Genomic DNA, 72,089 nt, shown 5'->3' with positions numbered 1-72,089 from the left:
AAGGATAGCAAGGGACTTTAGATATAAGTATTTGGAGGAAGGAACCTACTGAGCTATAACCATCATCAGTTCATAAGACATAAATCATGTCTGAAAACCCAGTTGGCTTTCTTGATGTAATTACAGGGTGGATGGTGAAAAATGCAAAATGTGGATGTATCTTTAATTTGAGTAAAGCTTTTAATACATTACTGAATGAAAACTGGGCAGTATGGAAATACTATAGTGTGATTAACACTGGTTGGCAGATCCCATTTGCTAGTGGATAAACTTGATAGTGGAGAGTGAGGTCAGATGCAGTGAGCATTTCAAGCAACGGCACTGGGACAAAATGACCATCGGTGATAAGCTTTGGCTCAGATCAAGAGGTGAAACCAAGTGGGGTCCCAGGGATCAGTCTTAGAACCTGCATTGTTGAAAGTATTCCTCACTGTAAAATCCAAATTGATTACCTCCCCCCCCACACACATGCACCAAAAAAAAAATGTGGGAGGAATTGCAAATACCAAGAGGACAAATCAAAATAGCTGAATGATCTGGCAAGCTTAGAGAGATGGGCATAAACCGTTGACTGCCAGAAGCTGGGATTGGATGACAGGGGATGGATCTCTCGATAATTGCCCAGTTCCAAATTTGTAGGCCCAGGGACATACTGGCTACCGCTTCCAGCAGCTCCCATTGGCCTGAAGCAGCAAACCACGGCCGGTGGGACCCGTGATCGGCTGGACCTGCAGACGTGGCAGGTAAACAAACTGGCCCGGCCCGCCAGGGACTTTCCCTACACAAGTGGCATCCCAAGTTGGGAAACACTGTCACAGATCAATATCACCTCTCACCACAGGTTGTCTTCACACAGTTCTATTAGTTTCCTTGGTCTTGGTCTATTTAAACAGCCTAAAAATGTTCTGCCTATCTTTTCTTTTTTTTTTTTCTGTACTGAGAGTCTTTCTATTTGCATCTTTAATAGGGCCTCCAGTACTGCTAAAGCCACCGGAGGTAAGCACTGCCCAGCTGGAGCCTGCACCCCACCCCCACTCCCTGACCCCCTGCCCCAGCCCTGAACCCCCTCTCACACCCAAACTCCCTCCCAGAGCCCACATCCCACACTGGTTCCTGCATCCCAACCCCCTGCACCACCCCTGAGCCCCTCCTGCATCCAAACTCCCTCCCAGAGCCCACACCCCACATCTGCTCCCACACCTCAACCCCCTGCCCCAGCCTGGTGAAAGTGAGTGAAGGTGGGGGAGAGCAAGCGACAGGGGGAAGAGGATGGAGTGAGTGGAGCAGCAGCCTTGGAGAAGGGTCAGGACAGGGTGAGACCTCGGAGCAGGGGACAGAGGGCAGGGCATTGATGGGGCAAGGGTGTTTGGGTTTGTGCAGTTAGACAGTTGGCAACCCTACGAATCTCTCTCCCTTAGAGTGGACAAGACAGGCAGTAATAGCTGAAAAGGAGCTATTGCAAATTGAGAGAGTCCACAGCTAGACCTTACTGGCTCTGTCAGGGTGTTGGGGCCCAGCCTACCTCTGATAGACTTTTCAAGGGGAATTAGGCAGCTCAGGTTCACCTGAGCGTAGTTAACTCACTGAGTCACTGGGAGACAGTAAATTAGGCTGGGAAGCAGCTGGACATGATAAGAGGTTAAGGGCCTCAGAGAAAATCCTCCAGAGGCAAAAGGTGGTTGTGTCTGAGAGAGGGCTTGCAGAGAGTGGTTCCCTCCAGCAGACTGGTGAGAAGCTGCCAGACAAACATATACTCCCAAAAGGGAGAAACAGGATAGGAGGCAAGGGAAGACTACAGAGGTAGGAAGTAGCTTAAGGAAGAGCAAGGGCCTGAGAAGGGCCGGCTATGTCTGTTCCAGTGAGGGCCCTGAGCTGAAACCCAGTGGAGTGGATGGGCCTGGTTTCCCCTTCCTACCTCAGATGGGGACTTGTAGAGAAGAAATTCCTAAACCTAGGAGACCTAGAGCCCATCTTAACCCTTACTAGAGCCACACTCTGCCACAAGGAGGTGCTCAAGAGGTGGCTGCACCCCCACTACTGGCTCCTTCACAAATGTCAAAACCCTCTGAGCAAAAATTATGCTGCTTAACTATTACCAGAGTGTTGATTTGTCTGAGTAAAGGCTGTACCTTTTAATGCAAAAGGAAACAAATGGGGGAGGGGGAATGGAAAATAAGCTCTGGGGCCATATTCTGCTCTCTTTATTCCTGTTGAGTAGTGTTTTACTGCACTGAAATGAAGGGTACTGTATGTGCACTTTGTCTCCCCACTGGCTGGGTTGCAGGTGCGAGTGATTTGAGAGCGGCTGGGGAATGGAACATGATGGTGTTCTGTTAGGGGGTGGAGCCAGCTTTAGGAGGGGGAGGAGCAAAGAGGTGAAGGCAGCAGCATGGTGCCCTTACCAAAAAAACTTTAGTGCAGCATTTCAGAGCTTGATCTCCTCTCACTCATTCAGAAACACTTGATGCTCCAGTGCGAGCAATGGAGTAAGGCACTGGTCAGTGTGTGGAAGGGTAGCAGCATCTACCCCACAGTTGGCTACTGACTAACACAGGAGCCCCAGAATGAAATTTACCCTTGCTGCAAATGAGTGGGGCTGCATTAATTGTGGTGGAGTTCTAGGGTGATCTGATAGCAAGTGTAAAAAAATTGGGATGGGATTGGGGGTAACAGGTGCCTATATAAGAAAAAGCCCCCAAGCTCAAAACTGTCACTATAAAATCAGGACATCTGGTCACCGGGAATCAGTTTGGCTCATGAAATTTAAGCTAAGGTTCCACTCTTGATGGCCTCTATGTATGAGGATGAGCAGCGAATAGGTACCTATGAATGTACACATGTGTCTTGGCCTATGGGGATTGGGTGCAGTGCCGATTGGCATTAAGGGGACTGACATGCATGGATTGATGGTATGATATAGCTAGAAATGATCTAACTTTGAATTGCCTAGTGTTTATCAGAAAGTGTCACTGGATCTTTTTTACTCCAGTCTAATGCCATTGATTTTAGTGGAGTGACAACAGCAGCAAACTGGCATAATGGAGTAGTGAATCAGGATCACTGTCTCCTACTCCCTACATTTAGATGCTATTGCTGTGCAGCTGAAAGAATTAAACATAGAGGGTGTGATTCTTCTCTCCTCCAAGAATTTTTGTGCCAGAATAGCTTCATTGATGTCAGTGAAGTTCCTCCTGATTTATACCACCATTATAGGATGGTTAGATCCTTAGCACTCAGGGGAATCTACATCAAACAGTGCAATGATTTCCACTGATGACAGAGGAAAAATTAAAGTGAAGGAAATGGATCTGAGATGGAGCATTCTGGTGGTGAAGACAGGAAGGGAGATGGAGAGGGGAATAGAATCTTCACTGTAGTCATACAGCGTCTGTCTGACAGCTAAGAGCAAAAACAAATTAAAGCAGCTGAAACCTTACCAAGAGCAGAGAGAGGGGCTCTTAATTAAAATGTCACTGTATTTGGACCAAAAGAGAAACCCTAACTGTAACAAGCAGGGGAATTAGACTCTGCAGCCGGTCAGCGTGTTGAGAGAGAGAGAAGGATTAAATGAAAGCGATAATAACTTCTGCAGTGAAAGAAGGATATTTTAAACAATAATAAGGTAATCTTGATTCACAGAAATGTGTGGGAAAGCACAGCAAATGTTACGTTATTGCATCGAGACTGGGCAATATACATGAATTACACTGAGTGTGATCAGATAGGAAATCATGTGAGAACTTTTCCACACAGATGCTTTGTGTTGCCAGCTCTTGTGATTTTTATTGTGAATCTCTGATATTTGGAGTATTTCTTAAAGCCCCATCTCTTGAAATCAGGGGAGTACATGAGATTCTCAGCTTGCCATATGAAAATATGTTTCTAGCCCTCATGGTCATAGAGTAAACCTTGAAAAGTGACCTAAGTTCACCCTTTAGGTTAAAACCAGAAGGTAAATATAAAGCACACAATATATATGATGATGTGTTTTCAGGATTTTTAAGACAATCATGTTTTTTGTGGGGGAGGCTGGGAAAGGGGAATCATGACTTTTGAATATTTGGGTTGGTAATATTGGATAGTCTCGTGGTGTCTTCCAAGGTTTTCTGAAGTCAATGGAAGTCTTTCCTTGGCTTTTAAGGGGGTTTGGATCAAGGTTCAGAGTTGGCTGACTGTTTTATTATGAATAAAATTGCTATTGCTATTTAAATAGTATTGCAATAATACTGAGCAGCCTCATTCAGGATTAGAGCCACATGGTGCCAGGCTCTATGACTCAATGAGCTTATTATCTAAATGAAAAAGGGTGAATATGGTGCCGAAGAGCATCAGATGATTGTGAATTGAGGTTTTCTGGTGAGTGAATTGTCTGTAAGCTTGTCCTGATCTCCTAGTTCTTCATTATTAGAAAATTGGCATGAATAACTTTCAAACAATGGGAAGTCTGCAAACTTCTCACTTTGGTGAAATTCTCCCCTGTGCAGCTGGCCAGTTTAATCTCACACATATGTCCTCAAAATGAGGCTTCAGTAGTGCCTATCCTTTGCGCTAGTCCTCAGCACAGCGGTACTTAACTGTTATACATCCTGTGCCTAAATGTGGGCAGGGTTCTGGGGGCTAGTGAACAAGAGCAGTGGATGGGGGAGTTTGGCAAGGGAGTTTGCCAGGTGAAGGAGGAGGTCATTCCCAAGGAATTTAATAGGCATCAGGTTTAAAACAAACATAAGGAAGTACTTCTTTACTCAATGCACAGTCAACCTGTGGAACTCATGGCAGGGGATGTTGTGAAGGCCAAAACTATAACACGGTTCAAAAAAAGAATTCAATAATGTCATGGGGGATAGGTCCATCAATGGCTATTAGCCAAGAGGGTCAGGGATGCAGCCCCATGCTCCAGATGTCCCTAAACCTCTGACTGCCAAAACTGAGACTGGATAACACTGGATGGATTACTGCATAATTGCCCCGTTCAGTTAATTTCCTTTGAAGCACTTGGCACTGGCCATTGTCTGAAGACAGGATATTGGGCTAGACTGACTATTGTTCTGACCCAACATGGCCATTCTTTGTTTCATTGCAAGGAATAAGAATATGCTAGATAAATCTCAAATCATTATCACTGGGGGAAAAAAGAAGTGTCATGGGCTTTGCAAACAGATACAGACAGTTTAGATCAAATGCTGTCTTCCAATCTTGATGTCTTTAAACAAGGTTATTTGGTGTTGATTGCTTCCTTCATAGAGTCTTCCAGTATATGCTCAGTTGACAAAAATATCAACTCCCTCAAAGATCTACACAGGATGAACTTCTGGCTAAAAGAAGCAGATGAGACTTCCCTAGGTGCCCATCCAACCTCCCTCTAGCTCAGCTAGAGAGGTGTCTGCAGGGCAGTGCATGTAGCTGTGGTCACCCAAGGCTCGCATAGGGGAAGGCAGGAGAGAGGTCTAGGAGACCAGAATTTAGGTGGCTAGAAAAGAGATTAAAATCCAAGACTTCCATGGTAGCATTATCTGAAATGTTTCCATTTCCACTACTTAATATATTAGTAACAGAAAGAATCCTAACACTGGTATTTGTCCATTGCTAGATGGAAATGATAGAATTATCAATAATAATGCAGAAAAGGCAGAGGTGTTCAATAAATATTTCTTTTCTGTACTTTGGGAAAAAAGACAGTTTTAGACTTGAAAGTCAGAAGGGACCATTATGATTGTCTAGTCTGACCTCCTGCACAACGTGGGCCACAGAATCTCACCCACCCATCCACTCCTGTAACAAACCCCTAACCTATGTCTGAGCTATTGAAGTCCTCACAAAATGGTTTAAAGACTTCAAGGTGCAGAGAAGCCTTCAGCAAGTGACCCATGCCTCATGCTGCAGAGGAAGGCGAAAACTCCCCAGGGCCTCTGCCAATCTGCTCTGGAGGAAAATTCCTTCTTGACCCCAAATATGGTGATCAGTTAAATCCTGAGCATGTGGGCAAGACTCTCCAGCCAGCATCCAGGAAAGAATTCTCTGTAGTAACTCAGATCCCACCCTATCTAACATCCCATCACATGCCATTGGGTATATTTACCACTAATAGCCTAATGTTGGCAATTAATTGATCTTTGACTATCCATAGTCTTATCATATGGTAATGATAAAACTCTTTCCACCCCCAGCCCAGAGACCCCTTCCACACCCTGAACCCCTCATTCCTGACCCCACCCTGCAGCCCCTCCCATACACCAAACTTCTCATCTGCAGCCCCGTTGGGTCGTGGGCATCAACAATTTTCTTCAACTGGGTTGGCAGGAAAAAAGATTGAGAAACACTTTTCTAGACAACAAAGATTCAATTTGCTAGTGAAATACAAGTATACATCACACATTCCATTACAGCACAGTCCCATTTATCTGACAGGCCTGGGGGACATTCAAAACTTTCAGATAACTGGGAATTTGGACAAACAGAAGTGTTAGAGACTCTAGTGCTAGAAGCAAGAGGAGGCAGGAGGAGGGGGTAGGACTGAACTGCTTTGCCCCTGCATGCTGCAGTGTTGGTGGTCCCAGGGAAGGGGGAGAGTGAGGGAGAGAAGCAGCTGCAGGAAACAGGTGCCTCCTTGGTGCTGCTTGAGCATTTCCCATAACTGACAGCCCTGGGGGAGCAAGGCAGCCCTGCCCCTCGCTATTTGTACTAGTGCTTGTGGAGTCCTGGGCTGTCAGTGTCAGGATGCCCTCAAGAAGCACCAAGTTAGCTCCAGTCTCCTGTGGCTACTCCCCATCTCCCTCCCTCTCTTGTCACATAAAGCAATTAAGAAACTATAAAAAGAATAAAGATGGTTAGATCTTGTTTATATTTCCCAGCACTGACAGTGCTGAAGGAGGGAGCTGGCCCTGCCCCTCACTATTTGTACCAGTTCTTGCAGAGCACAGGGATGACAGTGCTTGGAAGTGCGCAAGCAGTGCTAAGGTGGCTTCTGTCTCACATGGCTACTCCCCCTCTTCCTGCATCTGTCCTTCTTTCCTTCCTCTGTTCTCTACTTCACCCTTCTCTCTGCCTCCCTTAGTTTCCTTCCCTACTCTTTTTCCCTGAACTCCCCCTCTTCTGAGAATCTCTTCCTAAACCCTTCTCCTTCCGACCTTCACCTTTTCCCCTTCTGTTTCTTTCTTGCGTTTATCTCTCTCTCCCCTCATCTTTTCTCTCCTCCCCACATTCTCTCTCATCCCCCCCTTCTGTTTTGCTGTCCTCATCCCTAACTCCTGATATCCTCCCAAATCACAGATCCCACAGCTTTAAGGTTAGTTAATCAGCAAGTGATTAACACGCAGTTCCAAGGTGGACTGAATGATTCCAAGGCCAGAAGGAGCCGTTGAACCTATGAATTTAGTAGATGCGCTTGATACTAGAAACTCCACTGGGCTCTGCCACACCAAGAATCGCCAGTGTATAGGATGCTCCTGTCCTCCCCAGCCAGGCACTGGGGAAGTATCATTGGGCACTCCTGTTGCCAGTGCAATATCTGGCTTTCCTCTGGAAAAGACAATGGCTTTAAAAGACTAGAATTTAAAGGTGTGATATTAGCTCCCCCTAGGCTTTATCTCAACCATTTTAGCCTTTGATCAAGGCAGTACGGCTTTTTTACATTAGATTTCAATTGTGTGAACTAATGTGCTAATATCAAGCCTTAAATCCTAGTCTAGAGAAGGCCATTAGGAGCATTGTAGTGAGCATCTCTCACTCCACTGTGGGGAAAATACTCTGGAAAGAGTGTGAACAGGCTGTGCTAGCTTTTTAGTTCAGGCTAGAGGTAGGCAGAAAAGTGAAATTGTTAATGTTGCATGGCTGTTACTTAAAAAAAGCCAAAAGAATATTCTTAGAGCATGAGTACAGCCAAATTAAAAGGGGAACTCAGAAGGCAAAGAGTAAACCAATATGGCTAAACGGCAAGGTTTGACAGGTTATCAAGCCAAACAGAAAACATTCAAAATTTTGGAATCTGACCACAGCAAATTACAGCAGACTGACTAAGAGGGGAAATGACCAAAATGGACTTTGAAGAGCAGATAACTTAAAGATGTAAAAGCAAACCGGAGATTCTTTATGTACAAAGAAATAGGAAGTTTGAAAAAGAATCAGTAGGTTTGTTGGATCATCAAGGTTTAAATCGGTAAGTAAGATAAGGACATTGTTAGGAAGATAAATGATTTATTTTCATCAGTCTTTACTGCTGAGAATATTGGGGAGAGTCCTGTCCCAGATCTGCTCTTTTCTGGTAATAAAGATGAGATTGACAGATAATCTAAAAGCAATAAGTCAATAGTTCCAGAGGGTAAGAGTTCTAAAAGCTTAAGTATGGAGTAGCTGAGCTGCTAACAAAAATATTCAATCTCTTGCTTAATCTCTCGTGCCCTATTTCAGAGGATTGAAGGGTAGTAAATGTTGCACTTATACTGAAAAATGGCTTTAAGGTGCCCCAGGGAATTGTAGTAGGCTAGTGAGCTTTCCAACTGTACCTGCCAAACTGGTTGAAAATGATCTAATAGAATAATATAACACCTGTAAGAGCATGATATATAGTTACTAACCAGCATGGTTTCTGCAAAGGAAAAACTCACCAAGCTCAATTCTCTGACCATGTTAATAAAGTAATGAAAATGGAGAACCAGCTAACATAAATCACTTAGACTACCAAAAGACTTGACAGGGTCCTGCATAACAATCTACTAAAAAGCTCAGTAGTCATGAGGTCAAAGGCAAAGTGGTGGCTTGGACTTAACAAAAAAAAAACTGGCTAGGAAGCAGAAAACAGGGTAGGAATAAAAGGTGAAGTTTCATCATGTTAAAAAGTTCATAACAGGATGCCTCAAAATTCCACACTAGCTCCTGTGTTTAATATATTCGGTAATGACCTGGAAAGGAGGTTGAGGTAACACAATTTGCAGATGACAAGATTGTTTAGGTTAGACATGGGCAGAGAGGACTGGGAGGAACTTCAATGAGAGTTAAACAAGGCATGTGAATGGGCAACCTGATGGCAAATAAAATTCAGTGTTGATAAATGCAAATTAATGTGCACTAGTGGGAAACACTGAAAGTACTCATACCTCAGAGCAGGCCTGCACAACATATGGCTCGCGGAGGCTCAATGTGTGGCCCGCGGCGGGGAATCAAAGGGTCTGGGCTGCCCGCAGCAGTGGGGAGCCCAGAGCCCTTTAAATCTCAGCTGTGGCCAGGATTCAAAAGACTCTCAGCTGCCCGCAGCAGCGGGGAGCCCAGAGCCCTTTAAATCCCAGCTGCGGCCGGGATTCAAAAGGTTCTTAGCTGCCTGCAGAGATTTCCGGCTGCGGCTGAGATTTAAAGGGCTCAGGGCTCCCTGCCGCCACGGGCAGCCCAGAGCCCTTTGAATCCCGGCCGTGGTTCCAGCGGATGGGCTGGGGCTGGGATTTAAAGGGCTCGGGCTCCCCTCAGCGGCAGGGGCTCTGGGCCCTTTAAATCCCTGCCCCAGCCCCGCAAAGCTTCAGGTTCCCCCAGCCGCCGGAGCCCTGGGCCCTTTAATTTGCCCCTGACAGCTCCCAGCCAGCTCTTCATCTGGGAGCCCCTGGTTGATTTAAAATCAAGTATCACCTCCCCATCCCCAACCTTCCTTTTTGGCCCACAGCTGTTTTGGTGGGGCGGCGCTGGGGAAGGAGGGTTTGTTTCTGCAGGGCTGGGCGGTGCTGGGGCAGGGTGTTTCCACGGGCCGGGAGGTCCTGGGGGGGGTATTTCCGCAGGGCCGGGGGGTTTCAGCCCTCAGCTCTTTTCTTTGGAGTAATGTGGCCCTTGCCGCTTTACGAGTTGTGCAGGCCTGCCTCAGAGGGTTCCAGATAAAGTCTATCAACTCAAGAACCTTTGGTGTCATTGTAGATGATTCTATGAAGAACTCTGTTTAATGTGCAGCTAAGAAGTTGCTAAACTGCATAAAGAATGAGCTGATACATAATTAAAGAATATGTCTTTATAGAAATCAGTGGGGTGGCCTCACCTGTAATATTGTGTGTAGTACTGGTCACCCCATCTCAAAAAGGATATTGCAGAATTAGAGGTGGCTCAGAGAAGAGTAACGCCAGTGATCAAGAGGATAGAAAAAAATCTCAGCTACATTGAATAAATTGAAATTATTTTAGAAAGGAAATGAATAGGCGGGGACATGACATTATATTAGAAAAGGAAGAGCAGGAACTTTTGATCTTCCTGTCTCCTAATACAAGAACAAGGGGGCAAAAAATACAATCCCCAAACTCCATCAAAACACTACATTGCGCACACACTTATCTCTCTAGGGGGAGAGAGATAAGTCATGTTTAATGGACATGGGAAGGTGCTTGGATGTTAGTGATGAGGATGATGTAAGAACCTATAAGGAACACATTTTATTAAATTCAATAAAAGTAAAAGAGTGGGGAGATTAAAAATTAATAACTACTTTCCCACATAATAGATCATTAAACTGAAACTCGGTGCCACATGAAATCATTGAGCCAGGAACTTAACAAGAGTAAAAAAGGATTGATATTTATACAGATATCAAGAATATTCAGAGTTGTTATAACTAATGATGACAGAAAACTTGGATATTAAACCTCATGTGTCAGGTCTTATAGTAACTATTACAGATCAGGATGAGACCTAATGTGAGATGTAGATTATCCTTCATGTGCCTACTGCAGGGCTGTTAACACTTTCTTTGGACATATCTGGTAGTGACCACTGTCCTAGCCGGATTACTGGATGGATTACTTGAGTCTGATCCAGTATGGCAATTCTTATGTTCCTGAGTCAGTCAAGGACAAAGGCATTTTCACATCTTCCTCCTATGTTGTCTAGCTATCAGGAAAAAATTCTGATCGGGGAGATGTATTTAACTGTAGACTAGTTTCCCAAGTGAAAGGGTGGAAGCCTGTCAAATGAGTGACTATAACAAGATCAGATAAAGCACTAGGAAATGTAAGGAACAATTGATGTCATGGGGATGGACTATCTAGTGTTTCTCAACCACCATCCATGGACTGGCGCCAGTCCCTGAGATCTCCTTGACCCATTTAGGAGGGCAGCAAGCTGGTGACTGATATCAAAAAAGTTGAGAAACATTTGTCTAAATGAAAAATAGATATTTTTCCCTCTCTTATTTCTATGAATATTCTTGTGGGTCTTGAACATTTCTCCATGTGTTTCTCTTGTCACCTCTTATGCAGCAGCTCTAGGTGCAGGAAGGATCTCTTCCTGTCACATGTAACTAACATGTATCCAGCTCAGAAAGACCGGACCCATCTAATAAATACCTTCTCCACATGGAACTGTATTGACTATTGTTGCATTTATTTCATCTTTGTTTCTAATTAGTCTTGTTCATTTTACTCCCTTTCATTCTGCTGTATGTTTAGAATCAAACCTAAAGTACTATAGTGATCTATGGTGCCAGATACTCAGATGGTATAAATAGGAGTAGCTCCATGGAAGTGGAGCTATGCCTATTTACACCAGTTAAGGATTTGGTCCACAGTGTCATTATGTAACTTCAGTAGTGCGGGGCCGCATAAAAGGAGGAAACTTGTGGAAGTACGGTATGGCCAGTGAAAAGCCACTAAGAACCTCTTCCATAAGCCATACCTGTCAAAAGCAACCACTTCACACCATCTCATGTAGTTTTCAGTGTATTATTTGACCTTTGCTTAAAGACCAGGTCTGCTGGGTGATTGGCATTTGCTGGTCCCTTAGGTTGTTAAAATAGGCTGCACTGTATTTTATTACCTTGCAACTCAGGAAGTAATTTTTTGTGCTATCTCCCTGAGACCACCTTTCTCCTCCAACAAAAATACAAAGCAGTTCAAGATCAAGAGAGGGAAATATGTCCTCCCCTGCAAGCTAAAAGATTTGATTGTTACCAGGGCCAGATCTAGCCATCTTGCTGCCCCAAGCACAGCGGCACTCCAGCAGGGGGCGCTCTGCCACTCACTGGCCCCGTGGCTCCGGTGGACCTCCTGCAGGCATCCCTGCAGAGGGTCCGCTGGTCCCGTGGCTCCGGTGGAGCATCTGCAGGGATGCCTGCTGGAGGTCCACTGGAGCCACCTGCCGCCCTCCCGGCAACCAGATGAGCGCCCCCCGCTGCATGCCGCCCCAAGCACGTTACTTAAATGTTTTCCACAAACATGTATAAAATCATGACAGTTTACACATGGGGGGGGGAGGGGAAATATGGCAAAATGTAATGATTACTTTCCAGTGCAGTGGGCCTCTGGGGAAAAAAACATTGAGCTGTAATGAAACTGCAGCTCACATATTTGTGCCTGCCTAGGTTAATAGGAAAAAAATGGAGAGTTTTTCTCCTTCATGAAGCTTTTTGGAACCAGAGAAAATGTGACATTGATGTTTTTGTTTATTGTTTTATTTTAAAAAATACTCAATAGAGAGACATTTGATCTTCCTGACACCCTTAATGCTGAAGTGGGTGGAGGCAGAAATATATTTTCTGAGATACAAACCAGAACTTGCCTATTAGTCAAAGGACTGGATTCCTTCAAACTCTTGAACCTCTTCATATTAGACAATTTGAAGGAATGCACGTTGAAAGAGTTTTTATAAGCATCTTCACAAGAGTTGATGTATTGACAGAGCTGGTGAGGTGCGTGGCCTTGTGATCAATGGCATCTAAAAAGATTAGAGTTCAATTCTCAGCTTTGCCCCTTACTTCCTGTGTGTTGTGTATGGACTCGGCAGAGAAGGAGATTGACATAGAGGGGAGCTGATTTAAGCACTGCAGTGGAGAAGTTATTGTTCTGGCTACCAAAGTGAGACTCTTGCTCTGAGTAAGCACAGATCAAAACATTTAAAGGGACTGGACATCACATTCCTCCACCTTACTTTAAAGTCATTTCCAAATATATTATTAGTTATGTGGCTAACATAAAACACTATATAACCTAATAGAGTCCTGTGGCACCTTTAAGACTAACATATATTGGAGCATAAGTTTTCGTGGGTGAATACCCACTTCATCAGACACATGTCTGATGCATCTAATGAAGTGGGTATTCACCCATGAAAATGTATGCTCCAATACATCTGTTAGTCTTAAAGGTGCCACAGGACACTCTGTTGCTTTTTACAGATCCAGACTAACACAGCTACCCCTCTGATATATAACCTAACTAAATGATGGGTGGACTACTGCAGACTCTTAAACTGCAAGGGATTATTCTGCTCTGGAATAGCATCTCACTAACTAAAGAACTTATACATTCAGGCACACCACTGGTTTTCACACTCTCTTGGGATAATGTGGTGGTGGTGGTGCAGCAATGCCTGAACAATGGGAATAGTCAATGGTAAGGAATCAACTGGATCTACTACCAAATTCTCTTCAGCCAAGTCATCAAAATTAGGAATTGTAGCAAAATGAGGTTCGATTGGAGGAACAGAAAGTCCTACTGGAGCATCCCCAGACTCCAGATCTTGTCGACGCTGCAATTGGTCCATAAGTCATTTTCACAAAGTACCATGGGATAGTTTTGCCACAAATGAAACAGGTCCCATGGATTTTACAAGTTCTCCAAGTACCCATTTGACAAGAATGATAAGTGTCATGTTATTGACCAATTTGCATAGTTTCGGATTTAGGTACACATAGGGCAACATCACGTCATAACTGGTCCCAACAGCTATGCAAAGATCATTTCAAGAGCAGGGTTATAGATGACTCCTGGGTGGTAACATGTGGTGTATTCCTGTAGACAAGCTAGAAATCATTCAATTTCTGTTGATGACTCAAAACAGACGTCTTAGCTTTTAAGGCACGCTAAAGTGTCTGTAGAAAGCATTTTTCTAGTCCGGTTGTAGCAGTATGGTACAGAGTCTCCTTCCCATGAGTCCAGATATGAGGTCTTTCCTGCCTTCTGTTTGCTGGAGGATCCTGGCAGGATTTGGAGAATCTGAATAGCAGTGACTTGTGGGGATGTGAGCTGAGCTGAAAAATAAATGCATTTGGCTGTCTGGTATATCTGCACAGAAGTACTAAAGGGAAGGGCACAAACTCTCCTGTTTCGGGCTTTTATAGCCAACATTTACAGAGAATACAGATGGGATGAAATGTCTCATTATTCTGGAGTTAGATCAGTGCTATGAATCTTGAATAGCAGAGATCCCCGAGGGAGGAAGAGTGGGAGGCAGTGTTCTCAGGAGGGGAAGGGAAATGGGGGTGGGGGGAGCAATAGGGAGAAAGTTTCCTGAGTCAGGAAAGCTAGTGAAAGGCAGCCAGACCAAACTTTGATCCTGCAAAGTCCCAGGACCACCGTGAACTCCCACTTACTTCATTCTAAGCATTGAAGATGTTCAGAAACTTGCAGAATCAGGTCTCTAAACTGGGTGATTGAATACCAGTTCCTCACTGCTCTTCTATTTGCCTGTAATGGAATAGTAAAAGCCAATGAATAACAAGCCAAATCCTCATCTGGTGTCAATCAATGAATCTATGTTGATTTGCAGTAGCAGCTTTGTCCTATTGTGTCTTGTCTTATAACTGCTACATGACTATGTAGACGGCTCTGACAAAGAAGTGTGTACAGTTCTTATTTAAAACCTTTGATCATGAGACAGAACATATATAAATACCTTGTAATTGAGACAAGGGCCATGGGAGCCTCAAACCATAAAAAGATGGAAATTAGAATGTAGTGCTGTGCTCCAGAGCAGAAACACTAAATTAGGGTAGATTAATGAGCAATGGCCACAAACAAGAGGCATAAAAGGGAGCCCTTATCTTATTCCTGTGAGTGAGGGATAATACAGGCCTAATGAGAACATAAAAGTGAAGGGAATATCCTAGGCTGTGTGTAAAACAATTTAATCTTATCAGAGAAGAATTCTGCGTTGAGCAGAGAGAACTAAAATGAATCCAGAGTGTGTTGTAAGATGTCACGCCATAATGAGAACACAGAGGGTGATACACAAAAGGTAATTAAAGTTAGGCAGGAAGAAGTAATCGGATGATGTAACTGGCTCAACAAAAGAAGGAAAAGGTTTGACAGGTGAAGTTTAAGTGAGATCTTGCTGTAAGATATACCACCTTCTTATGGGCAGGGAATTCCCATTAGCATTAGTGTATCAGACAGGTGGCTGTTTTTATTTTTTTTAAGCAGTTACATTAAAAGAACATTAATATTACAGCACATTCAAGTACTCAGAAGTTACAAAATGACACAATTAACATTGCCTGTGCACCCTTCATTCTGGTCCCATGTGCATACACATTATGATCATCTTTAATTTCATGATCACATTCTATTTATTTCCACCATCTCCTGCCTCATTCAGTGCACAGGATAGGACCTATGATGAACAGTTGAGCTGTTCCAATTCCATCCATCCAATCGGCAATGGTGCGCATGCAGACTAGCCAGTTCAATGCAATATCATGATTTCATTCAATCTAAAAATTCATTACAGAATGTGCATTCCTGGGTGAACCACTAATACATTCAGAGTCCAAATGTAATATTTTCAGCTGCGTTTGCAGCAAGGAGTGATGTTGGCGATTTAGTGATGCTCTTCTCCGTCAGCACTGAGCCAATGCATCCGCATGATGCTAAAAGGCTCTGCTTCTTGAGATACAGGGCCTGATTCTCCAGTGTCTTGAATGTTGTGTAGTCACCTACATCAGAACGAAGTGACTATAAAATGCTATTTTGATTTAGTAGCATTTTACTCCCAGCTTGCACTCGTGGAAGTGACTAAAGGACAACAGAGAATCAAGCCAGTATCTTGTGAACTTGGAAATGTATGCAAAAGACTTTGGGGCTGTGACCTCAGTCTTCAATTTGAAACCAGCAGGCATCACACAGACTCATAGCAACATGCACAAAGCCATAACCAACAAATGTTATGATTAGTTTAGGGCTATCAAACTTGTCATGGCAAGATTGTGATGCAGAGATGAAATCCCACAAATCCATCCCACCCAGATGTCTGGAAATGACTTAGCCACTGATTAAGTGTTCCAAATTACACTGACTTTAACTCTTTCTCTCCCACTTATATATTTTTAAGCTGGCTAATAAAGCCAGTAGAGTTGTGAGGGAAATGGATTTTCTGTTGTGTGGGAAATGCAGCAAATTTAAGAAGTTTTCCATTTCAAAAGAGAACAAAATAATAACTTGAAACTTCTGATGAAATGTTTGGAATTTTTTTGTTTGATCAAAATGTTTTGTTCTCATTTCAATTTCTTATTTTTTATTATAACTATTTTTTTTAAAAAATGAAAGTCCTTTCAAAACAAAGTGAAAACTTTCTAGAACATTTCATTGATATTTTTTAAATGAAATTTCATCAAAATCAACAGCTTTCAGCAAAATGTTCAGATTTTTGTGAAATGGCAGTTTCCAATGGGGAAAAACTTGACAACTTCTAAAACTAGTTCCTTTAGAATAGTTGAAGGTTAAATTCATAGTCATGGGATTCTTCTATGCATCTTAAAAATGGTGATTCTCTTTTTATTCTTATAGTATTATGACTGACGCTGAGAAGAAATCAGACCTTGGGTTTGAACTTGCGCAAATATGGGATAATTCAGATGGGGATGAAAAGTATGCAGACCAAGTCCAACTCTAGGAAATGATGCCATTAGCGGGGTTCCATGAATGCTGATCTCCTAGGATCTTGCAGAGTTCCTGGAACACTTGTTGCAGAAAGACTCATGAGTAATATAACCATCCCAATTTTATGTTCACTATTTATATTGTACCACAGCACCATGTATTCTCTTTCATACAAGAACATGCACATGGGGCTACATCAATAGGCTACTTAGCTCCCAGTTCTTTGTGTAGCCTGGATTCTTTGCACATGTGTCATTTAAAATATGCTACCACATTTGGGGAACTGACGCACCATCTTCCAGGCACCTGCAACAAATTGTCAAAGACCTGGGAATTGTAACCAACTTATGGGTGGCTCAAGAGAGGTGGTTAAGTCAATGGCAAGAAGGAAAATCCATATACTATGTACACAGGAAACAGGTGATGTGGAAACAAAAATAAAATCTTGAAAGGTGGATTTAAAATGTTTTTGGTCTGGAGGAGAAACGAAAATGAATGGTATAGCTGTCTTTGTGAGCCCAGAGATTGCTGAGTGTATCATGAGGGTAGAAAAACAGGGAGACTGGCTGATAACAATATGGTTGATGACAGAAAGTAGGGTTATATGTGTGATGTCAGCATAGGTTCTACAACAAGGAAGAGCTATATAAGAGAAGGAGAGCTTTCTATATGAGCTGGCAAAGTTGGTGGTTATGGTTGAGAGTACTACCTTGTTAGTGGTCAATAAATGAAACTGCCACGTTGAAGAGAACCCATAGAAAGAGTGATATGTAAATTTGTCTTTGGTAAAAGAAATGCAGGAGGAGAGGAGTGGGTTGAGTGGTGTTTGTTCAATGGGTTTTCAGGGGCTAATACATGGCTTCACAGGAGAGAATCCCATATGGTGATATACTATAGGGGAAAAAGTAAAGCTCAGGTGGACTAATATTTTGACAGAACATATGAAATAGTGACAGATGTAAAGGTTACATTGAGTGAGTGTGGCAGAACAATATAAGGCATTACTAGTTTAAAATCTGACTGCAACCTGAGAAGACAAGAAAGAAAATGAGGGGGAATAAAGGAAGACTTCTGCCAAAAAAGTAAAGGAAGGCGTTCATGTTTTGACGATAACAGTGAAGTTAGTGGAAGAAGACTGGAGGAAGATCAAAAATGTTTCATTAAGAAGTGGTAGTAACATGTAGCAGAACAAGTGGTAAGATGGTGATTGCATCCCAAGAAAGGGGAAAAGAACCATGGGCAGAAGTTGTAGGCCAAGCTGGATGAGCAAGCAACTCAGAGAGGGGATTAGAAAAAAGCAGAAAGCTTATCGGGAGTGGAAGAAAGGCAGGATTAGCAAGGGAAGCTACCTTGGTGAGGTCAGAACATGTAGGGATAAAGTGAGGAAGGCTAAAAGCCGCATTGAACTGGACCTTGCAAAGGGAATCAAAACCAATAGTAAAAGGTTCTACAGCCACATAAATAAGAAGAAAACAAAGAAAGAAGAAGTGGGGCCGCTATACACTGAGGATGGAATGGAGGTTAAGGATAACCTAGGCATGGCCCAATATCTAAATAAGTACTTTGCCTCAGTTTTTAATAAGACTAGTGAGGAGTTTAGCGATGATGGAGGGACGATAAACGGGAATGTGGATATGGAGGTGGATATTACCGCAACTGAGGTAGAGGCCAAACTTGAACAGCTTAATGGGACAAAATCGGAGGGCCCGGACAATCTCCATCCGAGGATATTAAAGGAACTGGTGCGTGAAATTGCAAGCCTGTTAGCAAGAATTTTTAAGCAATCGATAAACTCGGGGGTTGTGCCGTATGACTGGAGAATTGCTAACGTAGTGCCTATTTTTAAGAAAGGGAATAAAAGTGATCCGGGTAATTATAGGCCTGTTAGCTTGACGTCTGTAGTATGTAAGGTCTTCGAAAAAATTTTAAGAGAGAAAGTAGTTAAGGACATAGAGGTCAATGGTAATTGGGATGAATTGCAACATGGATTTACTAAAGGTAGATCGTGCCAAACCAATCTGATCTCTTTCTTTGAGAAGGTGACGGATTACTTAGATAAAGGAAATGCGGTAGATCTAATTTACCTAGATTTCAGTAAGGCATTTGACACGGTTCCACATGGGGAACTGTTAGTTAAACTGGAAAAGATGGGGAGGAATATGAAAGTTGTAAGGTGGATAAGGAACTGGTTAAAAGGGAGACTCCAGCGGGTCGTATTGAAGGGTGAACTGTCAGGCTGGAAGGAGGTCACTAGTGGAGTCCCTCAAGGATAGGTTTTGGGACCGATCTTATTTAACCTTTTTATTACTGACCTTGGCACAAAGAGTGGAAATGTGCTAATAAAGTTTGCAGATGACACAAAGCTGGGGGGTATTGCTAACACGGAGAAGGACAGGGATACTATTCAGGAAGATCTGGACCACCTTGTAAACTGGAGTAATAGTAATAGGATGAAATACAATAACGAAAAGTGCAAGGTCATGCACTTAGGGATTAATAATAAGAATTTTAGATATATGTTGGGGACGCATCAGTTGGAAGCGACAGAGGAGGAGAAGAACCTTGGGGTATTGGTTGATAACAGGATGACTATGAGCAGCCAATGTGATACGGCTGTTAAAAAAGCAAATGCGATTTTAGGATGCATCAGGCAAGGTATTTCCAGCAAGGATAAGGAGGTGTTAGTACCGTTATATAAGGCGCTGGTGAGACCCCATCTGGAATATTGTGTGCAGTTCTGGTGTCCCATGGCTTCACAGATTATCATTTGCTGGGATCAAGGGAGGATACCAGATAACTGGAAAATGTCATTGAGTCTGCCTCTTTCAAAGGGTAAAGGAGACTTAAATGGTTCAAATGCTGATCAGTCAATTACCCTGTTAAGTAAACTTCTCAAAGTCCTTGAAAGAGTTTTGGAGGCAAGGTTGAGCTGCAAGGGTGGAGGAAAATATTGGAGAGGAGCAATATGGCCTTAGGAAGGACAGGAGTACTATAGACACAGTGTTTGCAATGAGACAGAAGTGTGAAAGAGTGATAAATGGCAGGTAAAACTGCTATGTAGCATTTATTGATCTTGAGAAAGCATATGACGTGGATCAATGGGAGCTGGTGTTTGGAGTATTGAGATGGCTGGGAGGAGGACTGTAAGGATGGAGCAGCTGACTGAGGGTCAAGAGGAAGGTGATAACAAAACATGGCATTTCAGAGAGTCTTGAGGTGATGATGGGACTGAGACAAGGCTGTGTGATGAGTCCACTCTTCATCCTAACTATGGAGTTAATTAGAAGAAGCAAGTCTGGATACTCAGACAAAACTGATAGCAAAGAGGAATTGTTATCAGAATGGGCATCTGTGTTTGAAAACCATGGTTTGAAGGTAAACACAAAGGAAAATGGAAGTTATACAAGTAGGAAAGGAGTAAGAGAGGAAAAGAAATGTTTGTCCCTGCCTGCTCTATGCGTTGGAAATGGTGGGTCTTATGGAGATGGAAGAAAAGATGATACAGGTAATAGAAAATTATATGCTGAGGATAATGGCAGGCCAGCAAAGGATAGGCAGTATGCATGGAAGAAATTAGGGTAATGGTGAACTTGGGGCTTTCAGTGATAGATAAGTTGGAGAGTGCATATTTGAGATGGGCTGGACATGTGATATGTATGGGAGAAGAATGACTGACTGGCAAAGAGAGCATGTGAGGAAGAGAACAGCAAGAAAGAACAAGGGAGGCTGAGAATACAATGGGAAGACTCTCTGTCAAGAGAAATATGAAGAGAAAAGGACTGGAACTCCAAGACCTATGAACCTGTACTCTGGACCAGAAAAAGGGGCAAAGAATTGTGGGCACTTCCAACCTCATGTGACCAGGAAAAGTAGTCGAGAGAGAAAAAAGAAACATGATGATTTCCTACTGCCTGCTTTAATTGCGACAATACTGAGTTTCAGAGCTTTATTCAGCAGGTGGGGTTCATAAAAATTTTATTTCCCCCCAGTTCCTTCTGCAAGGCTATGTTCAATCACCACATTCCAATTCTGGCTTTCAGTTAGTGGCTTTTAATAATTTACCTTTCAAGATGTTTTCTACTGGCAACTTCATTACTAGGGAAATCTATAAACAGCTCTAACTTTTCAAGAACAAAGACGGTAGTTTCCTTTCAGCATTAATTTTTCAAGACTTACACTTAGGATGACAGTAGCAAACTTTGTGCTTCTGAAATATTTCTCCCTGTATGTAATTTCATGCATGTAAATTCTAATTAGTGTTAATAAAAGTGCGTGTGCAATATTTAAGAGGTACCGTTCCATTATGTGTAGTCTATAAATGAGAAAACTTGACCATATTTTTCTTCAGGTATATTTCTCTATTTTTTTTCACTTGTTATAGCCAGAATGTGATAGCCTTTGTTTAACTGTGGCGGGAGGGAGAGGATATGAAGGAAGCTTTCTCCTGCCTCGTACAGCTATGCCAGTGTAATTTGTGCTATAGAATAAATCCTCCAGGAAGTGTAGAGATGCCACACTGCCTGTACACTCTAGAAGCAGTCGTTGGTTTCCTATGACACGTGTCCTGATGGAGCAGAAAAAAAATCTTATTTTTGAAAGATACATCATTGACAGGTAGGGCTGCAAGGGATCTCAAGAAATCATCAAGTGCCCTGCATGGAGTCAGGATCAAGTAAACCTAGATCATCCCTGACAGGTGTTTGTCCAACCTGTTCTTAAAAACCTTCAGTGATGGGGATTCCACAGCCTCCCTTGGAATCCTATTTCAGAATTAAATTACCCTTATACTTAGCAAGTTTTTCCTAATATCTGACCTAAATCTCCCTTGCTGCAGATTCAGCCCATTATTTTTTGTTCTACCCTTAGTGGACATGAAGAACAATTAATCACCATCTTCATAACAGCCCTTAACATATTTGAAGACTGTTATCAGGTTCCCCCTCAATATTAAACAAGCCCGGATTTTTTTAACCTTTCCTCATAGGTCAGGTTTCCTAAACCTTTTATCATATTTGTTGCTCTTCTCTGGATTCTCTACAGCTTGTCCACATCTTTCCTAGAGTGTGGTACCCAAACTGAATACAGTACTCCAGCCGAGACCTCACCACCAGCGTTGAGGAGAATGAGACACGATCTCCCGTGTCTTATATACAACACTTCTTTTAATATACTCCATGCTATTAGCTTTCACATTGTTGCTCATATTCAATTTGTGATCCACTGTAACCAGATCCTTTTCAGCAGTACTGCCACCTTGCCAGTTATTCCCCCCTTGTATTTGTGCATTTGATTTGTTTCCCTTCCAAAGGTAAGTGCTTTGGACTTGTCTTCATAGAATTTCATCTTGTTGATTTCAGGTCACTTCTCCAATTTGTTAAGGTTGTTTTGAATTCTAGTCCTGTCGTCCAGAGTGCTCGCGTCCCCTCCAAGCTTGGTGTAGTCAGCAAATTTTAGAAACTTACCCTCCACTCCATTATCCATTAATGGAAATACTAAATACTGGACTGAGGACTGACCCCGGGGGACCCCAGTAGATATGCTCTCCTAGATTGACAGTGAACCATTCATAAGTATTTCTTTGAGTATGGTTTTTCAACTAGTCGTTCATCCACCATATAGTAATTTCATCTAGATCACATTTCCCCAGTTTGCTTATGAAAAGGTTAAGTGGGATGTGCCAAAAGCCTTATGCCTACTGGTTCAACACCATCACAGAAGGAAATGAGGTTAGTCTGGCATGATTTATTCTTGACAAATCCATGCTGGCTGTTCCTTATACCCCTATTATCCTTCAGGTGCTTACAAATAAATTGTTTAATTTATTCTACTATATTTCCAGGTATCAAAGTTAGGCTGACCAATCTGTAGTTCCTGGGTCCTTTTTGTTCTTTTATTTAAAGTTAGGCATTATGTTTGCCCTTCTCCAGTTCCCTAGGACCTCTTCTGTTCTGCAGGGGCTCCAAGATTGCTTCAGCTAGTTCCTTAAATACCATAGGTTGAATTTCATCAGGCCCTGTAGACATGAATACCTCTAGTTTATCTAAATATTATTTAACCTGTTATGACTGGGATCCCAAGGGGACCACACTGAGATCGCTCAATTAGGGCATACTGGAAAGAATGGGGTAGGCAATCCCCCAAAATGGTGGTTATTTCTAATACTTAAATTCACCAAGTCAGCAGTAAAACAACTTCCACAATATCTTACTGGTTACCCAGAAGCCAAAAACACAGCTCCCTTAGAACAATCTGGCCTTGGACTGCCACCCAGGCAGCCAAGTCAAATATGATGAGGATTACTGAAAATCTTGTCCATCATATACAAAGTTCCACCAGTCCCAAAGGATCAGACATATCACCCACCAGGTCAATGAATATTTCAGATCTTACCTGAATACACACTTATAGCCAATTCTTATTAACTAAACTAAGATTTTTTTAAAAAAAATTTTCAAAAGCACCTATATCCTATTTTCGAAAGTGAAGCCAGCTAAGTCCCACTGACTTTCCATGAGGTTGTATTGAAGATAAAGCTTATGCTCTAAATGATAACACAGTAAGGCTGGTCAGAAAATTGAATTTCTGTCTCATGGGAAAATCCAGAATTTTAAAATTTTGGTTTTATTCAGAATCAGAATGAAAAGTCAAAAGATTTAAAATTTACCAGGCACCAGAAATTCTGTAAAATGTAGATTTGGAGTCAAATTTATTTTGATAATGTCAGGACATATATTGATATTTGCAATACTATATTTTTATATAACTTATAATAAAGTTGAAATGAATATGTTCAAACTTTTTTTTTCAAAATCAACACATTCCCATGAAATGTTTAGGTTTAATCTTAAAGTGCAGTTTCATCAAAAACCGTTCTGTTAAAAAAAATTTCAACCAGCTCTACCAACCTCAGTCATGGTTGTGTAGAGAACGAGGAGACCTCATTAAAAATGTGAAGGTAAAACTACTACAGAAAGAAATTTGTTTTGTTCTGCAGTGACTAGATCCTAGAAGTGGTTTTTGCTTTACATGTTTCTTTGCTACTGTTGTGGAAGGTTATGTGCCAGTCAGAATGGAGGCTGACAGTGGAAAACTAGCTTTAAGTGTTTGGGGGTGAAATTTGACGAATGAGAGTGAGGTAATTTGGCTCACAGAAAGAGGGAGGCAAAGAAAATTGTGAGGAGAAGTGTCAAGGGGAGGGGGAAGGTCGTGAAACAAAAGATGTATAGAGAGTAGTGTGCTAAACAAGGTTACCTATTACCAATCTCAATCTCTAGCATCTATGATTCTATTCCTGTTCCCCTAACAGTTTGAAAGAAACTCACTGTGCTAACTATTGGTAATGGCTCAGAAAACTCTACCAGTGAAAGAAATATGTTTGCATATCTGCAGGTATGAAAGGTTTATTGGATTAACTACTATATAGAACATTTTCTAGGGTTTAGCATAGTGTGGAGCCCAATTGGTTCCAAGAGCTTTTAGGGTTTTTTTGGGTGAAATACAAAAATATTTCAGTGGGACTTTTTATACCAACATTATCACTTTATACATTTAGTATTGTTCAATTTTATGTAGCACCATATATTTTCTCATGTACTGTGCTCTCTTCTTCTAAACCGGTATCTAGGATTTGGACCCTCTCCTTCTGACTGTCCTACCATTTCAAACCCTCCTACACCAGATTCCTCTTAAAACTGTGCCTTTTGCCCAAACTGTAATTTAGCTGGGACCAGTGGGACCCTTGTGTCCGCTTTAACACTCTGGGTACCTGTCACACTGCTCTACTAGTGTCAAGCAGCACTTTCTGGCTTTGCTCTCACACAGCCATTAGCGTGTGAAGGCACGCCCAAAGTTACATGCAGGCTCTCCCAGTCTCTCATGAATTATACACATGGAGACACCAGCAAATTCTCCCAGGCTTGCATCCCAGCAATGTACCATCTTACACCACTCAAGATCTTCTCTTGAACAATGCAAGTTCATTAATTAGTTCGCCACTTCATCAAAGGCTAGTGGACATGCAATAGCCTTTGTGATCTGAGCAGATTCCCCAAGCACTTTAGACAAACTCCTTGGTAAAGATAAAACATAAAAACAAGTTTATGAACTACAGAAAGAGATTGTAAGTGATTTTAAGTGTTAGGCAGAGAAGTCAGAGTTGGTTACATAAGAAAAAATGTAAAGTTGCAGTCCAAATCCTGAAAATCAGACTAAGCAAGATTTGAATGAATCAGTTTTTTCTTACCCTACTGGATGTTTCAGGCAGAATTCAGTTCACAGTCCTTACTAACTAGAAAGCTTAGTTAAGGCCATCCCTTCTCCCCAGTTCAAGCAGGCTTTTCTTTTTTTCCAAAACTATCTTGCTTCCAGGTGTTAAGATGGGGGAGGAGAGAGGCGAAGGTGATGTCATTGCCCCTCATTTTATATTCTCTTCCAGGTGCTGGAAAGATCCTTCTTATGTCATGGGGTCTAGACAGCCCCTATCATGTACATGTTCTTTAAAGAGACTCCAGGAGGGCCCCCCTGGGATAGTAGATTCTCCTTAATGGGCATCAACACATGGCTGGCCAGTCCTGCTGTAAATCCTGTTTTGGGGATATTAGTTGCTCTTTTGTTGCTACTGAAAGGCTAGCTGTGGGTGTTTCCCAGACTTGTAACATATTTCAATAACATACATATAGCAAAACTTCATCACTTCACATACAGTGGTAACACATATAACTCAACAGGACAGTAACGTTCAACAGATCATGACTGTAAATGATACCTCACAAGGCGTACTCAGGTACAAAACATATCATAATCATATAAGAGTGGTGAATATGTGGGTTCAGGTGTTGTTTTGAGATACAGTGTGTCACACCAGGTTCCTGTCTGGGATTACTAAAGGCTAAAATGTGAACCCTTTACCCAAAAAAGTGAACTCGCAATAAGATTATTTGTGTGAGTAATTGCTCATTTGTGGAAGAGGAGTTTGCAGTGGAACCCAAACTCTAGCTGAGTTCCATGTAGAGATGAGTTCAAACCAACCCCTCAACCCAAATACCCTCAAAATGAACTTCACAACTCAGGCTTGTTAGTTCTTTGCAGTGTAAAAAAAACCCCTCAGCTGGGTTATGGGCAGGAAGGAGTCTTCATGGCCCTGGCTCCCCATGAATGTGACTGAGATCCAGAACTAGAAGCAGCAGCATTAAGTGGGGAGAAAGAACAGTGGATAGACATTCAAGGGACCTGGATGAATCATAAAGGGCACAGACTAGGTATCCAAGGATCTCCCAGGAAAGTGGGTGTGTGCGTGCATGTTTTCATGTTGCCTTTGCTCTTTACACAACATAAAGGATATGAGGAAACCATGCGGGCATAATCAGGATCCAACTAACTGTTTATTAATTATGTGCAAACACATAAGGGAGGGATAGCTCAGTGGTTTGAGCATTAGCCTGCAAAACCCAGAGTTGTGAGTTCAATCCTTGTGGGGGTCATTTAGGGGTCTGGGGGATAGGTCCTTGCTTTGAGCAGGGGGTTGGACTACATGACCTTCTGAGGTCCCTTCCAACTCAGATATCCTATGAGGCCTGGCTACATATGTGTGCATACAGCTGCTACTATGTTGGGTTCTGGTATCTTCCTCAGGGCAAGACAATGAGGTATGTTAGAGGGCTCTCAAACAATTTAAAGCAGTACTACCCAAATCCAATACACTATAGCTTGTTTGGGCTGGTGTGAACAGAGAACTTGAAAGAGACTGAATTCTTCCCAATATGTATGCAGAGATGTAAAAGCCTGAGTTAGACTTCAGAGTTGTTTATCTCTAATATTTTTAAATTATAACTTTTAAGATGACACTTTCCTCTGGAAAATCCATGATTTCCCTCCTTAATTTACCATGACAAAAATGCAGCCCTAACTAATATGTTCATTATCACAACAATTTTTGAAAAAATATCTCTATTAGATTACAGATAAATTATTCCCTGACCATGGAGAATGACAAATGGGAATTTCATATTTGCCACACAGGCATTGTCAGCAGAGTGTTTGAACTTGCCTGCTTGCTCATCATATTCTAATTAATGAAAGCATGATCTGAAACTGGTGTTGCTAGCAGAATAGACAGCATCTGGCAAACAATTTTTAGATCTACAATTAACTCATTTATCCTGTTGTTCCAGAACACTGAGTACATGGAATTTTACAGAGTAAGTTGTAGCACTGAGCTGCAGATGTGCACTCATTTCTCAGCTTCTGTTTTTGTTTGTTTTTAAGACACATTCCCTGGCTTGGATCTCATTGTAAAGCCAATTAAAAAGTTCCGGCTATTTTTTTCCTAGTGGTGGGCAGTTTATATTGCTAAAACAATCAAATCAAGAGCCTAAATGGCCTTTGAATAGAGAACACGAAATTCACTTCATTTTCATCTCGGTTTCCTGAGTAAAAGTGGCATAAATTGCTGTGGAGCTAGAGCTCAGCAAAAGCCTTTCTCCAAATCAGTATAAATTGCCTCAGAATGAGTGTTGTAAGAATTCAGCAAAACCTACAGTACATTAAGAATCTAATCAAACTTTAACCTTTCTGATCCAACCAGGCTCATCAAAAGGAACAATTGGCTCTACCTGCCTTGGCTCCGCTCTCTTTCGAATCTTTTCAAGTATAGTTCTTGCAAAAAGTAGCTTCATAAAAGGTGACTCTGTGGCAGTGTGTGGAGCATCATCATCCATTCCTCTGTGGTTTGCCTATCATTTTTTTGGCTCCATTTAGCAGACTAATCTCTGACTCTACCCAATAACAGTATCTCCAAGTAAATTAATGTCACCTTCATCTCATGTCGGTGCTGCTTTGCCACATCTACATGTCAAGATATCAGACCACAAAATCCATGATTCAAGGGATTTGATCCAGAGGGTAAAATTTTTAAAGATAGAAACAGCAAGTAGCTGTTAAGAAATGTTTAGTTATTTTGGACTGAATCCAAATATGTACTAGGTGTGTTGTGGCCAGATGAAAAGCCCATGGACACCAGTGGAAAGTTTTCCAATGACTTCCATAAGATTTGGAACAGCATGTTATTGCCTGAATCTGCAACATGAAAGCCACAGTGGGTTTGTACTCTGACTTTAGGGTGAACACAATTGGGTTGTTACAGAGCAAATAGAAATACATAGTCCCAGATCCTAAAAGTTAAACAACAGAGAAAGGAAGGGTTGAGTGGACTAAAGACTAGGGCAATCTGATCCCCTCAATACTCAGTGTAGGCATATGCATATTTAAATAGTTGACTCATTTTTGTCGTCCTTGTGGAAGAAGTTGTGAACGTCCAAGTGCCAGCAAAGTGTATAAGGGGAACCACTGAAGTTCTGAAGAATGATACCTCTATGATTATGTCCCAGATCTGCAAAGCCAATACAGTCCCTGACACCACCTAGCAAAAAAGCCACAGAAGCCAGCCCAGATGACTGATTTTTTAAAAATTCCTGCAGCTTAGGCTCTATGGGAACAGTACCTTAGTTCTACTTGTGTCCGTGTGAACGGTATCATCTTCCTAAAAAACCCCAGTCAGTTACTGAGCCGCTATCCATGGTACTTGTATGGCCCTCATTACTACATCATATGCACACCACAGTATTTTAATGTATTTGTCCTTAGAACACATCTGTGGAGTATGGAAGTACTATTATTCCCATTTTATGGATAGGGAGGTGAGGCATGGAGACCAAGTACTTGTCTACAGGGTGCCCCAATGCAAACTAGAGGGTGTGAATTAAAGAACTCTCTAACTGCCCCATATAGACTCTGCTGGTGTGATCTAAAAGGTAGCTAGTTTACATTAACATGGTCCTGTAATGTGTACAAGATACCTTTTTAGTTCATACCAGTAATATCCACCCAAGGCAGTTGGAGTGCAACAAGTTAGAACGCTCTACAATTCACACCCCTCTAGTTCATACTGTAGCACTATGTAGACAAGCCCTAAGTGACTTGCCTAGGGTCACTCAGGAAGTCTGTGGCAGAGAACAGAACTGACCCCATTACTCCTGAGCCCTAGACAAGGGTCCAAACCACTGCGCCGTCCTTCCTCTCCCATTAGCAGTTATCGGCTCCCATTTACTTCAATAAAAATTGCTGGTGCCCAGCACCTCACAGGACTGGGCCTAAAGAAATTATTTGCTGATCTGCATCCATCTTCCGTTAACCACATCCTTCCCCCTTAAAGTTTCCCCCAAAGAGTCTGCTTCTCATTTTGTCCTCTGTAATTCTGATTTATATAATCTCTCAAGACTGTTTACGGCATACCAATTCTCAACCTTTCCTAAAATATCCTACAACACATTCTTTACCATTTAAGAGAAAAGGGAACAAAACTGATACTCTAGATCAGTGGTTCTCAAAGCTGGTCTTCCGCTTGTCAAAGGAAAGCCCCTGTCAGGCCAGCCAGTTTGTTTACCTGCCGTGTCCGCAGGTTCGGCTGATCGTGACTCCCACTGGCTGCGGTTTGCCATTCCAAGCCAGTGGGGCTTGCCGGAAGTGGTGCGGGCCTATGGATGTGCTAGCTGCCTTTCCCGTAGCCCCCATTGGCCTGGAGTGGCGAACAGCGGCCAGTGGGAGCCGCGATCAGTCGAACCTGTGGATGCAGCAGCTAAACAAACCATCTCAGCCTGCCAGGGGCTTTCCTTGAACAAGCGGTGGATCAACTTTGAGAACCACTGCTCTCGATGGTAAACTAACTCTTCAGGGAAGGGGCCTTGTCTCTCACTAATTGTCCTAAGAGGTGACTAGCACAACTTTGGATATGGTACAAACAGAAAATTGATATAATGTCTCTGTCTCTCTTTCTAAAATAGATTTCTATAGTTAAAATTAAGCTGCATGCCATAGGACTCCTATGATAACACATGTGTTATTATTAACACACTCTTATATCTACAAAATACTTTAGAGGCAGTTACTAAATTACAAGATCCTATGAGGAGTTGCAGTCCAGTAGTGTATTCAGTTTATGGGACAGAAAGGACAAATGACTTGAAGGTCAAACCTGTGAATAACTACAATAATATCTCAAAAAGAACAGAAGTACTTGTGGCACCTTAGAGACTAACAAATTTATTTGAGCATAAGCTTTTGTGGTCTTATGCTCAAATACATTTGTTAGTCTCTAAGGTGCCACAAGTACTCCTGTTCTTTTTGCAGATACAGACTAATGCGGCTGCTACTCTGAAACCTGTCATTAATATCTCAGTATAAGGCAGAACAGTATTTAAGTGAAGAATATAGAATTTATAATATAATTTTATGAATATAATTTTATTCTGTACATGCTGTACCCCAATGGAATAATTGAGGGTAACCATTTTTTAAATTAAAAATAATCCATTTCCTTTAAATATACACATACTTTTAAAAATTGCAAATATCCAAACTCCGCACTGAAGATGCATGAAAGAACCAAGTGGGACGCATCTTCCAGCTGACTTTGGGATGCAAATGCAGAAGTAAAGTCACATCTGTATGTAACCCTTCTGCCCCTCTGAGTTGGCAGCAACAAGGGCCGGGTTCAGTATCCAGGGGTTCCGTTTCAGTAACACAATGCATAACCGGCTCGAGCCCCCACCCAGTGACCTGGGACACTCACATACCACACCCCCCTGGGCGCCTCTAGGAGGCAATACTTCCCCTCTCGCAAGCACGGAGTCTGAGTGTAGCAAAATCTTTTTAATAAAGGAAGGAATTAATGCGGCATCCCTTTGGAGAAACACCACAAACAGGGTTATAACACAAACCATAAACAAAAACCCACCTCCAAGTACTTTTGGCACTGTCCTTTTTCCCCTTAGGGTTTTAAGTCCAATCACCCCAAAGTCCAACAACCCAAAAGTCTCTGGTCAATGCCACCCCAGAGTTCAAGAGTTTATCTGTAGAGGTCCCTCCCCCCAGCCTGGATAGAAAGGGGCACCTTACGTGGTCCTGGGCCAACTGCCCTGCCTCTCCGTGGGTTCTGCTTCCGCCTTCTCCACGAACTGCTCCGCGTTACCAGCCACTGCACGCTGCTCCTCCAGCCGTCCTCAGAAATTGCTCCGCTCCACCAGCTGCTCCATGAGCTGCTCCGGTTCTCTCTGCAAACTGCTCAGTTCCGCTCGCTCTGTGGGCTGCTCCACCCGTCCCACAGCTACTCCGCTCTGTCAGCCACTCTGCTGCCACCAGCTGTCCCGTGATCCGCTCCAGCCGTCCCCACAAACTGCTCCACTCTGCCAGCAGCTCTGTTCCACAGTATAGCTTTGGGCTCCCCACCGTACTCAGTGCTCTCAGCTCAGTGATTTTAGCTTTTTAGTGATTTTCAGCTCTTAGTGATTCCAGCTCATAGTAGGGGAGCCCCAGTGCTAGTGCACCATTAGCTCAAAGTGATTTCAGTTCAGTAACCTGTATTTAAATTCTTGAGGGAATAAAAAAATCATCTCTGACATTCCACAGTGGAGAGAGGAGGAGGTGTAACTGGTGCTTCTGGCTCCACAAGGAGCCTGCCCCACCCAGCACAAATACCTGTCCCCAACCTCTCTCTCAATTCTCTGGGTTTTGGAACCCATGTCCCATGTCTAGCCAGTACCGCCCAACTGAGGGTGAGCAATTTGTCACCACGCAGTCCCACAGCTTGGGAGTCTGGGATAGGGTAGGCGTGCCTATGCAAAGACACTCTCTGAAATTCTTTCCACCAGATGTCAGTGTAGAGCTTATCCTGACTCTGCTTACATCTGCTTACATGTATTTCACTTGCAATTTATAAACTGTGGCCCCAATTCTGGTTTCCAGCATGCATGCGTGTATGCCACAAAACTCAAAGAAAAAAAATAGTTCAAGGTGGGAAAGTACTGGTAGTAGGATCTTTCTGCAGAGCTACTGTGAGTGCATGGCAAAAAAGGACAACCATTTGTGTTTATGACCCACATGAAAACACACAGAGGCAAGTCTAAAGATTATGGGCCTTATTATGTAACTGCTGTATAAAAATCCCACTTTGTTTCATTTGCAAGGAGTGAAGCTGAATGCAAGTTAAGGTGAACAAGCGGAAATTTTTTTAACTCTATGGACTGCTCTGTCCATGAGGCTGTTTTTGTTCAAATCTAGCTCCCCTTGTTCGCTGTTCCACTGGTGTCCCCTTGATAACCGTTCCTCCAGCGTACATGCACCCTCTGATTCCTGTTCCACTGACCATGATACATCGTCCCTATTTTACAAACTTTAAAATATAAACATTAAAAACAAATAAAAGATGCCCAGACCCTTACCTCATGTCAACAAGTTCATAGCTGAGTTGGTATCTTGTCTTTACCACAGACTCAGCAGTTTGATAGTTTGTGAGACAGTTTCCTAGAGTTAGAGACAGGTGATAGGGAGACAGACAGATCACTCCAGTGTGGTTATCTGTTGAGGAGACCAAACTATCTCTCTGTGGAGTCTCCTCCCTCCCTGTGGTGTTGGCCTCCGGGATGGTGACCCATGTTTCCATTCTGTGATGATCTCTGTAGACTTTCTTTGAATGATGTGCCTACTGGCTCATAAGGTCTTCCTGTTCCTTCAGATCACTTGTTCCTTTTGTGTAGTCACCTCCTATAGACTGGGTGCCACTGCACCCTTTATAACTGCTTTAGTCCACTCCTTCTGGTATCTCTTTAATGGCTAAATCCTCACAGGAGTGCCTGTCTCCAAGGCTGGTCTGTCCTTGGCTGATTTTTCATACTCTAGTGATTACTTTTTCTGATGGTTGGTCATCTCCTTTCAGTGAAGTCTCCATCCTTCTTGTTCTGCATCTCCCTTCACTGGTAACAGGATTTTGATCCTTCGTCCCATCAGTGCCTGTGAAGAACCATTTTGGTATCTATGTGATGGTGTATTCCTGTGTGCCAAACAATGCAAATAAGGAGTCTGAACTCGAAGAAACAGCCTTGTGCAACAGTCTCTATCTGTTTTCACAGATGATTCCACCTTATCATTTCTCTGTGAGTGTGGTAGATAGGAGGTGTCAAACTCTCACTCGAGTGCAAATTCCTTGAATGTTTCTGAGGCTAATTGGGGTGCACTGTTGGTGAATACTGTGTCTGGAATGCCATCTCTCACAAAGTGGGCCTTCCATTTGCCAATCACGGGCTTGCTTCATGTATCAGGCAGGGCACTGACCTCCCAAAAATGTGAATAGTAGGCCACTGTATCAAGTACTGCTTTTCCTTGAAGGTAAATGAGTGTGTTCCCACCTCTTCCCATAATAGAGTGGGCAGCTCATTTGGTAACAGCGTCTCTTCCTACTAGCAGTTATCACAAGACGGCAGTTGTCATACCCTTCTATTAAGGAGCAGAGTTATTTGTTCATTCCTGGCCAGTAAACACAGTCTTGAGCCCATCCAAACTTTAGTTGGGGATTGGTCTTGCTTTGAGCAGGGGGTTGGACTAGATGACCTGCTGAGGTCTCTTCCAACCCTGATATTCTATGATTTTATGATCTGTTGATGCCCAGGTATAAGACACATTTTTTGCTTGACATTCTTACATAATGAAGCAGGGACAACAGCTATCTGTCCTCAAAATATAATTCCATCCTGCACACTCAGTGCTCTTGAAAATCCCTTTAGGTGCCTATCTGCATCTTTAAGCACCTAAATTCCCTTACTCTATCCCTAAATCTATAGTGAATATTAAGGGTCTATTTACAGAAGAAAGATGAATGTCTGAAAAACAATCCTCAGAATGGAAAGTGTAATATTATCCAAAAACAAGCAAACCAGGTCAGTGTATGGAGAATAGGCTAGATTTGCATGTATGCTCAGACATTTTGTGCTGCCCTGGTGATGGAAAGCAGCCATCAGCTGGGTTTAAGTGACCAGTAAACCTGGGTTTATAGCTGCTTTGTATCACCCAAATGGTACAAGTCATCTGAAGCGCAAACCTGGCTAGATGCTATATGGCATATCCTCCATTGATATAAATTGTTATAACTCCATTATTCACTTGAATGGCTCTCTGACTATTTATACTGGCTGAGACTGTCCCAGTGGGTCTCATCCTAAATCTTACTAGTCGGTAAATTCTTCCTGAGGCAAGCAATCCATCAGAATTAAATGGGATTACTCACATGATTGCAGATAGCTCATTTTGTTAAGGGTTTAGTGCTGGGCCCCAAACCTCAAGGTAGTAAGGTTTAAGAGTTTGCAGGATTGGAGCCTCATACCTTTTCACTGCATCTAACAGCAAACCAGAACAGACAAGAGATCTACTTAACTGCATATATGAATGACCAATGTCTACCAACTTTAGTGCAGAAGCAATTGCATTGAAATCAGTTAGACTGTTCTTGGACTAAGGAACTGTTCAGTGTAAGGGTAGCAGAATATTGCCCTACATGTTAATTTTAAACAAAGTATATTCTGACCCAGAACAATTGTGTATAAAAACTAATATATTTTTTTAAAGGGTGTTCTTTGTAGAATATTTTCAGTTAGATTATTTCACCTCATGTTTTCCTTCAGTTTTACATGCAACAGGCTTTTGAATGCTAGGTAAAACCAAAGTCGTGATCACTGGTGGCTGTTAAAGATCCTATAATGCTTTAAGGGTAATGGTTCTAAATTTTGGCCAAATTTTCTGCCTCTAACTCTCACCTCATACCCTCCTCAGTTCAGTTGAATATAGTGGTATCCCTTTTCACATCCTGTCATGAAGTAATGGATAATGTTGGTCTGTTTTTACACAGCTGCTTTTCACTCCTTCCCGCTAATCTAGAGGTGACTGCATTCCAGGGATGGGGAAATTCATCTGTATATATCATTTACAATTTATGATATTTGATCTAGGAAGTTTTACTCATGTAAGTAGGGACAATTCATAAAAATAGTCCCATTAATTTTACTCTTTAATAAGCAATTCTATTGTTTCTTTTGGGCTACATGATTGAAATCAATGGGACTTCTTACCTGAGGAGAGGGGCTCTTTATATTAGAATAGGTTTGTAATACCAACTGCTAAGCCTGTAAACTGCATTGAGAGTAACAGTGTTATATACATGTAAGAGATTTGGTTTTTTTATGCTCCCATTTAATTTATTTGTACACTGATCACTGTTGACAGTCTCTTGGAGTCAGAGTTTGAAAAGCCCACAATGATAAATAACACATACATCAATAAAAGCTAAACATTTGGGAAGTTTCAAAGATACCTTTATAATGAGGACAGTAATTATAACAGGGTTTATTATAATTGGATTCAGGGACAATGATCCATCTCCCACCCTTTTCTCTTTAAAGGCAGAATCTTGCCATCTTTTCTGAGACAAAACTGCCAGATGAATTTACTCTGATTTCCATGGGAATTTTGGCCAAACAAGGACTTCTCTACTGTACATAAGGAGGGCAAAAATAAAACAAGAAAAGCCATGTTGGAAGGGGTTGCAAGTGCTTTGGAGGATAGGATTAAAATTCAAAATGATCTGGACAAACTGGAGAAATGGTCTGAAGTGAATAGGATGAAATTTAGTAAGGACAACTGCTAAGTACTCTACTTAGGAAGGAACAATCAGTTGCATAGATACATAATGGGAAATGACAGCCTAGGAAGAAGTACTGTGGAAAGAGATCTGGGGGTTATAGTGGATCACAGGCTAAATATGAGTCAAACGTAACACTGTTGCAAAAAAAGCAAACATCATTCTGGGATGTATAAATGTGAGTGTTGTAAGTATGACACAAGAAGTAATTCTTCCGCTCTACTCCACAATGGAAAGGCCTCAGCAGGAGTATTGTGTCCAGTTCTGAGTGCCACATTTCAGGAAAGCTGTGGACAAATTGGAAGTCCAGAGAAGAGCAACTGATTACATGATTAAAGGTCTAGAATACATGAGTTATGAGGGAAGATTGAAAAAATTGGGTTTGTTTAGTCTGGAAAAGAGAAGACGGAGAGGGGACATAACAGTTTTCAAATACATAAGAGGTTGTTACAAATTGAGGGAGAAAAAACTTTCTCTTTAACCTCTGAGGATAGGACAAGAAGCAATGGGCTTAAATTGCAGCAAGGGCAGTTTAGGTTGGACATTAGGAAAAAAACTTCCGAAATGTTAGGGTGGTTAAGCACTGGAATAAATTGCCCAAGAAGGGTGTGGAGTCTCCATCATTGGAGATTAAGAGCAGGGTAGACAAACACCTGTCAGGGAGGGTCTAGATAGTACTTAATCGTGCCATGAGTGCAGGTGACTGGACTATATAACCTCTCAAGGTCCCTTCTGGCTCTAAGATTGAGATTCCACAATCATAGAATCATTGGAGGTGCTGTGGTGGAACAGATCAACAACCTACACCTCACACACATCACCTTTATGAGTAGAAAGTGTATTGTAACCATATGTGCATTTATATGCATTAATTAATACTATTCATTTATTCTTTTTTGGCATATAGAGTAGAGGGCCTGCTTGATTCTGGCGTGGCCCCTGATGTGCCACATAAGGACTATAAGGATGTGGAGCCTTGAGAAGCTGAGCTTTGGCAGTCACAATGTGACCGTGATTTAAAACAACCGTGCATTACTGGTCTGTAAATTGGAGTTCTGAATGCTGCTGGTATACTCAAGTGATCATAAACCATATTGCATATTTGGAAAATGGAAATGTCATCCCCTGGGAAATTTCAATATTTTGAAATTGGCTCTTGTTCTGAATCAATAACAGAAAGGTGAAAAAAGTCAACATTTCATGGGATAAAAACTCTGAAAAATTCTGCTTGAAAATAGGGATATGAAAAGCTTTTCATTTCAAACTGATGTTCCAAAACAAAATAAGTTAGTTTTAAATTACCTCTTTGACATGTTAAGTATCAGAGGGTAGCCGTGTTAGTCTGGATCTGTAAAAGCAGCAAAGAATCCTGTGGCACCTTATAGACTAACAGACGTTTTGGAGCATGAGCTTTCATGGGTGAATACCCACTTCGTTAGATGCAAGGTGCCACAGGACTCTTTGCTTCTTTTAACAGGAGTGGTGCCAGGTTCTGGTGCCCTAGGCAGAATTCGGGGGGCAGCATTTTGTGCTCTACCCACGGGGCGCGTGGGAGCTTCCGGTTCCACTCCCATTGTGCCTCCGCAGAAGGACTCTCTGCTGAAATACTATTGGCGACAGTGGCAATCACCGAGCTGCTCAATTGCCTGCCGCTGTTTTCTGTGGCACGTCAGCAGAAGGTCCTTCTTCGGCGGCGCGATGGGTGCAGAACCAGAAGATCCCGTGTGCCCCGTAGAGAGCACACAAAATTCTGCCCCCCAAATCCTGGCGCCCTAGGCAATTGCCTAGGGTTGCCTAATGGAAGTGCCGGCCCTGGCTTTTACAGGTCCAGACTAACACAGCTACCCCTCTGATACTTCCAAATCCTGTGATTTCCTTCCTTCCATCTGTTAATATTGATTAATGCATGTTATCTTATTGGCCTCTTATCTTGTGCAACTCAAGGCCTTAATTTCCAAATGGGGGGATCTAAATTTAGGCACCCCAAATTCATATTCAGGCAGCTTCAAATAAGCAACCTGATTTTTCTAAAGCATGCACTGCTTTAGTTAAATTGTCCCACAGCAGGTTCAACACATCTGAAAATCTGGCGACATATTTAAACTAGCTATTTATTTAGGTGGTAACTTCAGGAACTGACATTTGAAAACTTTGGCCTGGGCAACTGGGATGAAGTGAATAGGAACAGAAGAGAACTGATAGAAATGTGGTAACTGGCCCAAGTTATCTATGGATCTGATCGGACACCCCATCTGAAAGTCACCAAAGTTTGTGGAGTTCTGATTTGGCCCATCTCTGCAAAAATAAAACATGTATAAACTAATAACTTCTGATCAGATTTAAAACTCTCTAGAATATGCTGTAAAGTAACTATTTTAACTGCAGGCATCTGCAGTCAGATTAACCCAGACATTGGTAGAAATGCTTGTTCCTTTAGCCTTTTGCAAGGATTTTAATTAAGCTGTCTGGAAGTTTGAACAAGGAAGGTTAAAAAGGTGTTGATGATGCACATTACTGAGCTGACTAGGCCTCTGAAGCTCAGACCAGAACTTCAAAGAGAAGTGCAGGAATGCTTAGCATAACAGAAGCTGATGATTATGCCCAGTCATTTGTTCCAAGTATGGTGTAAACTGTAGGTGTCCTGCAGTAATATAATCTTTCACTCCATTAATTGTGATGGTGTATGTGTGTGTAACGCGAATGTCTATCAAGGAAAAATGTGGTGACTTGACATTATTAACCAAGGTGAATGACACTGAAGATTTAAAAATCTGATCCAATGTTGTATCTGAAAGAAACACAGCACAGCTCATGAGGGATACAAAGATAGCAGTTTTCTATAGAAGGCTCACAATAAATCTTAAAATTCCAAAAGGATGGAGATATATTATAGCAAAAATAACCAATGGCACTATAAAACAAATGGAATTACTTGTGACAAGGGAAGTTAAACTCAAGTTTGCTTTAGAAAGTCACATAACTCCTCAAGCCAGTGTTATGCACCCCATTTTTTACTAAAAATGAGCACTGCTGAATTCTGGAAGATTTAGTTTGGATGAAATTCTAGAACAGTGACATGAGGGTCCTGGAATGACCACTCCCACGAGTGACTGGCTCAGGTGGGAGGTGGCTCAGATAGGTGCAAAGGTTAATGCAGATATGGCTCAAAACTAAACATTTTGAACTGACAAACCAAAACATTTCAATTCAGTCAAAAACATTGACATTTCTAAATTGCATTTTTTGGGGAATTTTTCTTTCCATAAAAAAGTTTTGATAGGCTGACTGTTTGTCCTGATTTGGGACGAAAACAAGTATCAAAATATTGGATTGGATATTCCATTTCTTTTCCATCAGCTCTGTTACAAATGGAAACTGCTCTGTAAATTTTCAAACATATTTTTAAAAGTATTGACTATTCACAGATGCAAACTTTTCTTCAGTAACTTGGAATTTGGTGTGAACAGAGTGTAAATAAGTGGACAGAGATTTACGTCTTACACATGATTAGGATTTTTCCTCTTAAGTTTTGAATGTGCACCTGACAACACTAAGTGCTAAACTACTACAGGGTTCAAACACTAGCTACAAAAGATTTTCTTCCAGTACCAACTTCTAGTTCTGTGGCTGGCTTTTCAAACAGTTTTGTTGACATGTGTGGGTTTTAACTTGCTGTCACATTTCAGGAAAAAGAGTTGTATGTAAACTCAAAGTCTTTTTGAACATTGTATATATTTATTGCTTGTTTTTCAGCACATTGCCCCTAGGAGTACTTCTAATAAATTGTACTAATATCATATAAGCAGAATTGCTCTCTGTTTCTTCTTTGAAGGAATTTAATTTCTGCAGATGTAAAGTGTAAGTAGAGAGATAGGGCTGAATTCTCTTCTCAGATTGTAATGCAGTAAATAATTGATTGTGGAGAGTCAAAGTATAGCAGAAGATGTTAACAATGGGTTTTATAAACCCGTTGATTGAAAGTCCATGGAGTCCTTCAGCTGATGTCCATCAGGTTGGGACTGGCCTCATTATGAAGATGGAATTGTCTCTTATCGTTGCTGACTAATCCTTTCCAAAAAGTTTCACATACCAGAGATTTGTCAGAGTTTACAGGCTGGGGCGACAGGATAATCAATGTGTTTCTAATTTGCGTTACAAATGGGAGAAAGATATTCACCATAATGTGAGTGACATCAGATTTCTGAGAAAAATAAACTCCTCTCAAACCTTTCTGTAATATTAAAGGATTCATGTTGCATGGCCAAAATATTAGTTTATAGTGCACACTGCTACCTTTGCTTTTGACATTGCTTGTTGTCATGTATTCTAAAAATGGGATGAGAGTATATGAGTGAAACTATTCTATTATTTCTTTTCAGATTTCATAATACACTATCCTTTCCCATTATATAGGGAATTTTGACACTTAACGTATACAAAGGGCTAGTTTTCCCCCAAATACTGCTCAGAAACTACTAGTTCCTATTTAATGTAGGAGAAAAATGACTGTCTGATTGAAAGATTTCTGCTAGTTTTGCTGGTGCTACAGATTGTACAACAGACTTCAGTACACGAGGAACAAAATTACTTACGTTATTGCTCTCAAGAGTTTGCTTTTGGAAGAAAAGCTACCATATTTCAGCAGAAATCCCTGTGGTTCATAATTTATTCAGACTTGTTTCTTTTTCTCAGTACAGTGGAAATTGTAGATTCATGGTACTGTTAACACTTCCTTTTCTCTCCTGCTGTCACTTGGGAGCAGGGTCAGTGGCAGATCTTAGCTTGGAATGAACCAGTCCTGGGTGGAACGCTTTGCTGGTACTTCTCTGTCCTCATCAATTTCTGAAGAATTTAAACTTTCATTTTAAACAAAGGGCCCACTCCCGCAAACCCTTGTTTATGAGCTCAGTTGTACACATGGGGATAGTCCCACTCAGTCAACTAGAACTCCTTGTGGGCTTACACCTCAGCTGGTATAAAAGGACTCCTTGTAGAATTAATCATATGCATCAGGATTTGTAATTGTAGGAGGGATGATCAAAAAAATGAAAATAATTTTGAAATGTCAAAATTGTTTTCATTTTACAGGGTTGAAATGGACCCGCCTGTGTTCTCTGTGATTCCTCTGCAATGTGTTTAGTTGAAGTTTTGATCAAAACTTCAGACTTTGAAATGTACTGAACGCTCATTTGGTAGTAAATAAAATGGATAACCATTCTGATAATGATTTAAATGTTGACCTATTTTGGCTGAAAGATTAAGAACATAAGAATGGCCGTACCGGGTCAGATAATAGGCATTGATCAAGTGATCTCTCTCCTGCCATCCATCCATCTCCATCCTCTGATGAACAGAGGCTAGAGACACCATTCTTTACCCTTCCAGGCTAATAGCCATTTATGGACTTAGCCATCATGAATTTATTCAGTTCCCTTTTAAACATTGTTATAGTCCTAGCCTTCATAACCTCCTCAGGTAAGGAGTTCCACAAGTTGACTGTGCGCTGTGTGAAGAACTTCTTCCTTTTATTTGTTTTAAATCTGCTACTTATTAATTTCATTTGGTGACCCCTAGTTCTTGTATTATGGGAATAAATAAATAACTTTTCCTTATCCACTTTCTCCACATCACTCATGATTTTATATACCTCTATCATATCCTCCCTTAGTCTCCTGTTTCCCAAGCTGAAGAGTCCTAGCCTCCTTAATCTTTCCTCATATGGGACCCTCTCCAAACCCCTAATCATTTTAGTTGCCCTTTTCTTAACCTTTTCCAGTGCTAGAATAACTTTTTTGAGGTGAGGTGACCACATCTGTACACAGTATTCGAGATGTGGGAGTATCATGGATTTATATAAGGGCAATAATATATTCTCAGTCTTATTCTCTATCCCCTTTTTAATGATTCCTAACATCCTGTTTGTTTTTTTGACCGCCTCTGCACACTGAGTGGACATCTTCAGAGAACTATCCACGATGACCCCAAGATCTTTTTCCTGACTCGTTGTAGCTAAATTAGCCTCCATCATTTTGTGTGTATAGTTGAGGTTAATTTTTCCAATGTGCATTACTTTACATTTATCCACATTAAATTTCATTTGCCATTTTGTTGCCCAATAACTTAGTTTTGTGAGATCTTTTTGGTTCTTCATAATCTACTTTGGTCTTAACTATCTTGAGCAGTTTAGTATCATCTGCAAACTTTGCCACCTCACTGTTTAACCCTTTCTCCAGATCATTTATGAATAAATTGAATAGGATTGGTCCTAGGACAGACCCTTGGGGAACACCACTAGTTACTCCTCTCCATTCTGAGAATTTACTTTTAATTCCTATGCTTTGTTCCCTGTCTTTTAACCAGTTCTCAGTCCATGAAAGGACCTTCCCTTTTATCCCATGACAGCCTAATTACGTAAGAGCCTTTGGTGAGGGACCTTGTCAAAGGCTTTCTGGAAATCTAAGTACACTATGTCCACTGGATCCCACTTGTCCACATGTTTGACCCCTTCAAAGAACTCTAATAGATTAGTAAGACATGATTTCCCTTTACAGAAACCATGTTGACTATTGCTCAACAGTTTATGTTTTTCTATGTGTCTGACAATGTTATTCTTAACTATTGTTTCAACTAATTTGCCCGGTACTGACATTAGACTTACCGGTCTGTAATTGCCAGGATCACCTCTAAAGCCCTTTTTAAATATTGGTGTTACATTAGCTAACTTCCAGTCATTGGGTACCGAAGCTGATTTAAAGGACAGATTTTGAAACTAGACCATTTTTTCAATGAAAAAAAATCATTTGAAAAAAATGCCTACCAGCTCTGATTTGTATTTTGTGTAGCTCATTTGGAAAGTTTCTTTCATAAGCAATGTGCTCTTGTCTTCCTGAATCTAGACAGAGAATCTGAAGCCATAGCTTTTTTTTCTCCCCATAAAAATAATTCAACACTTTAGAGAAACAGTGTCTCTCTCTGATATTCCCCTGTGAAAGATATGAAGGGTTAAACAGTACCAGGGGGTGCAGTCCTTTTAAGGGTGTCTTGCCAAGTAGAGGTGGAAGAAGAGAATGTTAGGTACAGAGGGCTGTGTACATTGTTTCCTTTTGAAGTGTGGAGCTTTCCATATGCTTAGATAAATGGACTCAAATGCTTGAGGTTCCTGCACTGCTATTTTAGGTGGCACACAATATCCTTTCAGACACTAGTAGGCAGGGATCCTTCCCAGAGCTAGACTGAACCTTACAACCTGCCTTGGGTAAAGGCACCCAGGAGGGAGAAAATTGTGACTGAGTCATGTTCCCTACTCACACCGTTATTTTCATCCCTTTTTGTGGAGCAGTTCAGTCTCCCATGTGGCCAGCCAGCTGTTAAGTAGGGGAGGTAGAGCTAGAACTCCTCCTATTCACAGCCTGATGCACAATCTGAGCAGATAAGTATGGGGTCTTTAATCCTGCGCCCGACTGCACAGGGAGTGTGACAATCTAGGCAGAAGTGTACAACACATGGAAGTCAAGTACCTAACCAGATCAGCCACACCATCACCAGTTCATTCACCTGCACGTCCACCAATGTGATATACGCCATCATATGCCAGCAATGCCCTTCTGCTATGTACATTGGCCAAACTGGGCAGTCCCTATGGAAAAGGATAAACGGACACAAATCAGATATTAGGAATGGCAATATACAAAAACCTTAGGAGAACACTTCAACCTCCCTGGACACACAACAGCAGATCTTAAAGTGGCCATCCTGCAACAAAAAAACTTCAGGACCAGACTTCAAAAAGAAACTGCTGAGCTTCAGTTCATCTGCAAATTTGACACCATCAGCTCAGGATTAAACAAAGACTGTGAATGGTTTGCCAACTACAAAACCAGTTTCTCCTCCCTTGGTTCTCACCTCAACTGCTAGAACAGGGCCTCATTCTCCCTGATTGAACTAACCTCATTATCTCTAGCTTGCTTCTTGCTTGTGTAGGGCCGGGTTCAGTATCCAGGGGTTCCATTTCAATAACACCATGCATAACCGGCTCGAGCCCCCACCCAGTGACCTGGGACACTTACATACTACACCCCCCTGGGCACCTCTAGGAGGCAATACTTCCCCTCTCGCAAGCACGGAGTCTGAGTGTAGCAAAATCTTTTTAATAAAGGAAGGAAACAATGTGGCATCCTACTGGAGAAACACCACAAACAGGATTATAACACAAACCATAAACAAAAAAACACCCCACCCCCAGGTACGTTTGGCAATGTCCTTTTCCCCTTAGGGTCTTAAGTCCAATCACCCCAAAGTCGAATAACCAAAAAGTCTCTGGTCAGTGCCACCCCAGAATTCAAGAGTTTATCTGCAGAATTTTACCCCCCCCTCAGCCTGGGTGGAAAAGGGGGGGAAGTCCACACAGGGTGTTAAGGGGCATCTTACATGGGCCAGGGCCAATTGCTCCACCTCTCCATGGAGTTCTGCTGCAGCCTTCACCACGCCCAGCTCCACCACAATAGTTGTACCACTCCTCCAGCTGTCCCTGCAAACAACTTCACTTCACTCACTGTTCTATGGGCTGCTCCAACATGCTGCAAACTGCTCCGTTCTGCCAGCCACTTAACGATAGGTCTTCAGGCTCCCCCACTAGTTAACGCAGCACTCCATGATCTCAGTTCAGCTCTTTGTAGGGGAGCCCTGTTGCTGGTGCACCATTAGCCCAACATGAATTCAGCTCAGCAGTCTCTAAATGAACTCCTAATAGAATCAAAAATTATCTCTACTCTTTAACATTGGAGAGAGGAGAATGTGCAATTGGTGTTCCAGGCCCTCAAGAAGGTGGGGAATACTAGTAGACATGCATACCAATCCCCAACCTTTCTCCATTCATGGGGTTTTGGAACCCATGTCCCATGTTTAGCAAGTACCACCCAACTGAGGTTGAGTCATTTCTGTCACAAAGCAGTTCCACAGCTCCCCATTCACACAATCAGGGTGACAAACTTTTTTTTCCTCCTGTCCCAATAACAAAGAAATTGGGGATCCCAGAGCTGTTAAAATAACGATCCCAGGCTGCTGTGGGGTTATACTAAGTGTATGTGGGGGGGTGGATGCCAATGCAAATTCTTGAAATTCTTTCCACACTCTCTACAATTCACCACCAGATGTCAGGGTAGTGCTCATCCTGACTCTGCTTACACTTGCATATATATACCTTCCCCTGGAAATTTCCACTACATGCATCTGACGAAGTGGGTATTCACCCACGAAAGCTCATGCTCCAATATGTCTGTTAGTCTATAAGGTGCCACAGGATTCTTTGCTGCTAACACATGGAAGAGAGCTGGGATGCAAAAAACCCCCAAAACTGAGTGAGTGAGTGGTGATCAATGTGTGTCTTGTTTCACATTTTTTGTTTTTTATCTACACACACACAGTCCTGCTGAGGAACTGAGTTTTAAGGAGAGACTGAGCGAAGGGAGGCTGGAAGCCTGAGGGGCAGACAGAGGAGAAAGCATGAAGCTAGAGAGTGGATGAAGGAAAGGAAGAAACAGCAGAGGATTTGGCCCCATATGGTATAAATCAGCATAGCTATCTTGAAGTCCATGAATCTATGCTGATTTACAACAGCTGAGAATCTGGGCAATTACCTTTGACTGTAAACACTCTTCTCCCAATTGATGAATAATTTGGGTACAGAAATGCATGCACCACCGCATGCAGCTCTTTCCTAACAATGGACGCAGGTGCTGTTGCAAGTCCATTTTATAATGCTTTGCTGGAGAACAATGTCAGCCCGGTGCTTTACAGATGTCTTAATAAAAATTCATCGTACAACACTGTATTCCAAAAAACAAGATTATGCTGATAATAAATTTCCCCTTTCTGCTTATGATGTTGCTAAGGACTTAATGAGGCCTCTTTCATCTCCAACATCTCTGATTCATCAATTATTTAGTTGCTTTAAGGAGTCTGAGATAGGAATTGGTGCCTTTTCAAATTCTTCCTACGGAAACAATGAAAAGGAAGTCTATTTGCAGAATGAGTTATTTGTTAATAAACTTTTACTTTTCAGCCATTAAAGCCTGAAACTGTGTTTTTAATCAAAGATTATATAATTAATAGTTACTGACATTCAGGGACTAAAATTGCATCTAGCCTCCAAAGACAAATATTTATAATGGAAACTGGCTTCATAGTTGAATAGCTGAGTTAAAGTATCTTATCTCATTGTTCTTTACTGTCATTGGCCTGCCTACCTATTGCACAGGATTCCTTTAGCACTACTGAAGTAATTACTTTGCAACAATATTGTGAAACATGTTTAGCTATTTACAGTCAGCTGGTGTAAATCTTGCACAGTGGTTGATCATAGTTGATCCTTCAAAAATTCAAAGCATCTAAAGGTTTCACCATTAAAAAACAGTATATAGGTCTGTGGGAACATAAATTTTGATACATTATCACTAAGAGCAATGGGATAAATGTAGCCATCTTTCTTGGAAATGTATCAGCATAATCTTGGTTTTAGTAATGGAGTGTCGTACCGTGGATTTTTACTGTGTATTATTATTAGAGCTGACTGGGAAGTTTTCAATATGTGCTTCCATCAGAACTAGCCAGTTTGTTGAAACCAATTTTTTTGTGAATTTGACAAATAATTCCAGATGTCAAATTTTAAAAAAATTCAAAATTGTTGAAACATCCAATTTTGACACTTTCAAAACACTTTTTTTCTTGGTTCAAAACAACTTTTTATTTAGAAATTTAAGCTAATAATGATTCAATTGACTTGAACCAAAGTTGTTGGGTTTTTTTTATTTTTGGTTTGCGAACATTTTTTAGACTGACTTTTTGTCCCAATTTGGGACAAGAATGTTTTTCAAAAACTCATATTTTCACGGGACAGGAAAATAATTTCCAACTCTAGTTATTCCATATGTGCAAAAGTTTTTTGTTTTGTTTTGGAAATTATTTTTTTCTTGTTTTAAATTGAAATGTAAATCCACATTCAGTTCAGAAAGATCCAGTGAATGAGACTGGTCAAGATGGCAGTCCTAGGGGGAAGCTGTTGGCTTGATTTTTCCAGTTAAGCAACAGTATAATATTAGTTAACTAGTGGAGATTAATCAGAGTCATAAAGGAAGGTGTTTGAGCCAAAGAAGACTATATAGTCATATTAAACAGTTCAAAGTGGAAAGAGTCTATGCATTAACGGGAATCAGAACTGGAAGCAATAGAATGGGGGAAAGGTAATTTCATGTCTGAGAGTGTGGGGAGGCACAGGGAGTAAGATGCCAGAAGAACTCCGAGAAAGGTGGTAAAAATAGAAGTGACAGGATGTGTTTGAGAAAGGAAAGCAGAGGGAAAAGGGTAAGTGAAATGCACAAGAAGTTACAGCAAAATACCATTTAGGTCTGTAATAGAGTCTGGTGAGAAGTTGACTCAGGTCTGGTTGTTAGGTAGCTTATTAATTCTTTATACATTATTTATAATTTGTGTAGTTCAGCATCAGTAATATCTTCAGTTAGTTGTCAGGCATATGGCTTCTGAAGGCATAAACGATTAATTAACTGTTGGGTAAGTGATGTTGCCACTCTTGGCAGCATCATCCAGAGATGTCAAGTGCATCCATCCACCAACAAGATGATAAAGAAGGCAGTCCATAGCCAGGTGGCACATTATTTGTTCTTGAACTCCACAGGGGCAGGATGGGAAGCTTTAGAAGCCCCAATAAATATACAAGTTAACCACCCATGAGCACAATGCATCCTGTTGTAACAAAGAAGAATCTCTTCGTTCTTATGGTTGTTCTGAGGAGCGTGCAAGAACTGGTCCAGAGATACTAGGGGACACAGATATGAGTTGTGTAGCTGCCAAGAAATGTGCGGTCAATCCAAAATATAGTCCTGTACCAATCATTGCCACTGCTTCTTAGAAAGGTTGTGTCTAATGTATTGTCTGAGAGGCTCAAATATTTCAGAACAGGGGAACTTTGACTTTAACATTTTTTATGTGGCTTTAGGAGGAAATTGTGAAGTAAATTGTCTTGATAGTTGGCTACATATTGTAATGCAGCCAGGGCCCTGGCCTCATGCATAATCTCCAGGGGAGCAATGCCAGCCAGGTCTGGAAGGTTGGAGATTGGAATTGTCTGGGTTGCACCAGTGATGATACAAAGTGAAAAGTTAATCACTGAGTCCGACTTGCCACAATAATGACGAGCTGCAGGCTGTCACACATTATTCAGCAGCTGCAGTAATTAGGGCATTGGTAGATGTCCATAAGCTTGCAGTGCTAGCACCCCATGAGTTATTGGCAAGCCTGCGAAGGAGTGCAACTCAACTGGATTTTGGTGCGTACCTTCTTCATGTGGTATTGAAAGAAGAGGGAGTGGTTAAGCTTTATTCCCAAATAAGTAGGGTAGGGTTCAAAAACAATTGGCTGATTTGTCAGGAGGCCCTGCAGCTGTCAATGAGCTAAGCAGTTGGCGAGACGGAAACAAGATGACACTGTCTTTAGTGAGTTTAGTTTAAGTCACCACTTCAAAAAGTATTTGGTCAAAGGGTCACGGTCAGATGACAGACAGTACTCCAGCTCCTCAAAGCTCCTTCTGGCTATTGCCAGGCAGATGTCATCAGCATATGCAAACTTAGTTGCCGAGGTAGTCGGCAAGTCAGCAGTATATATATTAAAGAGCACTGGAGCAAGTACAGATCCCTAGGGAAGTTCATGCAAGGTGGGCGACTTAAATCATCTCCAAACTTGATGAATACTGTTCTGTTAGAAATCTGCATAATTAACTAGAGTGTTGCTTTTAATTGACCCACAGTCATCTTATTACCAGGCAGGGTTCCAATGGGGCCATAATGCTGAGGATCAAGTGATTAGATTGACATCTTTGAGAATGCTTTTGAGGCAGGACAGAAGGTCAGCACTGTTATTGTTGACCTTTCATTGGCACCAAATGGACTAGTCCTAAAATTATGCTCCATGGTTCCAGACAACAAACTTGTGGAGTTTAGTGTGCAGATTTCTTAACTCAGTGACAAAGAATGAGGAAGGAAAAAAAAAAAGTCTACAAGGCAAAATTACAATTTGCCAAACTAAAATGCTGGAATTGCTTTTGTGGAAAATTTAGATATTGTTTTTGTTTGACTGGAAGCAGTTGAAAACAACCAGGTGGGAGGATGAATGCTTAATCTTGACCCTGCAAAGACTTCTGTGTGTGCTTAACTTTATGCACTTCACATAGTTCCATAAATGTCACAGTTAAGTAAGTGAATAAGAGTTGCTAGATCAAGGTCTTGAATACTAAGATCTTCAGGGCAGGGACTTTTTGTTATATTTGTACAAGGTCAAGCAGAATGGAGCCCCAGTCCCTAATTGATGCTGATAGGCACTATTGTAATACAAATAAGTACTAAGGAGAAATAAAAATAACGCCATTCAGACTGGTTATTGGACGATTTCAAGTTCACATAAAGGAGTTTACTATTGATTGCTCTAAGATCCCAATTCTGCAAACTCATAAGCACATGCTTAATTGTTTACCCTATCTGAACCTTACAAAAGTCAAACTGGTGCCTAGGTGTGTGTGGAGTCAGGGACAAAGGCAGCAAAATAGGCTCTGCCATTTGGGACCCTCTTTCTAAACCTCCCTGTGAGAGAGCGAAAGGAAAGGGAGCTGCTTGTGGGAGACTGCAAGGCTGGAGCAGGTGTGCTAAATGAGCCATCCAGAAACACCTGGTGCAGAGAGGTAACCTCAAGCAGCTGGTTCCTTAGAAGAGAGCAGAAGCAGCCCTTGAAGGCAGCTGACTCTGGGAAGACTCTGTCAGTTCTGAGCAGAGCAGCTGTAAGAATAGGGCACCCTGTAAGAACTGATAAATGGATCCTGTGAAGGAACACACACTCTTTCACCCAGGCTCTGAGGTAAGAGCCAGACCTTTGGGATGGGCTTTTCTGGCAGTTTCAGTTTTATTTCTGAGTTCATTTTGGTTGACTAAACCCAGCCCCAGTGAGGATGGTGACTGGATGAGCAAGAGTGTGGAGTCTGTGCAAAAGGGCCTGGAAGAGGGAAGGTAAAGAACAGGGCAGTGCAAAGGCACTCAGCCCATGATAGAGCACATGAGGGTGGCCAAATCATTTACACTCCCTCAGTCAAATCTACTTCCTCATTATTATTCTTTCAACATTGTCCTAATCAAAGTGGAAACCAAACCGCAAACAAGACAGGCTAGGAAGAAGGTGGGGGGAGTCAGAGGCTTCTGTGCTTCTACACATTTATTTTTCCCTGATCTAGGTACATTTGGGAATATATAGCTTTTTTTTTTTTTTAAATTCACATCTGTCAAGTTACCAATACATCTAACTTCACACAGATCTTTATCAATTAGAGAAGCTAACTGACTATCAAAGTGAGACATACAACAACAGATTACGTGGGAGCAGGAGAAGAAATGTAAAATAAGATATGAAATGCTTTAGCTGTCTGTTGAGAGGGATCACACATTTTACTTAATAATGGGCCTGATCCAAGGCCAAATAGACTCCCATTGACTTGAATGGGCTTTGCACCAGGCCAATTGCATCCAAACAAATTACAATCCTGGGCCATAGAATCATTTTGATAAATTCCTGTTTTAAAAAGTGAAGGTATATTTCAGAGTTTCAAGTTCTCTATGAAATTATTTTATATCAGAACAAACACCCAGGAAGATCTTAGAACTATCTGTGTGTACTTGGCATTTACTTGTTTTTGTTTCTTTTTTCCCTCTAGACTTTATATAAAATCTTTTAAGGTCTAATCCACAATCCGAGGAAGTCCAAAGAGAGTTGTTCCATTGACTTCTGCAGTTTTTTGCGTCAAGCCCTAAAAGAAGACCTTTTAAGGCCTACTGAAGGTGAGTGAGGGAATGCTGGTGTCTTGCCCCATGTCCTCTAGATGTTGAAGCATTGGAAACCACACTTCTTTCTAAACCTGCTTCTTTAGTGGGAGAGCATGCATGATTATATATGTACATTAAATGTTAACCAAATGCTTGCCTGGAACTTTGATATCACACATCTTGTGTATGTAGACGTGCTTCCCATTGCTATTTAAATATTATGATTTGTATTGGCATTGTGATCTAGCCCTAGTCTTTGACCTGAATCCCATTGTGCTAGGTGCTGTACAAACAACAAAAAGATGGCCATGCCCCAAAGACCTTACAATACAAGTTTAAGACAAGAGAGGGCAGACGAATACAGACAGATGCAGGTATAAAATTGCTAGAGGCCAATTTGAAAAAGACCCTCCTTTCTCTTTTAAAAACACTGGCCTGGGACTCCAGATATCAGAGTTCAATTTGCGGCTTTGCCACATATTTCTCTGTGCCTGACGATAAGGCATTTTATCTCAGTGTCTTTGTTTCTTATCTGTACAATGGGGACAGTAAACCTTCCTTTCTCCCTCCCTTTGTCTGTCTTGTCTATATAATTGTAAACTCCGTGGGGCAAGGATTATCTCTTATTATGCTAATGCGTAGTGCCTAAAATAACCCTAGTAAAGGTTCCGTTGCTGGGCACTCACCAGGCTGCTGTGTTTGTTCCCAATACGTTGACCCTATGTGCTATTAAGCTTCTCTTGGTCTGTGTAGTCTCCAGCATGTCTCCTTCTGTGGTCTCTCTGGCATACTTCCTGGGCACAGACTGTTCCCCATCACAGATGTGGGACCTTGCAGTCCAGCTGCCCTAGACCACTGGTACCAGTGCTGACCTCCTCCCCAACACCACAGTTACTTAAGTACAACCCTTCTCAAAGCTCCAGCCTTGTGGGCTACCTAGTCTACAGTTGACCTCTGCAGGGACACGTGATAGTTGAAGCACACAGCACATGGGCTTTCTAACACAATTACATTTTACTTTATAAAATATAACACCTATATGCCATCTCCTGCCTCAGTTTCCTCACCACTTTTGGGTGTTCTTTGGGATTTGGTCAGAGTCCTCTAAGGTGTCCAGGATCCCCTTCCAGCACATGGCTTCTCCTCCAAATCATGGGGAGTGTGTCTGTCTGTCTGTCTGTGTCTCTCTCTTTCCTGCTACCAGCCTCCTGTTTCCTTGGCTGGTTCTGCAATCAAAAAATACAAAACAAAAAAACTACTTCTCTGCATGTTCCTTTGATCCTCTCCTGCCCTAGCCTCTTTTGCCTCCTGAGTTCTTAAGTGATAGCAATAACTCTTGGCTTTTGTCCTGCTTCTGGGGAAATTCCATTCCTTCAAACCCTAATCTCCCTCCTTCAGAGAAATGAGAGAACTGGTTTTATTTATGACAGTGGTTATCAACCAGGGGTATGTGTATGTGCACCCCTGGTGATACGCAGAGGTCTACTGGGGGTACATTATCTCATCTAGATGTTTGCATAGCTTTACAACAGGCTACATAAAAAGCACTTGCGAAGTCAATACTAACTAAAATTTCAAACAGACTTGTTTGCACTGCTCTATATACTGAAATGTAAGTCCAACATTTATAGCCCAGTTGATTTATTTTATAATTATATGTTAAAATGAGAAAGTCAGCATTTTTCATTGATACTGTGCTGTGGCATTTTGTGTATTTTTATGTCTGATTTTGTAAGCAAGTATGTTTTAGGTAAGATGAAACTTGGGGGTATGCCAGACAGATCAGACTCCGGAAAAGGATACAGTAGTCTGGGAAAGTTAAGAACCACTGACCTAGGAAACAGTTATTCCTTTTCTTCTCCCTGAGGCCAGATCTATTCAGGTCCTTATTGTCTTTAACAACTAGCCTAGTCATCAAGAGGCATGCAGGGACCACTCCCCTGTCCCCTTAATACAGGGGTTCTCAAACTGGGGTTGTGACCCCTCGGGGTTGCAAGATTATTACGTGGGTGTTCGCGAGCTGTCAGCCTCCACTTCCAAACCCCGCTTCCCCTCCAGCATTTATAATCATGTTAAATGTAAAAAAAGTGTTTTTAATTTATAAGGCACTGCTGCTATACAAATACAGTAGATGCTCATTAGTGACATACATCAGTGCCCGTTTGCTATGTTGCTCCTAAGCAGCTCCTGCTGTTATGGGGAGTGTTGACATTTCACACTGGGGGGAATGTTGCTCAGAAGCAATGGTTATTTGTACAAGATGTTGCTGCAAACAAGTATCTACTGTAATTCATATTAGTAATAATGAGTGGGCAACTCTCCTCCTGTAATTTCAAGAGACCAAAGAGTATATTGAAAAGGCCCAATGAATTGTGATGACACAGCAGATTAGCTTTTGGACCAGTGGTATCATGAAATATGGAACAAAATTTGCACACTGGTTATCTGGGCATGCAGAAAATACAACAGTGCAGAGACTTTATCACCAAACAACAGTATCAACTAGAAGGGTGCTGCAGCATTGAACATCTGGGGACACAGGTTCAACTGTAGGCACCAAGGGCAAAGAAAAAGCCCATTGAATTCAATAGGAATCTCTCTAATGATTTCAAAGAACTGGTAACTGCACGTGCAAATAGGAATTTGTACAAGCAAGTAAACAAATACCCGGCCTATAACCTGAGAGACCCTCTCTCGATCCATGTGTAACCCAGTCAGTGTGTTTCTCAGTCACCTTTCTGGTCATAGCTGAGCAAGGAGTGGGTTACACATGCAGCACTATTGCATCTAAGATCAGCAGAGGCACTCAAGCAGGAGCTCCAGTGTTATAAATTAGAAAGTAACTACTGGTCCCTCCTCGGCTTTGGAACTCCCTCCTACTCCCCACCCATCTGCCAGATCCTGGCTGTGTTGGTCTCCTGGGACATGCTGAAAAACTCATGTTGTTCTTGCAGCGATTTGAGGTGCTCATGGGATCCAGTATTGGGATCCTCTAATTGTTCATTGTAGTAGATGGAACCATAGTGGTCCTATTGATCACGCCCATCCTCAGTACACAGAGGAAGATGCTCTGGTGAAGCTTAAAGTGAGGATGTGAGAGAGGAGTATGTGAGCAGCTCTGGGTCATCTGATTTCATGGAGACATGGCTGCTACCTTGGCCAGAGCGGAGATGCAGGGGGAAAGTCAGGGGTTCTTGACTAAGTAGTGTAGTGGCCCTCCTTGGTGGGTTGTGAGGATGGTGATGTTAACTGAACTATGCTGTCCATGTGGTCCTCATTGAGGCGACACAGGCCTCTCACACTGTGAATGGCACCTGACAGCTAGTATATGTCCTGGTACCTGCCCCTGTTATGCTCTACTGTCTATTTGTGGGGCTTCCAGGTGCGAGTGAATTGCACACTTCTGAGCCCTAAATATTAAGTAAGATACTCTCACCCATTATTAGGAAACTGATTCTAACATCAGAGGGGTAGCCATGTTAGTCTGGATCTGTAAAAGCAGCAAAAGAGTCCTGTGGCACCTTATAGACTAACAGACATAGTTCTGTTACTTTGAATTACAGTAGACACTTGTTTGCAGCAACACCTTGTACAAGCAACCACTGCTAACGAGCAAGGAGCAACAGATGTCTGTTAGTCTATAAGGTGCCACAGGACCCTTTGCTGATTCTAACATGATCACATGAAGGGCCACATCCTCAACTGGTGTCAATCAGCAGAGCTTGGTTGGAGATGAGGGCACTACACCAATTAACACCCGTTGAGGATCTGGTGACTGAACCTAGTGTGCTGTAACCTTCCAAAATACATCTGACTGTGAGGTAGCATTCTTAGCAGAGGACAAAGGGACCACTGAACCACCAAGGATAATACTCTCAAACCTGTGTGTCTATAGAAAGGCATGGGAAAGCCTCTCTTGTGAACACAAACAAAATCTTAAAGTGACATCTTAAGTGGCCTAACTTTTGTCTCATTCATGGAATGATTTTCTGCAGTATCGGCAAGCAATGAGCAAGCCTCAAAACATTCAGAGTTCCTATTCCACATGAACAAGCATCCGCAAATTGGAATGCTTTTCTGAACTAGTTAGTTTTGCCAACTGGTGGAATATCCACACTTAAGAGGTTTTTAAACTTGAATTAACCAATTTGCCATTTCATTTGAGACAGGTAACACATTTGTAAAGGCCAGTCTGTGTTTCATTAGCAATGAGTGAAGCTGAATGCAGTGAAGATGCAGTAAGGCAAGAGACACTTTACTATGAGGGATGCTTGCATCTGGGCAAAACTAACCTGGGTGCCACTCACCTGGGTGAACTATGCAGTGGAAGACATACCCCAATTAAGAAGTCTTCCTTGCAAAGTGTTTGTATTTCTATTTAATCTTTCTGCCTGATGATTATTAGTGACTTTGCCTGACTTTCTGAGATTTTCATTGATTAGGCAAGCTGTGTCTAAGGGCTTGTCTACACTTAAAATGCAGCAGCTGAGCCTCTGTAGTGCTTCAGTGAAGATGTTAACTACACCAATGGGAGGGGTTATCCCATCAGAGTAGGTAATCTGACTCTCCCAGAGGTGGCAGCAAAGTTGATGGGAGAACTCTCCCATCCATCAAGCACTATCTATGCTGGAGGATTTTTCACACTCCTGAGCAACATAGTTATACTATACTAATTTTCTAGTGTAAGCCAGGTCTATGTAATAACAAAGCCAACTTATTTATGCACCATCCCTAAGTAGATAAGTTCTCTGTACTCAACAAGACCCCACCAAAGAGAAATTGTCAGAGCAATACAATAGTGCTGTACAAAATACTGTTTAACAGTTTAAAAAAATATAGGAAGTTCAAGTACTGTATGTATACATGTGATTTCCCCTGCTCATGTATACGTAGTCATGCTAGCTCGAGCAGAGCTAGTGTCAGTATAAATAGTAGGGTAGTGGTGATAGTGTAACCCACACACCTTCTGGGTGTAGTGGTCTGTCCCATCTGGTGGCATCGAGAGGGAGAAGGAGATGGAGGGAGAGGGAGACAGAGAGAGTGTGTCTGCTCTACAGCCTTAGCTATGCGCCAGTTGGTTTTTAGTTCATGGGGTAGAGGCTCATGCACTAACATCCAGAGGTCCTAGGTTCAATCCCACCCACCAATGACTGGGGTCTGTCAGTGTTACAGGAGCACAGGCGCTGAATGGCAGCAGTGGCATGGCTTAGCTGTGCCAAGTATGCACCCACCGTTTTCAGGAGTGTTTCTATTTGTCCCAACTAAGCCATGCTACCACTGCCTGTGCTACCACAGCTACACTACAATTTATACCTGAGCTAGCTTCCATCGAGCTACCATAAGTATGTGTGCGGGAGCTGGGGAATCATATCCTAGCTCGCGGTGTAGGCATAGCCTGTGTCATACTTATCCACAAATATGTATGCAGTTTGGTGGAGAATATACCTGAACTGGAATGGCACCTGAAATGGCAGGGAATTGATTGACAGAATGGAGTTTTCTCTTGCTTGTTAAACAGGGATCATTTTACAGATAGAGAGGAATAGAAACAATTGCAGAAATGGACAACCTTTTACATGAGCCCACTGTAGGTACTTGTATATTCCCCACCCCACTCCCCCGCATTGTAGTGTATGAGCAACTCCCAAGTATTTAAACCTGGAAATAACAACGATACTCTCTCTCTAATCTCTTACTTCAAGTTTTAAGTGATTCTCACCTTTAGAGACCCAAATGAACGCTACTTGGTGGGCAGATTATCCCACCTCTGCCTACTGCAGGGCTCTTATAGCTTTCTCTGAAGCATCTAGTACTTGCTACTGACAGAGACAAAACACTGGAACAACTAATATGGCTGTTCCCATGGTCCTCTCATTGGACAAGAGCAGAACCCTCAAGGGTAGCTGAGGGTGAGAATGGAGGAGAAAAAGCTAACCAAGTTTTTCTGGCTTTCAAAGGTTCAGATTATGTTTTGGATTAAAGATAAGAGTGAGAGGGGAGTGTGTGTGTGTGTGTCTTATTTTGTTTGAACCAGTACATGCAACCCTAATGACTGTCCATATATCTCATAGTTTTGCTACCATGATTTGTTCCCCTTTACTTGTTAATCTTTTCTCTTTTCTTTCCTTCTTTCTCTCTCCCTAAAAACAGATTCATTTTTTTAAAGTGGAGGTCAATAGTGATGCTAAATGTCTTTAATACTAATTTGTTTCTGTGCATATAGACACTTAAGGAAATATCTTGCTATGGGTTCCTGCCACTTTTTTCTCTAAATTGTTGAATCCTTAATAAAATTCATTAATATGGACAGAAGGGCTTAAGGTTAATATTAAAATAATGGAAATTTAAAAGCTTGCGTGTGTGCGAGCATCATGTTTAAAACAAAGGTGGAGAGTGCCTATATTTCATACCACCATCCAGCTTATGTGGATTTAAAAAGACCAAATTAGATGTAAAAGCAAGAGTCTGAAACTGCTGGATTCATTTTAAAGGAATGCAAAATTAAATAGGTGGATTAAATTGGTAATTAAAAGCTAGCCAGAAAGACATTAATCTTCCATAGGAAAGTTTCTAAAGACACTCTTCTTCTGTAAGATAACTCAGCTGTGATTTCCAATGCAACTTAAAGGGCCAGATCCTGTCCCCAGAATACACCTCCATTGCCCTCAATGGGAGTACAATAGTTTCCATGCAACATTTTGGCTCAGTGTACCTTACCTGCTATGCCAGTAGCTTCTGCAGTCTTTGGTTCCAGACCATCCTCCTTTTGTTGTCTCAAGGGTCTTTCTTTATATCCTACCACAGTAGCTACTCTGTCAGCAGTCAGAACACTATGCCTCATAAAGCATGCTTCTTCCATGTGATCTTAGAGTCACACTAGGGTCTGGATCCACAAAGGGACTGAGGCATTGTGACACTCAACATCACAGTTCCTAATTTGTAGGTGCCTAGAAAATCACTGCAACAGCAATGCGATCCATTAAGCCTAACCTGGGCACTTTGGGTCTCTATACAATACAGTGGGAGAGATAAGCGCTTGACGCTATGATCTGCAAAAGCCAGCATGCTAGGCAGGGAGCTGCCTAAGGCAGACAATGGGAGATGTCAACCATAGGGTGTGTGCTAAGACCCTGCCCTCTCACAGAAATAGACACCTCTCTCTGCTTGATATCCACAAACCAGGGCAAGATAGGTGTTTGCCTGACTTGCTTACCTGCGGGGCCTGATCTGGTGGGTGTGTGCAGAGGCCACCAAACTCCATACAAAGTGGGTGGCAGCAGCAGCCCTCCATTTTAACCTTTAGCACAGTGCTGGGGGTACTCATCTTGGATATAAAAGACCCATGTTCAAGTCCTCCCTTGGCCTGATGAGGAGAAGCAATTTGAAAAGGAAACCACCATCCCTCAGGTGAGTGCCCTACTCACTAGATTATTCTGTATGGGTCTCCCTCAACCTCTCCTACTGACATTGTTTCACTTTAACTAAATTAAATATTAATTGGGCCAGAGGGAACAGGAATAACTCTCACTAGTCCAGTGTTAATTTCCTGTTCAAATCCCTTAGTCTCCTCCAGTTTAGGGGAGATGTGAACCGGGGCTCGCCCACATCCCAGATGAGTACTCTAATCACTGGACTAACAGTTACAAGGGAGGTCATCATCCTCCCCTGGTTTTGTGGGGAGTTAGGGACCTATGAGCCTACCTACTGTATTGGGCCGCACAGATAAGACAGGTGGAGGAGCGGCTCTCTTTTCCCCAGTTCCTGGATCATGCTGTAGCTGAGGAGGGAGATAGGAGCATGGATAGCATGAATGGGGCAGCAGTGTGCGTGTTCAGAGGCAAACATTGATGCCTAGGCAACTTTTACACCAAGTGAGGTTAAGTGGCTCCAGGGTTAGGTAGCAGCTGAGCAGGCGTTTTGTGGATTGCAGCAGTATCTAAAAATGGGATTTAAGCTTAAATCTGGGGGTTAGAGGCCTAAAGTCTCTTGCGGATGGAGGCCCTGATTCCAAGTTTGCTATTTGATCCTCAACAATGCCTGATAACTCACTGTGTGACTTGGTGTAAGCAGCTTGATCTCTCTGTGCCTCGATGCACTCATCTATAAAATGGGGGCACTGTTGTTTATTTATCTCAGAAGGAAATCTGTGAGTTTGGTTGTAAAACACTAGGATACTTGGATTAATGTTACTATGCATGTAAAATTATTATCAATAATAATGCATTTCATTTTGGACTTCCCTCTGCATGTGGGGCCAGTGAAATCTTGGCCTTCAGAGCCTATCCGCTTCTGTCAATGAAAGGTTAGGGAGACACAGAACCCAGGATTGCATATCTGACCATCTTGGCTACCCTCCATGAATGTATCTAATTCTTTTTTGAACTCAGTTATACTTTTGGCCCTCATAACATCCCCTAGCAATGAGTTCCTTGGGTTGGCTGTGCGTTGTGTGAAGAAATACTTCCTTTTGTTCTTAACCTGCTGCCTATTAATTTCATTGGGTAACCCCTGTTTCTAGTGGAAGGAATAAATAGCACTTACTTTCTCCACACCTGTCACAATGTTATAGACCTCTATCTGCTCATATCCCTCCCTAGTCATCTTTTTTCCAAAATTAATCTCTTCTTGTACGGAAGCAGTTTTATACATTTAATAATTTTATTGCCCTTCTCTGTATCTTTTCCAATTCTAACATCTTTTTTGATATGAGTGACCAGAAGCGCACACAATATTCAAGGTGGGGACATACCATGGATTTACATAGAGGCATAATGATATATTCTGTCTCATTATCTATCCCTTTGCTAATAGTTCCTAACATTCTGTTAGGTTTTTTGACTGCTGCTCACATTGAGCAGATGTTTTCAGAGAGCTATCTACAATGATGATCTTTCTTGAGTGGTAACAGCTAAATTAGACACCATCATTTTGTATGTATAATTGGGATTGTTTTCCAGTGTGCATTACTTTGCATTTATGAACACTGAATTTCATCGGCCATTTTGTTGCCACGTCACCTAGTTTTGTGAGATCCTTTTGTAAGTCTTTGCGGTCTGCTTTGGACTTAGCTATCTTGAGTAGCTTTGTATCAGCTGCAAATTTTGGCACCTCACACTTGTGGCTCAGTTTGACCCATTTTTAGCAAGCCATATCTCAAAATATGGGAATGCTGGCAAAGGTAACCCATCATACTTATCCAAGACACCACTATTTACCTCTTTCCATTCTGAAAATTGATAATTTATTCCTACCTGTTGCTTCCTGTCTTTTCACCAGTTACTGATCCATGAGAGGACCTTCTATCTTATCCCATGACTGCTTACATTGCTAAGGGCCTTTGGTGAGGGATCTTGTCAAAGGCTTTCTGAAAGTCCAAGTACACTATAGCCACTGGATGATTGTTTACCTCTTCAAAGAATTCTAATAGATTGGTGAGGCATGATTTCCCTTTACAAAAGACAAGATGACTCTTCCCCAGTAAATTGTGTTCATCTATGTGTCTGATAATTCTATTTTTTACTATAGTTTCAACCAATTTGCCTGGTACTGAAGTTAGGCTTACCAGCCTGTAATTGCCAGGATTGCCTCTGGAGCCTTTTAAAAAAGATTATCTATCTCTAGTCATCTTATATAGATGATAACTTAACTGGTAACATACCATAGTCAGTAGTTCTGCATTTTCAGTTTTGAGTTCCTTCAGAACTCTTGGTGAATACCATCTGGTTCTTGTGACTTATTACTGTTTAATCAATTTATTACAAAACCTCCTTTACTGACACCTCAAGCTGGGACAATTCCTCAGATTTGTCACCCAAAAAGAAAGAGTCAGGTGTGGGAATCTCCCTCGGATCTTCTGCAGTGAAGACTGATGCAAAGAATTAATATAGCTTCTCCACAATGGCCTTATCTTCCCTGAGTGCTCTTTCAGCACCTTGATCATCCAGCAGCCCCATTGATTGTTGGACAGGCTTCCTGCTTCTGATGTACTTAACATTTTTTTACTGTTAGTTTTATAGTCTTTGGATTGTTGCTCTTCAAATTATTTTTGGCCCTACCTAATTATACTTGACTTGCCAGAGTTTATATTCAGGATTTAATTTCAACTTTTCAAGATGCCTTTTGCCTCTAATTGCTTTTGTCTACTTTGTGCCATGGTGGCACTTTTTTAGTCCTCCTACTATGTTTTTTAAATTTGGGGCATACATTTAACCTGAGCCTCTATTATGGTGTTTTTAAAGCTTCCATGCAGCTTGTAGGCATTTCACTTTTGTGGACTGTACCTTTTAATTTCCATTTAACTAGTTTCCTTGTGTTTGTATAGTTCCCCTTTCTGAAGTTAAATGCTAATCTTGGGTGGTAGGCTTCTCTGGTATTTCCTCCCACCCAACCAAAGATTTTAAATTTAATTATAATATGGTTGCTATTATGAAGCGGTTCAGCAATTTCCCCCTCTGGACCAGATGCTGTGCTTCATATAGGATAGTAATCCCACCTGCTGCACTTTGATGTGGCTTCCAGTCTGAAGCCCAGATAAAGTAGGGATGGCTGCGCGCAAGGCTAACCACCTCATCTTGTAAAACAAATAAAGAAAACCCCCCTAATTGTTTAAGGAAATGGAACCAGGGTACCATTCTGGTGAAAATGGCTGCTTAATAGAACCCCTCATGCTGCTAGAAGGTTCCTGGTGAAAGTCAGTCTCTGGAAGTTAGACCCCAAAAAATTGATCTGGCAACAAGAAAATACTTCAAAGTCAGTTATTGGAATGTGAGAACAATGTTTCGAACATCCAAGATCTTTCAGCATATGAAAGAGATGGGCAACTATGGACTTGATATGCTGTGCATCAGTGAGAGCAGACGGACAGGCACAGCTAAGAATTATTTTTTAATTTTACAAAATAGTGCTGCCTGAAGCTGTCAAGTGAAAACCAACTTGATGGGAGGAAATGAGGTGCTCAAGAAAAAAATCTTAAGGACCCCCCCTCACCCCCCAACAGGGAGGGCAGAACAGTTGATCTAAAACCCCCGGAGCAAGAAGGATAGAGATCAGTTTCCACCCTGGGCACCAACATTGGTTGCAAGAAAGATGTAATACAATAAGTAGTATTTTATAATTAAAAAAATAATGGCCAGGTTGGAGAGAGACTCATGAGGAGTTGAATTAAAGAGGAGCTGAGGGGGTTGAAGCCCCCAAGCCTCTGCTTTCCTGGAGGGGGAGGGCACTATGATCCTTGAAATGTACACTACATACAAGTAAATGTTGATCATATTTTGCCTATGCTAAAAAGAAGAGAACAAAAAATGTGTGTCCCCTACAGATGCTGATTTTTTTTTTGTTGATCCAGTTTTTTAAGCTTTCACAGGTAAGTTTAATTCAATTGTTTTTTCCAGACTTTCAGTTGCTGGTGGTGTCTGTGAATTGTTGGTGCTAATTGCTGGTCGCTGACTGCTAATAACAGCACTGCACAGTACTACTTTAGTTTTGTTTTAGCCTTGATTCAACTAGATGTCTAGTCAACAATTTTCAAGCAGAGTAGCACTTTATGTTCACAAGATACCAGTTTAAATATACAGCATTTTATTTGACTCTTATAATTTTACATTTTTATGTTTATCCAGGCAGTACATATCCTGTTCATTGTCTTCAATTTTCTTTTCATGTTTCTTCAGTAATACACATGATTTGTTGATTGTCATAAGCTGGGTGCTTTTTTTTGCTTTCACTAATACCATATCCACAAAAAGGGGGCCTCTGAAATGTTAGTCCTGGGTCTCTAGTCTCATTAATCCAGCCCTGAAGCTGGGAGTGGACAAAAGGGGATGGATCATTCAATGATTGCCTGTTCTATTCATTCCCTCTGAAGCACCTGGCATTGGCCACTGTAAGAAGACAGGATACTGGGCTAGATGGACCATTGTTCTGATCCAATATGGCTGTTCTTGTTTCACAATATGCAAGTATGTAAACATCCCTCCCCAAAAAACCAAGAAGATGAGTGCTGTATGCGTGAGTGTTACTTCACACGGGGATTAACCAGGGACCCCTAATGAGAAAGAGTCTGAGCTGTTACAGCTTGACTAAAAAGCCAACTTTCACTGGGACTGTCAGCTTCTGTGGATTGGACCCAGCGAGGGGACCTATAACACACACTGACCAGCTGGTTACACATGTAGCTATGAAGCTGCACTTTACATTTCTAAGAACTAGGACTATGAACAGAGATGACTGCCATTTTGTTTTCAGAGTTGCTGTCTTCTTTGCAAAGAAGACATCTACTTTGTGCTCTTTCTCATGGACACTTTACTTTTGTTCTCTTGTTTTCCTCACTCTAAAGTAATGTTTATGGAAAAACATCATAATGGCAGATAGTGTAGATGTGTGCCTAGTCCAGAGGATATGAAGCCTTCCCAAGGGTTCCCCCGGTCTGGTTTAACCTGTTCCTTCTCACTGTTCAAAGACAGAGTTCCTTGGGAGCCTCTGTTATTTTAATGCTCAATCAGAGCTAAAAATTAGTTGTGGTGGGACTGTGTGTTTTCTGCCCAGAGCTGAAAATTGCTGAGAGCTGAAAACACTTGTGGTAGGACTGTGTGTGTCTGCCCAGCCTGCCCAGAGCTAGAAATCACTAAGACTGAGTGGCAGAGGTCACAGCGGAGTGACCAGGAATGGCTGCCAGGAGCGGGTGGCTGGTGCAGGCGGCCAGCGGGGTGGCCAGTGGGAGCCCAGACAGCAGAGCAAGCATGGTGGCTCCCCCCCCACCCCAATGGCAAGACGAGAATTCATGCAGATGCACTTCTGAACTCTGGGTCTGCACTGAGCAGGGATGACAACTGTGAGTGGGGTGTTAAGTGTGGGGGGGGCACACTAGGGGAATTTTTAGTATTGGACTCAAGAACCTGAAGCAAAGGACACTGCCCAGCGTATTGTGGGGAGAGTGTCTTGCTCATGCTTTTGTGTTTATGAATGCCACTTGTACTGTTTTCTCAGATTAATGCTAGGTTGCTTTTATTAAAGAAACTCTTTCTACCTCAGACTCTGTTGTTGTGAAAGGGGAAGAATCTCCTCTTAGACATGCCCAGAGGGTAGAATGAAATTTTCCCAGGTTATTGGGTGGGGGCTTAGGCCAGTTTTGATTATATTGTTGAAAAGGAACCCTCTCGATATTCAACCCAGCCCTTGTTGCTGCCCACTCCAACTGGCAGAGTTTACATGAGTAAGGGTTACATGGTAATGTTTCTCATGTGAGTAATCCCACTGAAATTGAGCTACTTGGGTGGTGAAGGTTTGCAGGATTGGACCCTTTGTTTTTCCCATTGTTTTCGATATCACCTTGGGAACTTTTAAAATAACTTTTTCAGTGCTGGTTTATTCTTCTGGCATGGAGTGGTGATGTTTATTCTTCCCCTTCGCATCGGGTGGTGCTCAAGCCATGACTTTGCATTGATTTAACCTGACTTTTTATTTTAGGATAGGAAAAAGACTATATTTGTTAAAGAATATTGTCATTCCTGAGGTGTTAATGGCAGCCTTCAGTCACAGACCAGATTCCATGATGAGTGTGCTAAACACCCGTCACTCAGGATGAATGATGGAGGAAATAAATGCCTCGTTATATAGCAATCGCTGAAACAATAGAAGCATAGAAGCAAGAGGGAGACCAAAGGACAGGGTAGCCTGTTACTCAATGACAGTGGGAAATAACAGAATGTGAAATGGCAGAAGTGTTTAATGACTGCTTTGTTTCAGTTTTCACCAAGAAGGGTTAGTAGTGATTGACATCTAACAGTGAATTCCAGTGAAAATGAGGTAGGATCAGAGGCTAAAATAGGGAAAGAACAGGCTAAAAATTACTTAAGACAAGTTATCTGCCTTCAAGTCACCAGGGCCTGATGAAATGCATCCTAGTATACTCAAGGAGCTGACTGAAACGATATCTGAGCCATTAGCAATTATCTTTGAAAGTCATGGAAGATGGAAGAGATTCCAGAGGACTGGAAAAGGGCAAATATAGTGCCAATCTATAAAAAGGGAAATAAGGACAACCCAGGGAATTACAGACCAGTCATCTTAACTTCTGTACCCAGAAAGATAATGGAGCAAAATAATTAAGCAATCAGTTTGCAAACTTCTAGACGATAATAAGGTGATAAGTAACAGTCAGCATGGATTAACAAATCGTGTCAAACCGACCTGATAGCTCTCTTTAACAGGGTAACAAGCCTTGTGGATGGGGGGAAAGTGGTAGATGTGGTATATCTAGACTTTAGTAAAGCTTTTGATACGGTCTTGCATGACCTTCTTTTAGTTAATTTATATTAAATAAAGTTTAAAAAGTCAAAACTCAAAATAAAATGTTTCAAAATTATCAAAACAAAATAATTGACTAGAGTCTAATTTTTTTTCAGATCATAATTCAGTGAAATTTTTGAGATTCTTACTTTGTTTCATTTCAGGATGGGCACTATATTTGCCCTTTCCAGTCTTCTGGAACTCTCTCCCATCTTCCATGACTTTTCAAAGATATTGCTAATGGCTCAGATATCGCCTCAGTCAGCTCCTTGAGTACCCTAGGATGCGTTTCATCAGGCTTCCAAGCAGTGCTGGTATAAGCAAATCTGAAGCCCCCTGTGGAGTCATTTGGTTTGAATTGAATTTGTCTATGAGGTAATATGTGGCCTTTTCCTTGACTACTCTTTGTATGTGGTAACTTTATTAGTGAAGGGACAATATTATCTGAAAGACCATCTAAAAGATTTTCCACCTAAATCTCTCTACAGCTGAAAGGAAAGGGAACAGGGTTATGGTCAAAGTTGCCAACTTTCATGTGGTAAATAAGCACCTTAACTTTCACAATAGGGCAAAAATCAAGCTAATCCCATTTCAGAACAAGCCAAGTCCTTAAGAACCCCAACACTCCATGTGACTAGATCCCCCCGGCATGTAGTCTGGGACTGTAGGTGGGCCCACTGTGCACCCCTGACTCTTTCCCCCTTGCACCTGCTTTACCCCCTTTGCCCCTGCTTGCCGGAGCCGATCAAAAAAAAGAAGCAACAAGCTACTATCCAAAACTAGCAACAAGCAACTCACAAGCCAATTAAGCCAAAAATGAGCCCAATTTCTGCTTTGGTGTGTGTGTGTGTGGGGGGGGGGGTTTGGCATGTCTGGGTTATGGTTAAAATGAAAGCCTTACTCAACACTTGGCATTTCAAATATTTTAATCATTTTTTGTTCTTTCTGTATTGTTAATAGAACTTTAAAAGGTTGTTAATGTGTTTGCCGCAGTACTAAGCAGGCTGACCTCTCTGTATACCAAACTCCGCCACCTTGTCTAAAACTGGTTAATGTTGGACAGTGACTGGGTCCTATTGACACCTTTCACTCTTTTGGCCCTTTTATTCATCTCAATAATACAACACCCTTATTCCTGCCTTTGCTCCTGACTGGCATGACTTTCGGCAAGTCACCTTACCAGCTCACTATTTACCAAAAACATTCCAAAGGACCAATTCACTTTTAATAGTCTAAACACATTTAACAAATAACAACAGGTTTCAGAGTAGCAGCCGTGTTAGTCTGTATCCACAAAAAGACAGGAGTATTTGTGGCACCTTAGAGACTAACACATTATTTGAGCATAAGCTTTTGTGGGCTACAGCTCACTTCATCAGCTGCATACAGTGGAAATACAGTAGGAAGATTATATATAGACACAGAGAACATGACACAATGGGGTGTTACCATACACACTCTGATCAGAGTGATCAGTTAAGGTGACCTATTATCAGCAGGAGAGAGAAAAACTATTTGTAGTGGTAATCAAAATGGTCCATTTGCAGCAGTTGATAAGAAGTTGTCAGGAACTGGGGGGAAGAATAAACATGGGGAAATAGTGTGTAAAACTATTTCACCATGTTTAGTTTCCCCCGACCCCAGGAATCCCCTTCCTGTCCAATAACAGTTCAGATTCTGTTAGCAAACACTTTGATCTCCTAACAGTCACCAGTAAAGCTGAGACTGAATCCGTTAGTTTCCATTTTCTGGTGCTGCCAGGTAATTTCTGGTAATGCTGCTTCCAGCATAGCAGCTAGTGGATTTTTACCTGCCAAAATGTCAACCTGGCAAGGGCTACTGCCATCTCGATGTGTTGTTTCTTGGCATGATGGCACAGCAGAATGGGATAATGTGATAGCAAGGGAAGGACTGGGCTTACTCATTGGTCTTTGCAAATAGCATTCACTCCCTGTCCAGCTTATCTTTAAACTGACTGAACTACTGTTATCACGGATATTAAATTGCATTGGACCTGCACTGAACTAATTCTATTTTATTCTCACATGTATTTTTCAAAATCAAGTGCAATAGGCTTGAAGGAAATTTTATACCCGTATGTGTACAGTACAGACTATGCCCATTGGACATCCAGGGACTCTGATGTAATAACCAAAAAGAGGACACATCATCACACTCAGGAATGCATGTGTGTATAACCTGGCCAGGCATCACTGACAAAATGTCCCAGAATAAATTATCTCGGAGAGGATCTCAGACCAATAATTACTAGCCTTTGTATAACTGCATCCCCCCACATTAATGGCCTCTCAACATCCATGGCATATGTACTATTTCAGTTTTGCAGATGGCTAAATGAGGGTTCAGACAGGCCAAGGCATACATTTGGGTGTGGGTACCTTAGCTTTAAGTTTTCCATCTAAAGACCCCTTGGACTTGACTTCCCCCCCCACCACACAACGAGCTGCGAGCCTGGTGGGGAAATGCAGGCAGCAGAGTTTGCTTCGGCGAAGCCAGCTGACCAGCCTCTGGGTCCCCTGTTTCCCATGGGCACTATGGCCAGGGGAGCCCCTGAGCTCAGAAACTCCTGCCTGTGCAGCCTGGCCTGTTAACATTTGCTCCTGATACCAGCCATCCCAATTCTTTCCAATGTGGTAGGCATGTCGGGTGAAGGACACATATGGTTTCCACCTTAGGGGCTCTGACCGCCGACCGGGCATGCTCAGGTGTTAGCCCCATTCTGATTCTGGCCTGGTTTGAAAAAGTTCATAACTGTTCTGTGTTCCTTAAGGCATTTCAAGCAGCCCCAGCCCTCCTCGGCTAAGGGTCCACTGAGCTGTGGCCTCAGCTCTATCATGTACTGGTCTGCAGAGATGTTGTACCCTTGGCAGGTCCTTTCAAAATTTCTAAGAAGGCCTCCAGTGTTGTCACCTGCCTTGTAGGTGGGAAATTTTCTGGATAGGAAACAGTACCTGGAGAAGGGTTGTTAGGGTTGGCTGGAACATCTGGCTTAGTCTTTGCTAATTCCAGTTCATGCTTTCTCTCTCTTTCCCTCTCTTCCATCTCTTTTTCTTCCTCTCTATCTCTCTGCTGTGGGCAGCCTTTTTGGCTTCTTGTTCTCTTTCATGTGGCTGCTTCTGTGGCTTTTTCTTCTCTTTTTCTCTTATCTCCATCCTCTTTCTCTTATCTCTATCTCTTTTTGTTTCCTCTCCATGTCTCTCCTGTGGTCTGCTTCTTTGGCTTGTTCTTCGCATCCATATTGCCCGTGCCTGTTTAATGGCTTCCTTGGAACTCATCGTTCCCCCTTTCTTGTGCTGGCTGTGCCCTCTGCAGCTTACGGCCTGGAATGCTGCAGCCCAGGCTGCTTCCTCAGGGCTGCTTGGTTAACAGCCTTTCTACTATCTATGGCCCAAAGAGTTAGAAAGAAAAAAAAAAACAATTCACTTGCAAATGCCTTTTGCTGGTATCTGCTGGCTCACAGCTTTAAGCCTCCTTTTAACACCTCTGCCCTCAGGCTGTCTATCTGAACAGCCAGAAGTGAGAGAGAAAAAATTCACTGGCTTTAGTTTTTAAACCCACTCCTCTCAGCCTGCTTTCAAGCAGCTAGCAGGGAGAGATAAAAAAAACAACTCACTGGCTTTTGTCCTAGACATCCCCGGCTCACCACCATGTCAAGTACCATTTCCCACTTTGAAGTTTCGCATCCAGAAAGTGAGGACCTGCATGTACCCTTCTAAGCTTAATTCCTACTTAGATCTGATAGTGCTGCCACCAACCAGAAATTCCAGTGTCTGGTACACTCCCTGTCCCCCAAAACCTTCCCTGGGAGACCCAAGACCCAAACCCCTTGGGTCTTAAAACAAAGAGAAATAAACCATTCCCCCTCCTTTCCCACTCCCATACTTTCTCTGAGAGATCACTGTGATCCAAACTCCTTGAATGTTAAACCAGAGAGGAATTAACCTTTCCCCCTCTGCTTCCCCCCACCACTCCCTGGTGAGTTCAGACCAATCCCCTTGGTCTTAAACAAGGGAAAATCAATCAGGTTCTTAAAAAAAGAAAGCTTTTAATTAAAGAAAGAAAAAGTAAAAATTATCTCTGTAAAATCAAGATGGAAGATGTTACTGGTCTTTAGCTTATATAGAATAGAGGGACTCCCTCCCCACTAGCCTAAGTTACACATACAGCAAACAGAGGTAAAACATCCTTCCAGCAAAATACACATTTGCAAATAAAGAAAATAAACAAAAGACTAATCCGCCTTCTAGCTAGTACTTTACTATTTTGAACATGAGACTGTTTCAGAAAGATTGGAGAAACTGGTTGCATATCTGGCCCCTCTTAGCTCCAAGAGAGAACAAAGAACAAAACAACAGCACAAACAAAGACTTCCCGCCACCAAGATTTGAAAGTATCTTGTCCCCGATTGGTCCTTTGGTCATGTGTCAGCCAGGTTCACTGAGCTTGTTAACCCTTTACAGGTAAAAGAGACATTACCCTTAACTATCTGATTATGACATGGGCTAAATGAGGGGTTCAAACAGGCCAAGGCATACCTTTGGGTGTGGGTACCTTAGCCTTAAGTTTTCCATCTAGAGACCCCTTGGACTTGACTCCCCCCCCCACCACACAACGAGCTGCTGAGCCTGGTGGGGAAATGCAGGAAGCAGAGCTTGCCTTGGCAGAGCCAGCTGACCACGCCTCTGGGTCCCCCGTTTTCCATGGGCATTATGGCCAGGGAGCCCCTGATCTCAAAAACTCCTCCCTGTGCAGTCTAGCCTGGGTGGCTGGAGAGCGGCAGCTACTGGCCAGACACCCAGCTCTGAAGGCAGCATTGCCGCCAGCAGCAAGGGTGCCATGGTGTGGTATTGCAGAGCAACTGAGGGAAGCAGAAGGGTCTGAGGGTAATAGGGTGGAGGTGGAGAGCCAAGGGAACCTGCTGGGCAGCAAGCAATGAGGGGCGGGTCAGGGCACCCACAGAGGCGCCAAAATACAAGTGCACTCTGGGCACCATTTTCCCTAGGCCAGCCCTGTAACCCGTGTGATGGTCTAAGCATATTAGAGTGATAAACTAGTTTCCCTTAGCCTAAACATTTGAACAACAACTTCAGCCCTTTTCCCTTCAGTATAAATGAATACATTTATATGCAGTTAACTCTGAGTGGATTGTTTAGCTGACAGTTTTAAAAGGAAGATCCCAGCTGCTCTGCATGAATATTAAATACATTAAACAAGAATTACATGGAAGTGTAGGGGCTGATGTTTTTGACCAAAACTTCCCCTTCCTGCCCATCTTTTCGTACGCTATACTGCATGCCCCCAGAAGTAGCTGCATTTCAGCATGTATAGCCTCAAAAGTGCTTTTGGATAAGAGGTGATGAAATTTAATGGTGCAAAGCACAAGGTCAATGAACTTAGAGACTAACAAGAACTTTGCTGTAAGCTGGGGACATATCAGTTGGAAAAGACAAAGGAGGAGAAAGACCTGAGTGTATTGGTCAATCACAGGGTGACTGTGAGCCTCCACTGTGATGTGGCTGTGAAAAAGGCTAATGCAATCATAGGATGCACCAGGCGAGGTATTTCCTTTAGAGATATGTTAATTATTACCTTATAAGGAGCAGGTGAGCCTCATCTGAATACTGTGTGCAGTTTTGGTCTCGCATGTTTAAGAAAGGTGAATTCAAACTGGAACAGTTACAGAGAAGAGCTGCTAGGATGATCAGAGGAATGGAAAAACCTAAAGTCTCTGAGTCTGAGGAAAAAGGGCTAGACTGTGCTCATAAAGAGCCAGCGTAAGGGATGGTAAGTAGAGCTGTGGAAAGAATTGGTTTTTTTTGGGAGGGTTGATGTCAGTTCAAAAAAAATTGAAGAAAACACTGAGCTCTAGTGGTAAGCAGATGTAGAAGTCTGTCTTCAGTTTCCCAGCATGCAGGGGGAGCATGCTTGCTGTAGCACACTGTTCCTGGCAATATGGAAGAGGAGCAAGATCATAGCCCTGCATTCATCTTGCCTCTTGGTGCAGGGCAGGAAGGAACAGTCCTAGCGCTCCACTGGTGTAGGGACTGTAGTGGTGCCATGGCCCTACATACTTGTGTTATGTGTTTATGTTCATCCTTTGTTGTTCAACCTAGTTTCCAATTTTTATAGGACTCTTTTTTTTTTGATTTTGTAGATTATTGAAGATCTCCTAGTTAAGCCAGGGTGGTTCTCTTGCCATACTTACTGTGACGTGTTGGATATTCCCCCCTAGTTTGGAATATGAAAACTGAAAATTTTGAAATTTTCTTTTAAAAGACACTTTTGAAAAAATGTTGTGTGTGTCATCTAGACAAAATAAAAAATGTTTCATTCAACTTTTATATTATGTATAGTATAATACAAACATAATCAAGTTCTAAACAGAAATTTGTATTAAAGGAAAATCAAAACTCTCATTCTGACAATGTTGAAATGCGTTCTCCTCAAATATGGCAAAGGAACTTGGCTATGGAAGAAATACTGATCTGAAAATATTAGTTTAGTCTGACTAGGTTTTTTCTCCATGAGGCGGAGGTCCCTTTTTACCAGCCATCTTATCCACAAAGTAAATGAAACGAGATGGTTTAACTTTGTTTAAACTACCCCCTCCTTTTTTCCCCCTTTAGAAATGAAATTTCAGCAAAATGAGCTCAAGATCGTGAAGTATTTCAGCTTTAATGGAACTGCATTTTCCAAAGGAAAACAGTTTCATCTCAAGTTATTCCAACCACCTCTACTCAAAAGCTCTTATAATTCAGTTCAGGAGAGATACAAAATGTCAAAACTTTTGAGGTCTATCTACTTCACTCACTCCTTTTTATCCTCTTCCATCCCGCCAAGATTGTTCACCTTTTCCCCATTCCTCATCGTTCTCCGTTAATCCCTAGCATTAGTAATATACCCTGGAAACATTTCAGATAGGGTAAGTCTCTGAGTTGTTCTGGGCCTTCTCCTTTTTAGAGAAACAGAATGAATTCACTCCCTGACCTCAGAGGAGTACCTAAGCTCACAGTGCTTGCAGATAGCAACCAGGCTAGCCTCTCACCTCTCTCATTTCCCAAATACTAGACAGGTGAAACCCCAGAATTGATTTTCAGCTCAAGTAGGAAATCTGTGAAGGGTGAACGAATGTATTTAATTGAATTTTTGCAGCGCTGTCAGAATGGTCTAGTGGAGACTTCAGGAGACTTGAATTCTATTCCTAGCTCTAGCACTGAACTACTGGGTGATGTCGAGCAAATTATGTCACTGCTCTGTTCCCTCAGTTTCCCATCTGTGATGTGGGAAATAAATACTCTCCATTGTAAAGTATTTTGAGATGTACTGATGAAAAGCACTCTATAAGGGGTGGGTATAATCAGTAAGACATTCACGTACAGCTGAGTCAATTCTCATTTGTATCAGGCCCAGTTTGCCCATTCCTAATGAGGCTGACTTTAACCTTAAAAGCAAACATACATACATCTGGGCTGGCTGAATAGTAGCCAGATGTCACCCTTTTCTCTGACCCATCATAAGCTGGCAATTACAAAGTGGAGTGGAGAGATACTGGAGGCAACAGAAACAAAGCTTGCTCAGGCAAACTGCAGCCTATGAATAAAAGGGTAAATGGCAATTTCACCAGAGATATAAAAAATTAATTCAGTGGATGCAGTGGACTTAATTCAGTGGCTATGTGGGGAGGAGACCAGGAAAATGTGCACTGAAAATGATCTGTATTAAATTATCATGATGATCTTTCTATTCATTGAGAATAGACATTCTGGGTCTGATGTAGAGGGT

This window comes from Gopherus evgoodei, chromosome 3 (assembly GCF_007399415.2).
Source record: "Gopherus evgoodei ecotype Sinaloan lineage chromosome 3, rGopEvg1_v1.p, whole genome shotgun sequence".
Classification (NCBI taxonomy): domain Eukaryota; kingdom Metazoa; phylum Chordata; order Testudines; family Testudinidae; genus Gopherus; species Gopherus evgoodei.
Note: the sequence above shows the minus strand (reverse complement) of the source record.